The sequence below is a fragment of the Taurulus bubalis genome (genome assembly GCF_910589615.1).
Source record: "Taurulus bubalis genome assembly, chromosome: 8".
Lineage (NCBI taxonomy): Eukaryota > Metazoa > Chordata > Actinopteri > Perciformes > Cottidae > Taurulus > Taurulus bubalis.
This window is the reverse complement of record NC_136596.1, coordinates 16,202,467-16,266,937: the sequence shown is the minus strand read 5'-3', so window position 1 is coordinate 16,266,937 and position 64,471 is coordinate 16,202,467. Positions and strand designations below refer to the sequence as shown.

Genomic DNA, 64,471 nt, shown 5'->3' with positions numbered 1-64,471 from the left:
AATGACAACCATCTTTATAGAATCATGTACTTCAATACAAAAACAAATTATTAGGGATAAACATAAATTAAAAAAAGATGTTTTAGATTTTTGATTTCATGAATTTGCGAAATACTTCACAAATTAAATTTGAAAAGTATTGCCGCCCATGTTTTTTTAAATTTTTTTTATCATTTCCGTTCTCCAAATACAACATCACATATTTTAAGTCTTTCATAATGATTTGCAGTAAATTAAGTTAAATTCAACTTTTTATTCTCTCCCCACCCCCAGTTTTTTGTGGTAAAGTTATGAGAACTAAAATGTAAATTGAATGAGGTCCTTTCCGAATTGTGCCATGCAATAATTCTAAAAAACAAAAATCGAATGGTTGGGTAAAACCCAATAAATATTTTCTTTTTCCTAAGGATTATCTTCAAAACATTTACAAAAAGTTGTTCAAAGATGGATCGCAGATGGTAAAAGATGATGCATTATGATACATTATGAAACCCAGCAATAACAAAATCTGTTTATTCTCTGATGTGGGGATCTCCCGTTCCCTTCTGTTTCACTTCACGGACAAGCGATGGCCAAACAAGTCTGCATGTGAGCTTAAGCTGTTCAGACACATGAGGAACAACTTACTGCATGGGAATTTTAAACAAAATTAAACCATGGTCTCCAAATGTCACACACCCACATGTATTAGGGACTTTCTTTAACTCTAGATGAGAGCTGAAACAATTTGAAATCTTTCCCCAACAAGGATCGTTCAATATTCCTCACAGAGGTGCTGAGTGGAAAAGCGACACGGAAAGAAAACAATGGTTTGCCCTTTGAGAAAAGGCTTTCAAAAACGTGGAAAATGCTGGCTTTTGTTTATATAAGCAACTGATATTTTACCGCCTCGTCACAGCGGGATACGTGGCATTTGTTGTTACATGACTGTTTTTATCATTAACAAAAAAGTGCCTCAGCTCAGGCAAGATTTGCAGCGTCTTCTATCAGATGAGCATGTTATTCAGTGGATTTGTCTCCGCAAAAATAATGTTTTTCTCTGACACAAAAAAAGTGGAGGCTGCAGGAGGCCAGGAGCATGATTTTAGGATGTGTGCCATTAACAACAAGCGTAGGCCTTCGCTACCCGCTCCTCATGTGGAATGCATAAATTCTGTCTGCTGAATAAATTGCATGTGCTGGCAGACTTCGCGGCCGAAGTAGTGAAAGATATTCTAAATACACTCTCATACTGGCTGTGATACAGAGCTGGAATTGCTCTGTTTTCACAGCAAACAAATGTGTGGAGAATAAAACTGTAAAGCAACATCAATCTATGAGTTATATGCGTGGACAAAAAAGGACAAAATAAATTAAAATATGCAGCAATAAAAAAATACTTTTAATCAAACACCTGCATATGTGTGATTCTTTTGTCTTTGTCTCAATAAACACGCTAGACGTGTTTTCTGTGTCGTGAATGCGAGTCCCTGGACACATGTATGATTGTGGGTGTGTCATTAATGGGCTGCACTTCAGAGAAAAAGGTAGAAATCCAGCCAGATGTTTTGCAGCTGGGTGGATCTGGTAGTGAAGATCTAGACAGCATCTGTCACAGGCAAACCTTTTTTAATCTGTCCTGAACATTAGGCAGAGAGCACTAAAAACCCATCACTGGCCGCATGTGCTGCTCAGTTCTCAATGTGCTAACCATCGGCTCTGCAGTTTGGCCCCGAGAAAGTTCAAAATTAAACACCAAAAAATATAATAATTATAATAATCATGAGCGGTAGAGAGGCAATTGCAAATATCCCTCTACATTTTCTCTAAGCTCCTCTCCTTTAAGCAGTGTATAGCTGCTAAACTTTTAGAAATCAAAACAAGGGCTAACAGGCTAACTAAAGTTATGAGGGCAGAGGGCCTGAGGCTAAAGAGCAGCGCTTTGAACTAGCGGTCCAGCTGAGCTTAGTGAGGTCAACGTCTGTCACACAGCGAGCAGAACTAACGCCACAATGCTCTGGATGGACAATTTCTTCAAAGAACTTCGGTTCTGCACTAAAACAAAAGTAACATGGTTGTATTGAAGCTGTGATACCCACTCCCATTTAGATTATAGCTTCTATCAATCATTTAAAAAAAGTAAAATAGGTTCAGAAGATGTTTTTTTGGAGAAAATAAACTAAAACGTGCTCACATATAGATGCAACGCTTGAAAACCACTCTCTAAGTAGCTATAGCCATTGCTGCTTCCACAAGATATTCCTGACAATTATATTTCTAGAGTGGCTCTAAAACTGCATTTGAGAGCTACCTGGGATGTGTTTAGCTCCAGCACTGAGTTTGGGAACTGTGGGAATCGCTCCAAGCTGACCTTGATGGTCTCTAGATATTCCCTTCCTGGGTTCATGTGCCTAGTTAACAGTTGGTCAACCTCGTGCCCTGTGAACTGACCCTGTCCTGCCTCCGAGGTTTGAAAGAAAAAGAAACCCAATTCTCCGGGGAGCGCTCCGACTAACAAGAAAACTGCTGGCCTGAATCTCTCAGAAGTGCTGTGTTTTCCCACTGGACCACTTTCAGCTTAATACACATCTTAACTAGCCAGAGGTCCCACGGGAGCTGCTGGGAAATCCTCTGGGCAGCCAGAGCTCAGGAGCTGGTCCTTTATTGCATCCAGGTGGCTGTTAAAAAAATGCTGGCCGGCCCTAAATGTCCAATAAAATGCAAGTGGCACCTTCAGGGGTGGACAGGGTCAGTGCACCTGTCTGTGGACGAAAGATCCCTTCGCTCCCCTTGTCCATACGGTTTGATGTCAAACTATACACTATGTTGTGCCACAACCATGCCCATAGAGGCCTTACTGAATGGGCCTAACAGGCCCGGTACAAAGGCCCAAGGGGTCAGGGGGCAACTGGGCCGGAGCCAAAACAACCACATCGAAATGCAAACCGCCTACAAAGAGATGCAAACAACCAAGTATATATATATATATATTCTTACACACACACACACACACACACACACACACACACACACACACACACACACACACACACACACACACACACACACACACACACACACACACACATCAAAGAGACACAATATGACCACAAAGTAATGCAAAACAACCTCAAAGAAACACCAGCTGACAACAAATGGATACAAAAAGACCACTGAGAGGTGCAAAATGTCCACAGACAACACAAAAGACACACAAAATGACTGCAAAGAGACAAAAAAGGCCACAAGAGACAAAAAACAACAACAGAAATACAAAGAACAAGCAGCATATCAGCATTGTTTGTAGTTGTTTTGTGTCTTTTTCAGTCAGGGTGTCTTGCTCCTATAGGCGGGCTGGGGGGCTTTTACACGTCTGTTCCCAGGGGCCCATTTGTCTCATAATCCATCCATGGCCGTGCCAGCCACATGTCATCTTATATCCATAAAAAAAAATACAGAAGTCCTTTTTCGTTTTGGCTCGATGTCCCCAGCAAATTAATTTAAATGTATTATCCTGTTGTATTGATGCACAACTAACTGGCAAATCAGGGGTGTGCTAGTTGAAATGATGCTGATCACTTCCCATTTGTTTACAACTGCTTCACACGTATGTGAACAGTGGCAGCAGCCCCCCTTCATCTGTCCAGCCTGGTCTCTGTCCAAAGGGAGAGTTAATTGTCCCCCAGGTTGTGGAGAGACCTGGACGGTGTATTGGGCCTTTGATCTGACTTGAAAGGAGTTAATTGATTTCTGTGTTACGGGGCAGTCTTAGACAGATGAAAAAAAGAGATGCTTGCTGGTCATTTTCACAACATGTGGAGAAATATCTGAGAGAGAAAGAGAGAGCAAGGGAGAGCGGGAGGGAGGGGATAAAGAGAGAGATCACCTCACACCCGACTCCATCCTTGCTCAATTACAATAATTTGACTCACATGGGCTGGCCGCTGTGGCAGAGCGGGAGGGGAGGAGGGCGGCTGTGTGGGGGAGAGGGGATCCCTGCACTGGGAGATCACTCATCTTACCTCTAGCCGAGGTACAGAAAGACAGGTTTGATGTAAGCCTCCCCTCGGAGTGCAGCCAGGGGGCTTGTTAAGGTGGCAGGTATGGAGAAGACCACACGTCCAACCTCCCGCTTTAAATCTCAACGCGGCACTCCAGCATGTGATGACGTCAACGCGGAATGAAGAGACAGGACTATTGGAGTTAACTGGTAAATGGCAGAGAAAGGGTTTCAACTTGCTATAACTTGTGTCTGTTTCTTAGAATAATATTCTTTCTTACAAAGCTTTTCCTGTTTAAGGTCATGGAAGGTTCAGCTTGTCCCAGCATGCACTGGGCTCGCATTAGGAAACACTTTTCCTATGTTTCCTGTTTTTTCTTGTTATGAAAATATGAATAACGTGAACATTAGGCTTTACATCTTCCGTCAGTGTGATTTGCTTCATCACCTGCCTGAGTCTGTTCACCATGGGTCCAGGTCTGGTCTGGACCGGCTTTGACAGGTTTCCTGCCTTCACTCCTTCACCTCTCTCCGTCTCTGGTCTCCCCTGCTCAGGGGGAAACAGGGCTGTCAGAGGGAGAGTGGCAGGCTAAGCCTGTCTTAACACAGCACCTCAAACCACCTCATAAATACAGGCTTCCTTTTCCAATTTCGAAGCGGCCCATCCACCTCTGTCTACATGCTTACACACTGCTCCATGTCATGCGCCGGGGTGTGAGTTTAAAAATGACCACGGGACATCTGGCCGACTCACAGAGGGTGGGGCTTTGATGTGTTACTCTGCAGTGCAACTCGACTTCAACTGAGCAGCGAGGAGCGTAAAGTGGGCCTGGTAGGTCAGAGATAGGGAGTTTAAAAGATGCCTTGAAACAGATTGGCCACATGTGAAATGCGTAGAGACACACAACAGCCTTCAAACTGCTGCACAGCTTAAAGACGGAAAAAGATTGTTTCCATTTTAATTTTAAAATGCGGTCTCTGAAAATCATTATTATTTTCCATATCATAAAGTGAAGTGAAAGGAAAAGTAAAACCATGTGAGGCAGCTTTTTGATGGGCGATGCTGGGCAGGGCTCCTGAGGGAGTTGTGGTTCTAAAAGCTCTGTGCCCATCTGGAGAGTTTGGCTTCACCGCTTCTTATACCAAGAACACAGACCCGGGGTTAGCTCTATCTAAACAACCACATCTGACCTGCAGAGCTAACGTCAGACTCTACTTGCCGATAACAGCAACACCTTGAAACTTTAACTTCAACAGGAATTATAGTAATCTTTTGGGATTTTTTTAGCTGTAGATTTGGTGGGCTACTGTGCATATACAGGAGCGGAACGGAGTTTGTGGAATGGACTCAAAACAAGCTAGATTGAACATTTCACCCAGTGCAACGGGACGGCTCATTTATTTGAATAGTTTCTGGACAACAAGAGCTCTATAGTGCGGAGACTTTGGCTACGCAGATAATGTGTGTTAGTAAGAATCTCCATTGTTGGTTTTGGTCTTTTCACAGATTTTTTTAATAAGAAAAATAAAAAATATGAATTACATTTATTTTTGAGTCAGCTGTGCATCTCTTTTAATTTTCTACATCACCTGACATTGCATTATACACAATCTGCTATGGATTACATCCAGTCTAAACACTGGGAGATGAAATATAATCCTAAAAAAAATGAAATGGATTTAGTTGTTGGTATAATAGTAACATTACTAGTTGTTATCCTCACGTGTATCAATAGAGTTATCGTGGAAAATGGAGAGTTTTGCTTGTACAACCTATGTGTGAATCTGGATACATATGGCATACTGTGCATGTGCATCATTCTAAGCACAGCAGGGAGGCGGGCTGTCGCAGCCTGTCACTGTGCTCTAGGGCTTCACCGACATGAGTGTCACCTTGATGAAGGAGCGTGAAAGCGGTTTCCTCTGCAGAGGATTCTTCAGACCGTCGCTCTGATTTCAGCAGCAGAACAGAGGAGTTAACGCAAACGGTCGTGGATTGTTGTCATCTGCTGTACGCTTCATCAATCACCTGTGAATACCAAAATCCAGGAAAACAATTTCTGCATTGTTAGCGGAATCAATAAATTCACAAAGTAAAATTAACGACAGAGGCATTATTCCATTAATGAGTTTATAATACTAATTACACCTGCAAAAATGTGCAAATGGTTTCTGACGACTTAATTAGTTGCAAGAGTAAGAGGATAGTGATGTTTTGGTATCAAAGTGTAAATTCTTCTTCTGAACCAAAAGAATATTCAGTTTCAGAATTAAATATTTTCTTGTGCTTTGGAAATTTAGAAAATTGAGGTTTGTGGATATAAATTACTACAACAAAGTAAATGTTTCTTTCAAAAACATTCCCCATACAGCCGTAGACAGAACAACACATTTAATAGACAATAATAAGATATTCCCAGAGCTGAAACGTGTGCTCTCCTCTTCTTAAAGACCTGACTCAGGAGAGGAGTCACTGCTGACGTGGGTAGGCGTCTGTGGTAAAAGGCTCCTGCGTCTCAAAGCTCTGCTCGCTGTTGCTGCACGCTGCTCATGATGAACTTTGTGATGGATAGATGCTTCCGCTGGAAAATGAACATCAGTGGAGCCTGTTTGCGTGTGATGAGGCTGCTTCTCTCCCCTTTGTCCTCCCTGACTGCTACTCACTGTCAGCACGGCCCCGTAACTCTGATGAGCAAAACGTGAGTCACAGCAAACAGGCTTTTATTAATTCATCTGTTTTGGGATATTAATTAGCTTGGTTTATTTTGGGCACGACATTTATTGTGATACTATCTGAGTAAGAGAACACAGAACACAAATTTAGAAAAGTCAGGATTAATAAATTGAAAATCTTCTAAAAATTAATGTGCATAGTTGTACATTATCAAAACATACTTCAACTATTGAATCATCGTTAAAAAACATTTTATGTTTTAAATTACATAATTTACAATTGCATCCCAAACTTTTTCTTAATTTCAATACTACGTTATTATTTCACAAGTAATCCATCTGTAGTGTTTCAGTCGACGTGGCTGTCTGCCGGGGTGTGAGCGCGGTGGAAAGTCACACAGCAATGCTTCGCTCTGTGGTGAAGTTGTAGTAAAACTGCAGGAGAAGGGAGTGGGGGGGGGGGGGGGGGGAGTACACATTAATAAATCATATTTTTTTCATAAAAGCAGGACAAAATCATAATTAACCTGTATCATCTTAACCAAAGAAATTAACAAAATACATTGATAAAATGCTTATAAAATGAAACTGAGAACCACCACAATGATTTAAGCAACTCTCTGAATGTTACTATCTGATGTTAAGTTGAACTATAGATAAAAACATGATTGATTGAATGTTATTCCCCTACTTTGAAACTACAGGCCTACAAGCAAGATTGAGAAAATACAAACGAACACTGCCCCCATCTGGCATGGCATGGATATGACACATGGACACCATTCTTGGCATAAAGGCAGGAAAGTGTGTCCGTCATATACATGATGATGTTAACTCTTTCTATTGTATACAAAATTAAAATAATGACAGGAAAAACTTTGGTACCATATTGAGAAGAACTTTTATATTTTGGTGTCAGAAGTATTTTGTCCTATTTAAGCACAAACCCAAATATAAAAAATGGAGGTCACACCATTCTAGGGTCAAAGGAAACGCCAGATTGCTTTTGGCCTTGATGCAGACCTACAGGCCATAATGAAACCCATCCACATCAATAGCTATTTATTTGTTAATGTTATTACACCAATCAGTGTTCCTACTACCAGTTACATTCACATTGGGTCCACAGATAACTCTGGCCTCAAGTTACTTCACATAATGATTTCTGAGTTTCACTCCAAGAGGTATAGAGATGTGAAACAGGATGGAAAAGAGAGTATCAGCTGATGCACTGGAACATACTTCTGGGACATATAACTTAATACAATCCATTTTCCCAAATTGATTACATAAATCCATATCTTTAATAAATGATCAAAATAAAGTAAAGTAAATATGGCAATTGAATATTCTGGCAATTGAATAATCTACAATAATAAAAAGCATAATGTCTGATTAGACAATGGTCAAAATTGTCACACAATAACAACACAATGATTTTGTGTTGGGAGCAGTTCTGTGACAATGTGGTGCTCACTTCACCAAGTTAGACAGTTGTATTACTGCAGAACAGCACTAGGTGATGCTCTATGATCACTGAAATAAGTTTCCAAATCTCCAACAGAAGCCACGGAGCCACGGCAGCTCAGACCGGGTTCTCGATCAAAACACCACCTTCCCTGATTCTCATCTACTTGAGGGGAAACTACAAGTTACCCAGAACCTGTCACATATTACCAGCCTGTTAGTTGTGAGGAAATTCAGCCCCCCACCACACAAAAATTCAGTCTCAACATCTGGCACAGTAAATAAATAATCCTGTGTGCACGTGTGTGTGTGGATGATGGATGGGGAATGGGGTGTTATCAGGGAGAGCATGTATCAATGTCTGCCAGTTTTATACACAGGCTGACAGGACAGTGACACACTAGAACATGGGCGGCAGTCACCCAGACGAGCAGAGCTTCATTTCCTGTCCCTGCTCCACTGCCAAAAATATGTGACATGTTGTCTTCATTAATTCCACCTCTATTTGGAGCTCTCCCTCTCACACCTCTCACATACCCCCTGTACACTACTGTCCCTCCATACATTCACATGGCAACACACACAAGCAATACACAGGCACAGAAATACACATGTACACTGATAACTCCCTACAAACACTGGAAGCCCATCATACATAGGTGCTAATGAAAATCTTGTCATGTGTGCATATCCAGCCTAGCATACTCCCTCTGAAAATCATTAGCCAGCCGCCAACAACATTTTTCAGCAGAGCAAACTACATAAAGATGTCACTTTAAATCGCGTACTAATTAACACTTAAAAAGACACAAATTAGATATGCGTGGCTAAAAGCAATTATAATATCCGCAAGTTTTGTGAGTCATTTGGGAAATGAAAAGAATGCCTAATTGCTGGAACCAACATCATCCGAGACATGGCTTAAGTGATGCCTGTTAGGAAATGGCCTTATCTACAACTGTGGCTGTGATTACAACAGTTTTCCTCAATTACATGTGCATATGTAGAATTCTTGATATTACATCTCTTTCATGAATCTATATTTTTTTTAAATGGGTTTAGAAAGAGGCAATTAGGTTTCTGTGCTGAAAGCGCCTCCAGTTTCTGAAGAGGGTTTAAAGAAAGCTCCACAGTTAAGCACAGACAGTGACCTCTTCTGGACAACAGAAGAAGGAAATGCTCAGCAATATTCAGAAAACCCTTTCTCAAAAGAGCTTTTTTTTCTGAAATCCTACATTGATTTTCTTTTAGTTTTATATTACCAAGAATGAGCTGCTACCTCTGCAGAGGCCTTGACTACAGAAAACATGGTGGTCATTAGATTTATAGTGAAACATTGATAGAGAAAAACAAGCAAAACTAGACAAAGAAAAGAAAGAAAATACAATAATTCAGACAGGCATCACTTTCTAAAGAAACACCTCTGCTGTCCAGCATGTTTGCGAGAATATCACTGACTATATTTCCCTCCTTGTTCTGCAGATATCAGTGTGGGATAATAATAACAGGAGAGAAGTAAAAATAACACAATGGTGAGGGATGTTTCCACTTGGAAACTAATTATCAAGCTAAGCTGTGACTTCATCCTCATCAGCCTGGCCCCACCATTAATCTTGTGCTGTCGTCCACTTCACTAAATCCTGTGTGTTACACTATCTCACATTTACTTCATCAGCTCCAGTGCGGCTGTAATTAATGATTTCTCATGTCCCTTCCCTTCCCTTCCCCAGCTCAGCTCACCATGTGTCCTCCTGCTAATCACACTCTCTAAGAAGGAGAGGAGAGGAGGAAGGGAAAAAAAGACAAGAGCATATAGGATGAGCAGCCAGCCTGTCTCCACCCTGGAAAAGACACACATACACATGCACGCCATTAATACCTTCGCTGACAATGAGCTTCATTCAGATGACCATATGACAAGATGGCGACTCTGTGTGATTTGGATAGTATGTGACAGAAGACAGAGGCAGAGTGCAGAACAGACACCCGGTTTGATGAGGGAGTGTTTGCTCTGTAACACATCTCAAACCCAACAGCACCTGTTCTTTTACAGTGGTCTGTCACTTCCTGGCAGTTCTGATACCAAGATACCGTGCTAATGAGAGAGAAGGGGGGTTGTCACTCTCTTTAAAGCGCACACACACGAACCAACTCTTTCTTTCTCTCGCTCACACAAACACATGGGCTGCACACAGATGATTTTCCTCCTACGAATGCCTGCAGTATGCAGTGTTTCATCAGAAATGAAGAGGACTTTGTCGCGCTTTTATTTGCTCTGCATGAGCTCTAACTTTTTTTGGCTACTGAAGATGAAGTTGATTGAAAAAGTTAAACGTGCAGAATCTGACCAGAAAAGGCTCCAGGAGATCTACAGCACTGTGTAAGGTGCTAGATTGAGCTGTTTGAGAGAAGAATTGGGGAATAAAAGTCAAGTGTTTTGGAGCAGCTTTCAAGAGGGAATGGCTGCCTAGCGTGGCCATGCTTTTATTCAATTGGGGCTTAGTGGAGCCAACAGGGCCTCGCTGTCTCAGACACTTAATTACAACCCCAAGACCGTTTGCTTTGCATTCTGGGCCAGCGGCGTCAGTGGCAGCCGAGCGTTGCAGCCTCTACTCACTTCCTCCTCGATCTCTGCCAGGGATTTGATCGTAATGCCCATTAAATTGACTTGCTGCATCTGAAATCAAAAGCAGGAGAGGAGAAGGGAGAGGAAGAAGAAGAAGAAGAAGAAGAAGAAGAAGAAGAACAAAAAGCACACAAGAAACATGGCGGTTAGGCTCATGGCTAAGTAAGCATGCTTAAAATCTTTAATCCTCTCCCTCTCAGTGTCAATACAAACGGGGCTATAGTGACAACCGCTGCCAGCCCGCCAAATGGACTGCATTGAGCCAGCTTTGCCTGACTGCACGCATTCATCACTCAGTCTGGAAGAAAGGAAAGGAATGAAAAGGAGAGCAAAGGAAAGGAAAGAAGAAGAAAGGAAAGGAGAGGAGGAAGAACGAATGGCTGCATACTGTGTAAAGGGACTAAATATCTTGACAATAATGTGACCCATTCTACACAAGTTGCAGGACAAGTAGCTGCACAGTAACTTTCATGACCACTCTCACATTATTTGTAATCAAGCAATCATTTTGCATTTGGTCACAAGTTTCTCAAAGACGTTTTACCTCTTTGTGGTTTTCATAAAACTTCTCAGGGATCACAAAGGGCACATCGTCTAGAGCTGCAAAAAAGTAAGAAAAACAAAGTTTAAGGTTGACAAATAAATATTACTCCTATCCCCGATCCCGAGCATTTCACAAGACTAAGCGTGGGTTTATAAAACGGCAAAGCTATCAACATCCCCAGCCACCCCGACACCTCCCCTCCTTCCGTCTATGGAGAGAAGATGAAAGGCTTTTTTATTCTGCGCTGTATTTGAGCACCTCCACTCTCTCCTCCAGCCCAGCAATTTCTCAACCCTCTTCCAGTTTAATTACTCTTGATTATTCCCGATTCTGTCTTGTCTGAGAGATGTTCACCTCGGAAACAAAGACACGCTCACACAAGGCACAGACAAGCGGAAAGAAGAGAAACAAAACATTCACCAGATATCAGATTTGCATGAAAATAAGCCACACTGTTCAGCCTGCAAAAAGTGGATTGAAATGAGGACTTGCCAAGAGCGTGGTGGTATAATTAGCATTTGACCAAACAAACGAGCTTCAACAGAGCTATAATTAAGCAGGCCTGTAATTAAGTGTATGCCCTTTATCATAATGATCGTGGTTAAAATGGTGTGATGGCTGCCAGTTGATTATTAATGGTGTAACCCCGTACTGCATGCACCCTGCACTGGAATCAAGGTGTCACGACTGTCAGGCTAGAGAGCAGCTCTTTGTTTATAAAATACATTAGGGCCCAAATTAACACAGGGTGACAAGGGACACAAAGCCTCTCGTTTTCAGACTGAAGGGAAAACTGCAGCTGCTCGGCTTCATTATAAAACTCCCAAATCTGGAGACGCAAAACTTGCTGCCGTTGGCTTCGACAGGAGTCCCCAAATATCAAGAGGCCAAGCTTCCAACTGGTGTCCTTTTACCCACAGTCCATCAGGCCTCTGGCAGAGGAAAAGGAACTCATAAATGTGAGCCGGAGCTGTTCATGAGTCATCGTTTTAGAGCGGACACTCCTTTCGGCCTTTCCTGTTCACAGCAATATGTATGACAAGTATGACATTCTAAAATATACCTCACTTTGACACTTGTGTGACTTGCTTTCCTTTCTTGGTTATTACACCGATCCACGGTTTGGCACTTTCCACACAAGTGAAGTAGAATGTGATCTTTGTAATCAAAGCATGACCTTCACACTCATGACCACAGGGGAGCTTATTTCGTTTCTTGGCTTCCAATCACATCCCTCAGTAAAAATGTAGCGTTAGTCATAACAAGAGTCTACAGCCGCGCTAGCCGCTCCGTGAGGCTGTACTTGGGCACAGCAGTGCTTTCTTTAAGCTAAAGGATACCGACAATAACAACAATAGCAATGCTAACAGGCTAATGATAAGCAGAATAAATGTGCACCATGTTACCTTGACATGTCCTCGTTAAATAACTAGCACCACAAATTACTAATACCAATTTTGTCCATATTTAGTCATGAACCAAAGTATAGAAATAATGTAAATGTTGACCTGATGATGAAGACCTAGATGAACATTTAAGGGACCCCTAAAGTTATTACCATTCCTCCGGAAAGGGACATTAATGTCAGAAGCACATGCAATTAGAATCCATTAGTTGCTGAAATATTTAACTCAAAACTACACATATCAACCTCATGGCGTCACCAAAGTCATTAGGATTGTGTCTGGGAACCATTGATGTCTGTACAAAATGATATGATAATCCAACTGCTGTTGAGGTATTTAAGTCTGGGTCAAAGTGGTGGGCCAACTGACCATCCCCATAGCTTTGCCACTTGCATGGCTCAGAAAGTGCAAGGATCCTTCTTTTCCACTCCCCCAAGAGCTATTCAAAGCCCAGCCTCAACACCCACCTCCCTAGAGCCTCTGGGTAGTGGCTGAAGCAGCAAACAAACCAATGGGACTGGCTAGGTCCAATGACTTGTTTTAGCTCATAAATACAAGTGAACAAACATGCACTACTGCGTCGCTGGGAGCACCATCGCCAGGCAGAGGCAGGCAGGCAGGAAGAAAACATTTGAATCAATAGTCAGCAATGGGAAGCCGAGATTGTAGCTGCTGATGGATCTGCGTGGCGTGGACAGATGAATGCAGAGCTGAAGGCCACAGAGTTTCTTTATTGCTCAAGGATTACATTTAAAACCAGATCTCACTTTGTATTCCACCACCATCTATACTAGAGAGGCTATCTTACATCCAGATAAATGGAGACGCGTGGGAGATGACTTGGTGGTAAGAAATGGATACCATGGAGAAACCCGAAGGTGCAAAGGGCAAAAATAATGTAAATCCAATCTTCTGACCAGGAATCCCAGTATGAAGCATGTTCTAGCTGCTCAAATGGCCAGGCTACAGTCCATTAACTCATGATTGCATTGCAGTGTGGGGAATTGGGTAGTTATTTGGCTTTTGGAGTATGTGAGTGCAGTCAATATGAAAACATCTGGCAAGAATTTTGGTACAATGACTATCATGATGATGATGATGGTGGTGGTGGCGGTGAGCGCAGAGGTGGCGTTAAGTAAGGAGGACCCTGTGGCTTGAGTGATTGTAGTGTAAAGAACGGAGTCAGCACAGGCCCCGTGTGGATCATTGCCTTATTAATGACTCCGTCAGGTGCGATGAGCAATGGCTGCATTGTCATCTGCAGCCCCTGGGCACAGATGAATGGCTGTTTCAGGGCGGGAAGGGCTCCCTCGTATGCTGGGCTGAGCACTAATCCCTCACTCTTCCATTGTTGGATGCACTGTCACCCAGGACTTCAGCAGCGCCATACATTGCATTTCCAGGGTTCTAACAGACATGGCCGTGCACACAGGCGTACATACACACACATAAACCACACCGAGTTGCGCTCCGACACTGACTGATGGAAAAATATGCGTGGGTGATCGAGCATACCCCATATTACCTGAACCACAACTCAAGAGTAACACTTTAGGAATGTTGATGAACTTTTATTTTACACTTCACTAATTCAGCAGAATTGCATTGATCTCTGTCTAGTACAATTACTTGGGTTGAATCTGTCTCACACCTGAATTAAGTGAGAAAGTCACAGTCAGGGCAATAATCTGCAAGTGCAAATGAGAATCTACTACAACTTTTTACTCATGGTTGAGCTGATTTCTATTTTAAATGATAAGACATAATAAGAAAAGCCGCTCAAATACAAGTTAGAGCTTTATCTGAATCCTGCTATATTTCATATTCCAAACAATTGGATGTTGCCTTTTCTCCTTGTGTAGCCAGGCTAGACATTGCAATACCTTTCCTGTCGGTGTGACTCTCAATTTGAGGCGGATTCTTTATGCAGACCATGGAAATGCTATTCTAGTTGCAGACCCGCTCTCTGTCACCTCTGCAGATAATGGTGAGTAGATGAACAGAGAGCTGGAGGAGGACCCCCTCTGCCCACTCACAGCCCTTAGCCCCTCTCTGACATGAGAAATAGTGCCCAGGCCTGACAGCATCTCGGAGACATATTGTAGTTTATTTTGTCGCCCGGGCATGCCATCTGTGCCATTCCAATAGAGGGTGTGTGTTCAGGCTGCTGCAAGAGAGAGGGCGCGAGGCTCCGGTCCCTCAGTAGCTCTGCAGCCACGGCAGGTCATTAGTCAAATTGCCTAATGAGAGAGAATACAAATGGCCCCCTACCCTGACAGGAGGAATTTTGGAGGTGTCAGAGCTCCTGACCCGTGCTATGAGAACAGATGATAGCGAGTTGCTATTTTCAGATTCTTTTAATGACTACGGCTCTATGAAACCCATTCTTTTTCTTTTATCTTTTTCAAGCCCTCTAGTCAGACGAGTGAAACCAAATTTCAATGTATTAAAAATGTCACTTGCAAAAGTGGAAGCGTAACTTTTAAATTATTTCAATGTTTACTGAGGAGTTAATTAACATTCCAAAACGTGTACAACATTGATACTAAAAAAGATCACGTACTGAAATGATGTTGAGGGTTTTTGATTATCTGTTTTTATTTGTTTTTGCCAGCTGTGTGCAGCTTGTTTTCCCACTCTGTGCTGTATGCACACTGCTGTTGCTATTCTCCTGGCACCAAGTCAGTTAGTTTATACTCAAATATTAATTTAATCTCATCCAAATGTAAAACAATCTAAATGTTTCTAATGCTAAGAGTGGTATGCAAGACATCCAGTGGATGAATGTGGTTGGGGCTGCTACACACGAACAACTGTGGAGAGAAAACAGCAGCACCAAGGGAGTGGAAAGAAGTTGGATCATTTTACACAAGCTTTCGGTTTATCCTCTTTTATGAATATTTTTTTTAAAAAGAAACAATGCAAAATATGAATGTAAAGTTCATGAAAATGTCGTAAACATATACTTAAAAACAATAACTGTAGAAAATGGCCTGTTTTAAGTCGCGTTGAACAGTTTAATTTACTTGACAAATACCAAAATAAAAATACTCTAAAAAAAAATTAAAATAAACAGTAGACTCAAATGCCATCTACAGTAAAAGTTTTCCAATATTAAAATTCTGCTTTTTTTATTACCAGAGGGATGCAAAATAGCAAGCTTATGTAGAATGACCCACTTACTTTTCCATCTGTGACAAGCAGTCCTTGAAATCTGGTTGTGGGTAGGGAGCCAGGAGGCAGCCCCAGTCGGGCGCTGGTCCATCAGTCTTCCAGAAAGTGGGCAGAGCCAGCAACACCTATGGTGAGTTGGCCACAAACACCGCTGCATAACACAGAACGCTATAAGGAGGTGTGTGCATTTGTGATAACTCCAATATGGGCAGCGTATATGTCTTGCAAATATATATGTAAGAGCTAATTAAAGTACAACAAGTCTTCAGTGTTCTGGTATAATTACAAAACCTGTATTAACAGTTTCTAAAAGCAGTCCGTGCTGGAGAAGCATGAGGAGAGCCCTTCTCGCTGGCTAGGTATTGAAAGCTCTCATGAAATTAAATGGACAATCAGACTTTAATCAGCAGCACAGTGTCTTTTAAGACATTGCCATGGCACTGGCATTGATCCCCAGCTGTGGCTGCTGGTAAATGTGCAGCAGAATGTGTGTATAAATGGGGTACGCCTCTCTGGACAAGTGTAAAAGCTGGCAGAGGGCTGACAGTAAATTGCAAGTGCCGGATGGGACACAGCAGAAGGCACAATTACACAAATCCCCTCTTAATTAGCGGTTCTGTGGGCAAACTAACCCGTAATGATGCGAGGGATGTGGCGAGCCCCAGAAATCCTAACAAGAAACACTCACCAGCACAGGAGACTGGGTCATATGGCCTCGGTTCCCCTCAAGTAGCGACTGACTTGTGATCTGTTTTGATCAGTGCAGCTGCAGGAGACGATTCCCGCGTCGCCCTGCTCCCCACAACCCCTCGCCCTCGCTGAGCTACTTGCCCTCTGGACTGTGGGTAAAGCAGCAGGCCCTGTGTGGTTGTGGTGGCATTATTAAGTTCTCCATGCTCACAGTACCAGGCAATGTAAAGTGGCATCTCACACGGTGAGTAATGAACTGTGCCAGAGTGGAAGCAGGAGGGATGACAGCCAAAGAGGCCTCCTTGGCAGCCACTAACCTGGGCATCCACCAATTTATCATCCCCTACAACCAATCCACCAATGCTGCGCTGCCATTTGTCATTAATTATGCTAATAAGGACACCATTACTCTCCAGACAAAACAGGCAACTGTTATTAGTATAATGCATTTACAGTTTGATACATATGCATTTGCTTATTAGTTTTACTGTGTGTAGATTAGGGGAATCTGATCAAAGACATATTCCAACACTTAAATAAAACTGTGCACTTAACAAAAAGTACCACTACAGAGGAGCCCAAGAATGTTCTGTACACACTAATTGACTTAGATGAAATGACAAAAGAACAGTTTCATAATCATGCACTATTCCTCGCACCATAACATAAAAATGGCTCCATCTATATGAGAAGATGCTGATGTGTGTGAACCTTTTCACAGCAGACTTCATGGCTTTAAGCAAACCAGTCTGAGCAGAACTATTTAATAGAGCTTCTGGGAGCCCCAGATGCCCTTTTCCAAAACGACTTCATTCCCAGAATCTCATTGTGCTTTCTAAATCACACCACAGTATGTATTAGAAGATCATTAATTACAAACTTAACAAGTCAGCAGAGCCATTAAAAGATCTTTAAGGCATATTTGACCATAAATCTCCTTAAACTATATTTAATGACTGGATTTTTGTGAAATATTTTTTATCAAGTTCTAATTAGATGTGTGATAACAAACCCTGCTGTACATGGGGCAAAGGAGGAAGCCGTGACAGGCCCATCCATTGAGGCTGTCCACGTCTGGACACTGAAACTAATGGAGCACTGCTACTATCTCAGGGATGGATAGAAAGCAATGAGGGATGAGACTCCAGAGTCCAGTCTGGCCTTCAAATGCAATGGCCATTTAAAGTCTCTTATTTGACTGCAATAAAGGTCCAGAAATCCTGAGGGCTTCGAGGATCTAGTCAAACATTCCATTACGATTCCTTCAGGATTGATCCCCAAATACATAATGGGACCATCACACTGAGATCGATCATGTTTCCAAAATAACCTGGATTGTCCAATCGGATTTTTTATTCAGTATGATGAAAGCCAACAGGATTTTCTTTAAAGAGTGTTTAACCTGTTAAAATCCCCAACTGCTTTTTGACCGAGGAGACAAACAGAATCCACATTAAAAAAAAAAAAAAAAAATAATAATATATATATATATATATATATATATATATATATATATATATATATATATATATATATATATATATATATATATATTGTGTTTGGCTGTGGTCGCAGTTTGAATGTAATTTCCTCACAAATTAGACTTTTGTGTTTTTTTAAACCTTTTCAAATCTAGAAGACCACAGACTACTTGAATTTAGACAACTTTTAATTTGTTTTCGTATTCTTAAAAATACATAATAATAATCCAGAATCACAAAAAACTGTTTGTCTGAACATGTGTCCAATTTATTTCATGATTAAAGATTTTCTTCGCAAGGAAACAAAGCTTTTGATAAGATCAGAAAACAATGATGAGCTTTATTTGTTTAGTTTTTAGTTCTTTTTTAGTTCTGACTGACTTGCACTCAATGACACCAACAATAACTCATAAAACCTCTTCCCTTCTTTAAAAAAAAATATTTTTAGCATTCATTTTTTTTATGGGATTTCTGTCCAATTGTTGAATCTATGCTCCTATTTGAATAAGGAAAATGCATGAACAGCTCAAACTAAATTAAAGAATTAAATCTTAATTTTAAACCATGTAATTTACAAGCCATCAAATATTAAGAAGAAATGTAGCAGTCCTTCATAGCATTAGTTGCTGAGAGGCGTAAACAGTTTGAGGACGTGTGCGTGAGTCTACATGAGGTGTAAATACTATTCTCCTGCTGAAACAACCCCCCTCCCTCCCTCTTCGTTTCGCCTTTTGCTGACCAGGGGAATTAAGAAGCAAAACGAGGGTTTTAAGAGCGTTCCTTTCATGTCTTGATGTAAGCTTTGGCATTACTTCAGACATCAAGATCGGTTTCATAGAAATCCCATTCCATCTAAAGTAAAAGCTCGGCAGTAAATCTGCCGATACTCCCCCATAACACTTCCATAAATGATTCATTCAGCTCGGTTTAGCTGATGCAAAACAGAATGTTAGTGAGTTGTGGATGGAGCCTGAGCTGCAAGTGGAGGACCAACCTCGCTGCTTAGTAATTTCATCAATCTGTGGGAGAGAAAGAGAGGAGAAAAGAGAAAGAAGAGAACGACGTACACTATAATAACTTTTGTGTCAGTATCCAGAGGTCGTGTTTTTTAATCCCTCAGCCTAAAGAATTGTGTTATTCTAAAATATAACCCCAGCGGTGCAAAAGCAGTTGAGATCTATCACATTTTGAGATAAGAGTCGGCTGATCGCCTCCCTCTGCACAGCCTCGCCTAGAACTACACACGGAGATAAGATGGAACTTTTGTTTGAAACCTGATGAGAACCCTCTTAATGAAAGTGCGGCACCAAAAATAATCTTTTTTTTCCATGTTAGTCAATCAAGAAATGGTGTAGCTGGGGGAAAAAGAGGAGAAATAAAGTAATTTTGCATAATCAGTGAGCACCATCTGGAACAATTAACCAAATTCCACAGAACTCAGAGGATCAGTCATATTGGCTTATTAAAGATCCAGAATTATACAAGTAATAAATCCTTGGAAAAACGAAGCGTACCCCTGCCTGTCACGACTATTTTAACTTCAAATACAGTGGAATACTTGATAAGGCTGAAAAGAGGAGATTAATATATGCAAATTATGTCGAGCATTTAAAAGCCCCCCAACAACTGTCCCGTTTTTTTTCTGTCTCTTATTACAGCGCTTTATGTTTTATTCATACACCAACTCACCTGTCATTTCATAAGCTATAATATTATGAGGGTATTATTAAACAGCATAAAGTGGAGCTTTAATTGGAAAGCTCCATTGCATTTTCCAATTATTTGCAGCAAATTAAAAGCAGATGCACATAGTTTAATAAGAATTCCAATATTGTTTCCTGAAAATCAAAAATCACTGTCATTCTGCCAAGATATTTTGCAAACCCAAGTTAATTTTGAGCCTCCTATTTTTTCCTCCTCCTCCTCCTCCTCCTCCTCCTCCTCTGAAGGATGAACTGTCTCGTGTCTGTTAATTGAAGTTCCTCTAATGGATAGGGAAATAATTGCTCTCCATATTACGTTAGATCAGGGCCAATGTCAGGATTTATTTTTGATTAATGCACCAGATATGTAAATGTATTACTTTTTATTACGTTTACCTTCTGATCAGGTGGATGTCTGCTGAATACTATATGTTGTTCTGTATAGTAATGGAGAGAGACTGCAATTCAACACATCATATAGGTTTATTTTAGGGCTTCAGACTTTCTTCAACGCTGTGACATTTATTTTTTATCAAACATATGCTTTTTAGACACATTTCATGAATGTACATTTAATTACCTTTAAACTATCCTGCTTTTCTGTCAATGTATGAATAACAGACCTAATTGGCAAAGGGACTTGGCGTGGATCAAAGCAACGTGGTGAGGAAAAGCAAAAGGTTGGAGCTGCTATGAAAACTTGATAACTTTTCAAATGAGCTTGAACTGTCAAGTGAAAAAAAAGGGCTGCAAAATAAATGTGAATTAGTTTTTAATATTCTGGTAATAAATGTCAAAGCTCCTGCACATCAAATATGTACATGATGTGACTGCAAATGACAGATTTCCCAGACATGTTACCTATCCTCCCCTCAACTCACTCTTTTTTTCTGCTCGGGTTTTTGTTTTGTTGGGAAGTGACGGAGGGTTTAATCAAGAAAGCAGGCAATTCATCAATCCTAAAGAAGGCGCCTGTACAACCCTGACAGAGCGCACATGGTTTTAGACCAACTCGAACCTGGCCAGCTGTCAGCCCACACAACGCGTGCACACGCAGACACCCACGCGGCCTGCCACACACACACACACACACACACACACACACACACACACACACACACACACACACACACAGAGCTACCGCCGCTAACAATTAACACAAATAGGCTGTCGGCTACGACCTCACACTTGGTCCGCAGGCTATCACATTGTTAATGAAGGCGAGTTGCCTTCTCTCACATTCACAGTGTGATGCTGTAAAGCCTGACGAGTCTCAAGATATAAAGCCAAGAACCATCTCAGACTAACTCCATTATCCTCTCTTCTTTAAAATCATGCAGGGACACGTGAAGGTAGAGGAAAGAGGGAGACTGCACAGACAGTTTTCTGGAGATAAAGGCTGACTGCTGGCAACGTACTGTACAGTATGTGCATGTTCTTCACTGTCACTCAAACCCAGTCCCGGTGGAGGAATCACACACCCAACGCCATAAACCACTCAGCTGTGTGTTAATGTCTGCTCCTTCAGGGCCACACTTGTCTTGACTAACTTATAAACAGCAACAAAATGATGTATTAATTTATTGTCAATTACATGTTTTTTTACTGTCAGCATAAAATAAATAAAACACTGCTGATAATTTAGACACTTTTAAATTTTAAATAGTTTTTATATTTAAACCTATGCATGTGCACTTCAGCAATTGTTTAATACCTAGATTTGTATAAAAACGGCCGGGCGTACCATGGCCAGAGACTGGGTGTGCCTCTGCATGAGCAGCAGGAGGAGTCCTCACCACATGGTGTCTCTCTCCAGCTGGATAAAAAGCTGCCTGCCTCGTTCACCTCGTGTGGATCACACGCTCTTTAAGGCGAGAGCGCCTCAGCCGACTCTGACTCCATGGCTCTGAGGCTGTCATAGCTAAGCTCTGCTTCCTAACAAATTAGCCTCTCTTCTGTTTTAGTCCTGGAGCATTGTACTGTTGCTGAGTTTCTCTCCTTGACAAAGAGAAGGGAATCCGTCCAGTGCAATGCACGATACACATATGTAAGTATGGCATGTGACGGATCATTTTTGACAGCTGTTAAATGTTCTCTTGAGTGTAATGCCGAGCTCCTCTGGGAAGTCACGTTTGCTCAGATAAGCAAAGCTCTGTACAGTATTCATCACTGAAGGGGAAGTCTAGACATAGAGCGTTTGTAGATCAAGTAGCAGAGGTGATGCCTTTATGTACACGTGGAGACGACTTTCAGTGTACATAGAGAGCACAAGTACAAGTATTGAACCTCTTCTCCAAATACTTGGAGCTTTTCCTCCCAGTGAGATGACAAAATAAACCAGTTTTACAACCTAATGCATCTTGGGCAAACTATTAAATTCCTTTAATTGTCTAAAGTGAAGTCATAAACGATACTGAATTGCATACATTTAAAATGTGAGATAATTTACCTGTCATGGTGTAGTTCCCACTGCTCTGGTCCTCATAATCCGGCCTGCTCGTGGTCCTCCTGCTGGCAGAAATAAAGAATCAACACTATTATTGATCACCATGGTAAAAACATACAACATGCATGTACACTTTGTATTTGATGGGGATAATTATGTTCAAAGACACATTAGATAATTTATTTAGCGTGGAGGCATGGAAACTCCCTCCTTGCACAAAGGCATTTTTATTTAAAAACATAACCGAGCACTGAAATACCAGGATGGATCTAAGTGGTGAAATATGGTAAAAGTTAAACCGTGCCTCAGCTGCCCAGGGGCTTGAACAGACCTTTACTGGGGATTGGTGCAGGGTCTTGTAAATTCTGGAGAAACTGAAAGATTCCATTATTCAAGGGAAGTCTTGTTTTTTTTACCGTTTCATGGCCTTGTATTACAGAAAACAGCACAGAATGCACTTTGTGGGCAGTTGAAGTTAACAAACCATATAAGATTGAAATCCTCATCAATCAAGCTATCATGAATTACACCCTGTGACTCACCCCTACGGATCGATAAATCCACAGCAAGCAGGGGGGAAAAAAATAATTCACAGCTTCAAGAGAGCTGCATAACATGACATGCTCTGAAGGTAAAATGAGCTGCGGGATTGCATTATAAAACAAATGATCTTATAATGATAATGCAGAGCAGTTGGCGATATCATTAAAAAGGGAATCGGTTTGTTTGGAGGACATGCCGGCATGAGAGTTTGTTATTAAAGACAAAGAACAAGGTAGATCCCAAGAATAAGAGTGATAATTTATGAAAAGACAACAGATTTTGGAAGCGAGCAGGTGTGAAGTTGCAAATAATGAAGTGTGTTCTTTGTATTATGTTCTGTATTTGGCCTGTTTATGGAAAACATAATCATTCTTATGTGGGGGTGTAAAATCAAAAACCTTGAAATTTAAGACTAAAGGCAGATCTGCATATTACGTGAGAGCTGCGCATGAGTTGTGGCTTTCAAAGCCTTATCTCTCCGAATGAGATAAATAAATGCAATAATTTCCATCAAGAGCAATAAAACAAGACTTCTGACAGGCTGTGGTATTTATGAGCTGAAGGCTGCAACTCAGATTTATTTGCAATGAAAGGGTCGACTTTTCTCCTCCTCATTTACATCAGCATTTGGTCATGTTAAATCCAGGCCAATGGTGAATTTTTAAAAGGTTGGCATCAATCTTGTGGGAACGATTGCCATATTCAATGCAGACTTCTTTTACCTTTCAAAAGGTTGATTCCACTGCCGAGGAAGAAAGGTACACATCTTTCAAAGCACAGAGACATCCCATGGACGTAGGTCGGTGTGGGAGGTTGGGTGGGGGTTTAAACGTCCTTTTAGGCCGTCTGTGTTTGTGTTGTTGAATTAGTACTCAGAATAAACAAAGAACGGAGAAAGTGTGAAGTCTGGGTATTTATCTGTGTATCTGAAAAAGTAAGTGGTACTTAAACCCCCGAAGACTCGTCGTGAAACCAGGGAAATGTGCTGCTCATGAAAAGCTTTTCTACAGGCAACCTCCAGGGTTGCTTTTCCCATCTGTTTGAAACACAAAACTGTCTCAATCCAAATTGGTGATTTCTAAATACAATTTTAGTTGCATTGGAGAGGGTAACATATGGCAAATCAATTAGACAACTAATTCTTAAAACAAAAACATGGCAAATGCGTTTGTTAATCAACAGCAGTGTTGGGGCTCGTATTATGTCGGCCACTGGAGTTTTGACAACAATTAATCCTCATTTCAGGCAAGGAGAGCCATATTGACACATATTCCTAATTTGAATATTCAATTATAGTGTAGTTCCTCATCAAATTATAGTAAAACTGGGAACACGGCCTGAAAGATTTCCGCAATTAAACGCAGATCAAGAGTCTTGTGTTCCCATGAAATCTGCCGGAGTTAAAATCACATTAGTGCGGCAAAGCAAACCACGACACTAAGGATTACTTGACAACAACTGAATTACAGTTCAACAGATTGTTTTGTATGGTGTACTTTAAGTTGTTCCACATGGAATAAGGAAAAGCGTTGTCTGTGTTAAAAAAGGAGAAGACGAAGAGGAAGTGGGAGAGACAGTGGGGACCGACACATTGTAGTCAGTGGAGAGGTAAGATGAGGATGAGAGTAATATCGCTGAAGAGCCAGAGCTGCGATACAGAGAGCTGGAAGCTCTTGTTTTGACACACATCCAGCCTTCCCCGTGACAACATCTCCACACCTTCCTCTATGCGCCGACAGTGCTGCTTTGTGGGAGCCGCTTTCTCACCCATCATTATCCTCCTTTAAGCTCGGTGTCAGGTGTTGAAAAGAGGATCTCTCTGAATTTGGTGGCAAATCACTGAACAGTCTGAAATCATTCAGATCTCAGCTGATCATTCGATCATTCCTGACACCACTCTGCGTCCCTGTGCTTGATCTCCGCTATCTTGTGCAACTTTTTCTGAAAACAAGAAAGTAATGAGTAAGATCGAGCCGGGAATGATTGTTCTTCAACACTTCAGATGGGAGATCTGTCAGGCGACACACTGACAGTCACGGTGTGTCTTTCTCCTCAAGAGTCGTGTGCAGTGGGACGTCTTGGTTAACCAGCGAGCAATGAAAGCTGATACAATACTCCTGCAGAGCTGCAGAAATGTGTGGTGTGTCACAGGTAGAAGACAGTGCTATCCAAAACATATTGATGTGCATGCCAATTCTGACACTGATGACTCTCTACTTCACGTGTTCAAGAAAATAGCAACTACAGTATGCAATGAAAGAGGGAAAATAGATGCCCGGCCTTGACATTTTTATCGCAGTACAGTTTGATTTAAAAAGTGTCTGTGTGTACAATAGCCCACTATTCTAAGAGAAATGTCAAAAACCTTGATTCTGAGTGAAGTGAAAGAAATTGCAATATTAGGACAAGGCTAATTTATGCTAGCAGTCACTGTAGAGGTCAGATATCAGCCTCAGCAATGACAGTTTTATCAGGAGAACAAATGGCAGCGTTGGCCAGGAGAATGAAGGAGGGGGATACTTTACTGGACACATTAAAAGGCTGACCGGATGGCTCAGGTTTTCCACATTATAAAGTCAGGAAGCGGCTGATACGGTCGGTCTTGACAGAGAACAAGCCAAAGCGGTTGACATCGAGCAGCAGCTATGAATCACAACAGAACACGGCCGCTGGTTGAGGCGCTTTAGACAAACTTGATAAAGAGACGTTAAACACTTAAGGTTCAAATGCATTTGCAATGGCAGACTGCTTCATGGGCCTTTACCCCAGCAGCTTTAGTGGCTCAATATGGTGCCACAGCCTGAGCCAATAACACATAAGTATTGCAGGTTAAGTGTTTATCCTTGAACCGATAAGACATCCTTAAACTGTGGAAATAATCATTCCTTTATTAACTCCTGAGACTTCCTCCCATAGGGTTTCTGAAGGATCCACCAAGTTAAAGACGTCCTGACTTTTTTTCATACCACATATAATTCAGTTTAATATCTTTTTCACAATAATACTGGCCAAAGCATTATAGTATGATGGAAAAACCAGTTGGGATGGTACTACCTCGAATTCATTATTATTTCATCATATTTATTTCCAGTACTTCCCAGGAGTTTATGACAATAATGTATTCATGATAGAACTAATTCAATTAATGTGACCCAATCAAGCTGCAAACAATGGATTAGCCAATTCCAAACAATTTTTAGAGCTGCTAATCAATTAGTCGATTGAAAGAAAATAAAGTATTTTTCAAGCAAATATGCCCCCCAAAAAATCTGGTTGTAGCTTCTCAAATCTGGAAAGATCCTCTACCTTTATTTATCATATATGATTGTAAATTAAATATATTGTGAGTTTTGCACTGTTGAACGGACAAAACAAGTTGATGATGTAACCATGGGAAGTTATCATGGGCGAGTTTCACTATTTTTTTTTACCATTTATTACATTACTTGAATAATTGACCAAAAAATAATTATGAGTTGCAGCCATAATTATTTCAAGTTAATTTGAGTTTTTTAATAAAATCAACATTTCCCCATCATGAGACAATGAGCTTCAGTGGTACTGTAGCTAGCAATAGTGACAGTAACTATTTACTGTTGCAGCAATCCCAATTTTAGTTTATAGGTGAACAATGTCTCCCAAAAGCCCAGATACAGAAAGAGAAAAATATTTCAAACTTTTGTAAATTCATTCTTAGATTCTCTTTTAAAAGGCCTTTTCTAGGGAACACATTCAACAACAAAGAGCTGCAGATACCCTGTTTTCAGCGAACAAAAAGATACAAAAACAATTAAAATACAACACCTTACCCTTGATGCAATCACTCCGTGCATCCCATAATGATGCAACACCCTGCAGTGACTGTGTACTGCAGTTCTGCACTGCTGAAAAAAAGACCCTGATTTGCAGTGTACGATTGTACACAATTCTAACAAGCTCCCGCTGCCTGAGGCAACTTAACATTTGAGAGGGATCACTGCAGCTTTCAAAATTATAAGGGTCATTAAAAATTTACACATTATTGACTGTATTTAAAAACATCTTTCCACTGACTGTAAAGAGCACTTAAATTTAAGAGGTGCTATTCTCCAAAGGCCATAAAGTTGTTATAGATAGCCTGAAGGAGGCATGGAAGAGAGAATTTTCTCTTACTGAATATGAATAAAGTATAGTGGGGTGATACTACACAGACAGTTGCACTGTAGCACTGTACTTACTTAAGCTATCAGTAAGGATTGAAGAGCCGTTTGTAAATCACTGTGTCAAACTATCTAATCTGTGACTTGCAGAAATATTTATAGCTGTAAGTATGGTTGTCTAAAGTGCATGTAACTACACAGAGGGGATGCCAAATAAATAGTCAAAGAACTGCCGCTGTCTAAATTGCCCACAGTCCCGTCCTTATGTGTCAGTGCATTATGGATGGAAATACTCTCAAAAGAAGACTCTGACTGTGAAATGAATTTTAATGTTAATACAAAAACAGCAGGCTGTGATCTCAGCAGGCATCAGGAGGGGGTGTGAGTCGCTTCGAGGTACAATTTATTCCAACATCTGAGCCTCACCAACTTGAATGTGGCCTTCAATAGAATTGAGGATTACCGGTAAGAGTCGCGAAGGCCTACACACGAGCCCGAGAGCCCACCATTGCTTCAACACATCAAGGATTATTGACCATCAATTTCCCAAATATGGACAATTCACAAAACTCTACCCAGTTTGAACATGGCCGTCCCTTTAAAAAATGTTCTCATCCCACTGAGTGGCCATGTGAACAGAAGCTCTGTTTTGAATATGCCTGCTGGCATCCACTGCTCTGGCCTGTTGTGGCCTTTAAGTGGCTTTTACTCAGCCCAGCACAGGATGGCAAAGCAAAGCACTTCAAGCTGGCAAACCGAACAGCGCCGCCACACCGAAGGAGTCTCACTTGTTTATTTACAATTTGCTGTGGAAATCCCCAGTTCTTCATTGCGATAAATAATTGAGCTGTTTGATCTGGACACAGTACAAAGGGTTGCTCCATTCACTCTGAGGCCTGAGGCGGAGGAAGCCTGAGCTGCATGAGCAGAGGAAGGGACACGCACGCTCCAGCATGGCGGAGATCTTGAAACTCTCCTCCCTTCCTCTGCAGCTGTCGCTCGCTCTCCGGGCTACATCTACATCTCCTCCTCTTTGTCTGCACAGTACAACACTCCTGTCACCGCAGTCAGAGGAGCGACCTGCCTCTGCCTCGCGGGACAACCCACAAATAGCAGGAGTTTAGCCCTCATTGAACTCATGTTCTTGTTCGGGGGATCCTGTCTAGTTAGCCTGTCTCTCCGGTTCACCCTCGCTACCTTGTTGTCCGGCCACAACCTTTACTGCAGATTGCCCGAGAGTGATCAATTGCTTGGCTCTTCATTGCCGTACATGTGGTACAGAGCGTAACATCAGCTCAAGAGCATACCGAGCGTGAAATAAAAAAGGAAGCAAGGAGGAAAGTTAAACTTCAAGAGGCGCTGCTGAATGGAGTGGCATGATGTTACCTTGCAGTGTTGGCTGGAGTGTCACCGTTAGCTGTCCTGGGCGATTCCAGGGATGACCGAGGCTGAGAAACATCTCCCATTCGGTACCATATCCCCATACTGTTTATCTCCCTGTGGAAAGATGACGGGGACGCATACAACGAGTGCTTCACTTAGTTTTCAACAGCTACTAATCCTTCATGCAAATTAACAAATGTGGTGATTGATAGAAGATACAAAACACAATTATTAAATGTATTTCCAGTGCCAAGCAGCTCACCCTACGCAGGTGTAGTTAACAAGATGGTACTTGGACTTCGCAATGATCTGGATGTCGTATACAGCCGTCACAGCAGCCGCACACGGGCTGATTTTCACGCAGAGCCTCCTCTTCCTCATGGCAGTTTCCTCTGATGAGTCAGGTGCACATGAGGGTGTCAGACAGGAGTTAGCAGTATCCAATTCTGTCATCTCCGAGTTTCAAGCTTAAAAAACATCTACAGATATGTTGAACCTCTAGGGAAAAAATAATACCTGTGTACAAATATATATATATATATATATATATATATATATATATATATATATATATATATATATATCATAATCAATCTTATGCTTTGCTATTTAGTCATTACCAGTCTGAGAATCAGCGATGAGCTAATATCAGCTTCTGAATAACTTGCTGTGTTCAAAGGGAAATAACTGGACATTGAGAAGCCACAATATCCACATGCGTTATTATAATTTTGACAGAAGCAAGAGAATCCTCCATCAGCTTTAGTGCACAACAGAGATTTAAACTGATATTCAGAAACTCATACATAATGTCCCATGTATACATTAAACATGGATTCACATAAAGTAATAAAACATTAAATTACACCATAGCCAAACAAAGCGTAATCTCTTTTCTTCTTTCTGGCAAAAAAAACAAAACATTGCCATGCTTCTCTATATTGCATCTGTGCCTCGCTCATTTATTTCCCCTGCAACACTGGAAAGTGCAGTGTAAATGCAATGATAATAAAAATAATAAACAAGCTGTCCTCACTCCCCACACCAAAATATTATTACATTTCCAAGGCATGGATAGTGAGGGGGAAATACATAGCACTCAAAAAGCACTAAAGCATTGGGGAATGCATTTCATTAATATTAGATAACCCCCATCCACTCGTCCTCTCCCCAAATAAATACATAAATAAATAAGCCCCTCATAAAGAAAAGCACAGCTCCAGCTGAGATAAACAATGACTCATGATTCTCTTCTCTTGTACCTCCTGGGCAAAATGTTTATTTTATTCCCACAGTCTGCCATAAATTAAGCTAACCTGCACCCATAAAACATTCACTATCTCAAGCAAAGCTGCCCCCGAGGACCTCTGCATAAGCTGGTCGGAGAGGGAAAAAAACAACGAGAGGGTGGGAGGGACGAGTGTTTGCTTCTGACTCTTTACTTACTTGTGTCCAATGTTTCTTCCACAGGTGTGAAGCCCTCTGGCAACGCGTCCTTTAGGTCAATCAGCTTCATGTCCACAACAACGTCAGCCCCCTAACAGATAGAGTGCAGGCAGGACATTTAAAGACATGTATGCAAATTCAACTTTTAAAAGGACAGAGAGCAAGAAAAAGAAAAGGTTAGTCAGTTTTTTTGCAGGGCTCAGTAAAGAAAATGTAGAGATAATAGAGTCAATGATTTACTAAAAGCTCGGGAAGTCTCTAAAGAGAAGGGTTGACAAAATAGCTGAAGTAATTACTCTCTAATAGCTTTTTTTTGCAAAGTGAGAATGCATCTGTGAACTTGTAATCATTCTCAACCTTTTGGCGAGAAGCTGCGGGATGGAGACAGAGCAGGCAGTCTAATCAACAAAATGGGACTGGTTAAAAACAATCAGGGACTGTGTAGTTGACATTTTCAAGCATGACTCTTCCCTGCCTCCCATTACATTTTCATTTTTTGCCATAATAAATTGCAATAATACACAGCGGCAGCAGAGAGTGGGGTGAGCCAGGCGTGACTTGATGCGTCCGAAAAGGCTGGATTTCTCTGTTACTGCTGCCCGACAGTCATTACCATTAGATACATTTTTTATTCATAGTTTTTATTCTGATTTAAGGAGGAATATGGATGAATGTTATTACTATGCATGGAACATTTTTTTGTGTGTTTACCCCTTTTTCTGGAGAGATTTCTTCCATCAGGGCCTGACAAAAGGGGCTTTCTACCTCCAACCCAGAGTATGATAAATCACAAACTATTTACTTCCCCCCACATAATTCAGGGGCTAATTTTACAGAATCTGTTTTTGTCATAGACAATTACAGTGGGAGCTCCTTTGAGTGGCAGACAAAATAGCCTTTGTTGATGGCTCTGTCATGTTCCATTTGTGTCAAAGTCTTTAAAACAGTGTGGACACACATTTTAAGATAAAACACAGGAGCTCGGGGAAGGCTATTTGTATGCTATATACTAAACTGAGGACCAGATTGAGCTCAGGCACGAGGCAGCCGCTGCCAAGTTGCCTGGCTTTTAGAGGACACACTGAAAAAAAATTGATTAAGTCCTTTGATTGAGCTGATACAAAATGATAACACAAATGCAGGTTTTGTTCTCAATGTCTGCATTATCTACCTGCAAGCCATGGAAACAAATTAGAAGGCAGCCAATAGTAAGATGTATACGCTGAAGTTAGAATGGTAGGTGTATTTATGGCCACGGAGCAGCTGACAGCCACGCATCAACACATCAGCTTTAGGCTGCAGGCAGGAGATGATTCCAAAAACAGCATTATGAGGAACATTAAAAGATCATTTCAGCCAATGAAGAGTCAATGCTGCTCGATTAGGGAGATCTATTCATAGCACAACCATACTGAAAAGTATGGTTGACATAAAAAGGACTATTTTTATATTAACAATTATATGTGCATCAGCTTTCAAGAATCACTGATTGCAAACCAGATTCTCTACAGGGACGCTGTTGATTGAATACATTGGAATAGTTCAAATACAGCTCATTGTTCCATGAATAAATAATAAATAATATCCTCAGGAGGACGTACAGCATGAAAAATATCTCACTGAGGTATTATTCATCTGGAATATGCAGGCAAATCCATTATATGTAAAAGTTCAAAACTACACTGCCAACGGTTTTTAAATGGGTCTTTCACTGATCAAAGAGCATTAAGATATTCTGGCAGCAGAGAACTGAGCTAATAACTGCTGGCACCAGCCGAGGTGTTAGTGCAGAATGCATAGGGAGAAGTTTATATTCACACTTACAATTTTTCTGGTGAAACAGAGGTAGCGTGTGACCTTGGATTTGAATAAGCCGTCCTTCCACAGGTCGGCGTCAGAGCCATCTGTTGTTTGTGCAACCTACGTGGAAAAAAGAGAAAGAAAAAAAAACAAGGAGAAAAAAACATGCAGGAGGTGGGATAAAGTTAATGTATGTATGCCATGAGCGTGTTGCTTTTGCCTCTTCCTTTGCATACTAGCCTTAATTAACACTTGCCTACACTAGCGCTCCATCTCATTAGTGCTCTGCGTGGGTAAAGGAGTCTTAGCCTCCAAAAAAGGTGGCTAAAAATATCATCCCGAGGGACCAGGCTGATTAAAGATGCCTTGACAAGGATCTGCTCTAATAAGGAAAGCAAACTTCAATGTGCTTTTGTGAAAGAGCAGGGATTATATTTGAGATAAATGTTTTTGTTTTTTTTAAACCTACCATAGTACAACCTTTGAGCAACACACATGTAGACTTCCCATGCACCTGAAATAGCTCTCCTCCCTGTGTGGATTATCTCTACGATGTAATGCAATACGACTTCTAAGAATAAATTACTAAGGATTTAAAGCTATTTCATCTGTATGTCTAATTAAGTCAAAATCCAAAGACCTACGCAGCTCGTCCTTGGACAATAGGCTCATTCAAAGCTGTAAATGATCAGTAGAGTAAGTAAAAGAAAAAATTGATTGCACCATATTGACAGCATAGACAAGTCAAGCTCAAGGTCCAACATCACATTGCTATGTAAATGTAGGTATGCAGGGCAGAATGATATCACAAAATAGACTGCATCTCAGAGACTCTTCCGTCGTTCCAGTAAATATGCTCGGCTGAAGCGTCATGTTCCATTGGCTGTAATGTGAGAATCACCTAAAGAACTGCCAGAGTTATTTTCTAAAGAGATCCTTTACAAAGAAGAGTCAATCTAATGAGGTTCATTCAAATGAAGAAGTCATAGATCTCTGCACCCACCCACACACATTACCCCCTTGACAATAATGATGAATGACCTCGGTGACTGGCTGGGGGAAACATGGCATGGGGGAGATTCATGAAAAACCACCAGTGACTAGCTGGGATGAGAGCGGAGACTAGAGTGGGGAACAGAGATAGATAGTGGGATGAGAGAAAGAGAAAGAGCAGAAGATGAGGGGAGAGAGGGATTGCAGGGCGTCTCCAACAGCAGTACCATGAAAGGTCCCAGAAGGAGCCTATACATCACCAGCCTCCCTCTTCCTTACAAGACAACCCGTCTTGGCCACTTTTTCCAGGTCAGTAGCCAGCGCATCCTGTCAGCGTAAACAAAGGGCTCGCTTTGTGAAACCCAAAGTCAAGTTGAGGAGTAACGAGGGCACGATCCTCCTCGGAGGCACCTCAGGCATCATCCTGCCACAGCTGCCGGCAGCAAGGATGCGACGCAGCCTGAATGTGAAACGCCACTTGCTGAGCCACGGCAGAAAAGGCATGTGTAAAGTTGCGATGGCTCCTCTCTGATACTTTCAAGTCTGGCACTGCATGGCTCCATCATGACACAGACTTCTATGAGAAGAATAACACACGTCTGATAAGAAACATCATGGCTCTGATATTGAAATACGGTTGTATCATTTGATTTAAAATGCAATGACAGATTCAACTGCCACTTCTTCAAATCTAAAGCTTACAGTGATCTGAAAGCCCACCTACGAAAAAAGTATTTTGGGGGTGCCGAATACTCCTATGAAGGATCTCTGGAGACAGACAAGTTACTGTGAAGCACTGAGAGGCACAGCTGCGAATAAAAAGATACAAAAGGCAGACAATCAAAAACCTCTGGGGAGTGAAACCAGGTGGAAAAAGACATACGAGGTACAGGAAACCAAACCAGTCCTTTCAAAGAAGAACAGAAAAACTGAACAGAGACGAATGTTTTGGATCTTTAACCGTTTAATACATTAAAAGAACCAGAGCTGCAGTTACTTGAAAAGTAATTTGACTTTCAGTAATAGTTTGACATTTTGGGGAATGTGCATTGACTGACGCAACAGACTGACACAACTCTCCAGTCTGTGCATTAAGTACAGAGCTAACGTTAAACCCAGGGGGTGATTAGCTTAGCTTAGCTGAAGACTGGAAGCAGGGGGACACGACTAACGCGGCTCTCTCCAAAGTAAAAAAAAAAATACAGCGAGCAGTGTCTCTAAAGCTCACCTATCGAAACATTGTATCTAGTTGTTTTAATCCTGACAATGACGACAAGACATATTGGCATTCCTGTTTGTGAGCAAATGAGGCCTATCACAATATCAGATTTTCACTACAAGATTGTTGTGGCCAAAATAATTAATGATAACAATTTTATCGTAATGTCGATAGAAATTTTGAAGGAAAAAAAAAGAATGCTATCAGAACAATTCCTCTTCAACTTCGTTTATTGTGGTTTTGTTTCTTTTTTGGCAAATTAACTACACTCAAAACAGGAGTGTGGAAAGAGAGTCTGTAACCATAACTGCATATATTAAAAAAAAGTAAGAGGTCCTGGCTTATTTACACCACATTATCTTCTGTGTATCATTAATATGATATCAAAATGTCATGTTTACATATTGCCTTATCGTCAATACCGGTACATTTTTAAAACCCTAGTACGTATTAAACAAACAAGATACAACATTTTAGTTAGTTAGTGAGTCTCAGAGGCACTGGGAGGAGTGTTTTGAGTCTGAAACAGAGCTCGCCAGCTGTTTCCCTCTGCTTCCACTCTTCAGCTAAGCTCAGGTCCTTCTGGATCCACCTATTCTTCTAACCCTTGGCAAGACAGCAAAGGAGCTTATTTCCTTAACTTTCAAACTACTCATTTGAAGTACAGATGCTCACTCAAAAACGGACAAGCGGGCATTGGGTTAGGATGGGTATCCTCACTAATCATAGTACTAGGTTTCTTAAAACAAACTTTACAGTGATGAGTTTATGAGTGAAACGTGTCAAATGGTCAGGTGAGTCTGCAATACACAATTTCCCACTTTGCAAACCATGCACAGAGTGCAGTGTGCATGAGTCTGCTCGTGGTGTTTGATGTTGGGTGGCTGCTGGTGCTTCAGCAAAGCTCCTGATCCCAGTGGAGCAGTGTTTGATCTGGGCCTGTGCTCGCTAGTGTTGGAACAACCTGCTTAAGTTCAGAGATGTGAGCGCATCGTCTCAGAGAGCAAAAGAGTTAATCAGCCCTTTGATCTGCTGTATAAAAAGTATGGTAAGTACGGTAAGCAGTCAGTATTAAGGAGGATTTCTAAAAGAAGTCTAGTGTGAATGGGTAAAAAAAAAAAATCAATACAGCATAATATCTTGAGACTTCCCCTTCTCAGTGCTGCATTAGCACACTGATGCCAAGCGATGATATTTGTGTTTGTACTTCAAGGTCTGCAGACAAAGGACCACATAGCCAAGTTCAAAATATGTTCTTGAAGATGTGACAAATGCATTTGAAATGGTGCTTCTAAAAGGCCTTTAATTTCATTATGGAGGCTAATTTGTACTTTACTTTTTATTCATAGGTATGAATTTTGTCGATATGATATGATGTTGATATGATATGATGTTGATATGATGTTGAACATACCTTGAAGGATGTTTTTAGTGATTATCAAACATACGCTTTGTAAAGCTTTGCACGTCTTTGTGGCAGCTTGGTTTCATAATCCAAAAGACTTATTTCACCCAAAGTATGTCGTGAAACAGGGTAAGACAAAGATAACGTGTAACATCTTGTCTACAATACATTAAGTCCAAACTATTTACACATGTTTAACCGCTGCTGTACTGCCTGGGGCTAAAAAAAAAGTATTTCCAAGTTACTGAGTTTCTATCACAGAGCTGAACCAGTGTCAGTGACTAGCTTTAAGCCCCACAGAATATGCACAGTATTTGCACATCAGCTGAAATGTATTGGCGCACTGGAGCAGCAGAGGAGGAAGTCTGATGGGGCTTCTCTGTGTTTGTCACTACCGTGTGGTGTGAACGCACGCAGTTTCCCTGCCAGTGGCTTCATTCTGATGCCAACCCACTATCATCTGCCAGAGATTAGAACAAGCTGGGTGTGTAGGGTGGAGCAGGAAGAGATAAAAACAGGGGGAAGAGGGAGGGTTTGGGGGTGTAGGGTGAAAGCAAGAAGAAGAAGTCTGAATAGGAAGCGAGAGAGAGGAAGAAAGATGTGCCCTTGAGCTTGTTTTGTGCTTTGTTTAACTTACTCGCGATCTTCTCTTTTTAAACCTCTCCAACTGTTTCACAACCAAGGTTAATCTAAACCAACCAATCCAACACTGCGTCTTTAAACATTTCTATCGTTGTTAAAGTTGTTGTGGTACTGGGCTTTAGAGAAAACATGGGCTAAATTTAAATGACTCTCTGTAGGCATCAACCAAACATCATTAAATCTTTGCCTCTGGTGTGTCTGTGATACGAGTGGCAACCAGCAACAATGTCAGGAAGGGAATATTCCGAATCATCAAAGCAAACTTGATGAATAAGTAATCTAACAGCTCTAAAAAAACACATTGGAAGGCTGCCAATATCCTGGCTGTAAGTTATGCTATACAGGCAGTTACAACAATTACATGTTCAGCCAACAGCAGTGAGCAAAACAAAACAAAAATTATAATTCAAGACAGACTTTTGATCAGTGACATGTTTTACCTTTGATAAGGCTGGCAAAACATGTAATAATACTAATAATAATACTTTTTTTAATTGTTTTAATTTATTATTATTTTGTTTACATTAAAAGGAGAAGCAAACAACTTTACAGGCTTTCCATGTGTATGAAATCAAACTATGTGTTCTAAAACAGCGGTCCCCAATCCCCGGGCCGCGGCACGGTACCGGTCCGTGGGTCCCTTGGTACCGGGCCACAGAGAAAGAATAAGAGAAAAATGTTTTATTTTGAAAAATGACCGGATAGATCCATCTGTGCGTTGCCTCAAACGTAACCTCTTGTCAAGAGGTTACGTTTGAGTTGTATCTTCATGCACTTTATAATTGTCTTTATGCCGGTCGTATCATCTACGTCATGTTTATTACGCCATATTTATTACGCCATATTTATTACGTCATATTTTTCGCCGGTCCGTGAAAATATTGTCTGACACAAAACTGGTCCGTGGCTCAAAAAAGGTTGGGGACCGCTGTTCTAAAACACTTCAAAATTAATACTCACAACATAGTAGCCATCAGGGGCCTTGTTGAGTGAAGTGATTACTCCAACTGCAGAGACGGGGTCGGCTGGCAGCTGGTTGCTCACTTCAGACATGTCAAAGCTGCGTTAGAAAAACAGAAAAGCCTCATCACATCTTTTGGCATTTCACCAAAGAAAACGTACTACAATGATCCACCGTTTTTTCCTCGAGAAAGAACTTTAGATGCATCACAAAATTCAATGAATATAATTTTTTGGGACAATTGTGTTAAAAGATACAAACCTCTACTTTGACAAATACGGTCCAGTTAAAAATAAATTGAGACAATTTGAAGGAAATTATGCAATATGCAAAATGCAGCTAGTGAAATCCAAACAAGGATTTCTCCCTCCAGGGTCATTAAAGGGAGAATGGACAAGGTTTTTCTTGGCTAAAATTACCACATTATTGACTTCTTGATGAGGCTTATTAGGATCTAGAAGAAAAAGTGCTCCCTTAATCCAGGACCAAATGACAAGTGAGACCAATGACAAAACAGCATTTGGACACCACCCAATGACTTCACCAAATCACAAATTAGGTGAAGTGATCACATATTTTCAAGGAAGTCCCAATCAATTGCTATCTATTTCTGTCCAAGGGAATTTTTCCCTAATGGGTATGCAAGCCTTTTTACGGGGTAAGTGGCTTTGCAATGGTTCCCTTACGCAATTTTATTAGATTAACTTCAAAGCATTCTTGTACTAACTGACAAAGTTGCTGCATTCAATCTTGATGTTTACGGAATCTATTGCAATTAAACTGATCCAATTAGAGGATTTACTCCAGAAACAGCTGTCTCTTTAACAAATGTTAGATAGCCGTACTTATTCAAATGAAACAGGATAGCAAATTAGCTAATAGAATGAAGGATCTCTTTGTAACATTAATTTGTTCAAAATGAGCTTTGTTTTCTAGCACAACATCAAGGCTCAGAGACTCATCCATGCTAAACCAAAGAAAAAAAATCTATCCAAACTTATGTCCTGCTCCAAAGTAAAACTGCATGTTCCTACATGTGTCTGTAATATTCAATACTGGGTTCATGATGACTATAGTAAACATAAACACCTACTAAATAGAACATAATATATGTTTGCCATTTTCTATGATGGTAACTGTGAGGTTTGTTTACTCTTACTAATTATAAAGTTAGTGAACTTTTGCAAACTATGTACCTGAGAATTAGTGTCATCGTCACAATATGTACAAGTTTACTAAGTAGCAAACATGTACTATGGCTGTTTAATACACATATTGACATGAACAACACTGTACGTGTGCTGTGATTACTATATCACAATTTATATCATATATGTATATATATATATATATCATAATAATAATAATACATTAAATTTGGAGGCGCCTTTCAAGGCACCCAAGGTCACCTTACAATTACAATAAAATAATACATCTTGTTATCCTTAGCTCATGCTATTCATTAATACGCAGCACTCCTCGTGTGATTCTGACTCGTTGCTGTAACTGACGCTAACTTATCATGGCCTTAGTGCGTGACTGTGATAACGTCACGTTGCACCGAGGTCCACGTGAAGACTACCGGCAACAACCGTGTATTTTAATTAAAACAAATTAACTACGTTTGAGTACATATATGAATAGTAATCGCTGTAAGCCAACCTGAAATTGTCTGAGCCGTTCGGGAATGAAATCCAAAACAGTGTGTGTGTGTGTGTGTGTTGTGTACATGTTAGTAGAAAGGTGGGCGGTCTCTTCCTGAGGGCTGTCACCTTTTCAACTTCGGACTTTGACCCACGCCAGCCTTCCGGATGCCACTGATAACAATAGATACTTAACCAAAACCCGTTTCTAGTCAGAATCTCCTTGTGGCTTTCTTTTCTGGGGGAAAACAAGTATACATAATTAAACTCATGTAAAGAATCAAAGCCATTTTTACTTCTTTTTACTTATTTCATTGGACACATTTGAACTGTGGTCCCCATCACTTCCCACCTAGTATTCTGCATATAATTGAACGTTTTGGAGAGTATACTTTAAATCTATCCTAACTCCAGCCTGCAGTTAAACTTACTCAAAGTCCTTGCTTCAAATTGTTTTAATTAGTTATACTTATAGCTCAACTAAGTTGTTGTTTAACATCACAACACACTGCTCAGTCAATGAGTGCAGCACAGAACCACTGGATTCTTGAGATTAAATTAAACAGAGAACATCACATGAAAACACCATCAGAGAGCTATACGAATGCTAAATGTGCAATTCACATTGTACGACTGAATTGTCTGTACACAGAGAATCAAGACCTGGGCCAACAATGCCACTCGTGGGTGTATTTCTTTGCAATAACTTTTGAGATCCAATTTGCCTATGGTAACTAAATTAAGGTTGTGCTTCACCAAATGACTATCATTATGTGGATGTATCTGCAGGTCACGCCTTCTGACAGTTGGTTGTCTCTCTGATCATCACATGGCATTACTGTAATTAGATCAAAGTAAGATAAAGAGAAATGTATTAGCTTAGCTGTAACATTAGGATGTACATCTCCCAGAGTACAAAGTTTGAAAGCCTCTTTGTAGACTGTACAAAACATTGAGGGGCGACAGATGCTTTCACATCGCCAAGTTTATTATTTCTACCCCCATCATGCCATTCAAATAAATTATTTAATTGTGCAACTATTATCCTAATTTATTCAAATCAAAGACGTGTTGCTCTGTTTTGTGACATGGTGCCATATGCCAGGATGGTGTCTTCATTGGGGCCACACACTGTGAAATGTATTTATGGGCTTACATGGCGGCACATGGTGGGATCAGTTTTCCATTTTTCCAGTTTTGTAACGCTTCTATTAAATAAAGAGGAGACACTCAGAGGGAAATTGCCAACTCATATGACCAGCAACTTTCACCACCTCCTCACTTACTGTTAGTGTTAATTAAAGAGGCAACATTGAGCCTGTTTGCAGACAAGTGTTAGTTTCTAAATTGAATATACTTCTATAAGACTTCTCAACAGGCAAACATGCCATGGCCTTCTTTTACACTCTTTGGATAAGTTCTATTTTATATTCTGATTATAGATCTCTCACCACTACAGTTGGCTATATTTAGATGCAATTCAAAAACAACATCATGATTATCTTTTACAAAACCTCCTTGCACTTTCTTCCACTCCTTAGTAACTTATATATTGACAAATATGTTCTTGATAAGAGAAGAGCAACACCACTCTTATGTCTGTACCTAAAAGCTATGTAGCTTAGCACAAACACAGGAAACAGGTGGAAACAGCTAGCCTGGCTCCGTCCAAATATAGCAAAATCCTCCAGCAATTCTCACGCTTTCTAATTAACATGATATATAGCTTGTTCGTTGTGGTTTCACAGGGGTTATGTGCCATTCTTGGCTGAGCGCAATAACATCCTGCTCCACAATTGTGAGGCAATCTCACAGTGACAACGTTGTTTGTCAGAATTAAACAACAAAACCTATTTTTGTTATTAAGCTTTAGAGGTGCTTGTAGTTGAATTGTGTTAATGTTGGACAGAGCCAGGCAAGCTGTTTCCCTCTGTTTGCACTCTTTATGCTAAGCTAGGCTAACCAGCTGCTGTACAGACACGAGAGTGGAATCAATCCTCTCATCTAACTAAAAAGGGGGCAAAGCATTTCTTGAGCCTTTAAGTGTATGTGTAGGGGCAAAAGTGTATGCAATTTCACTATATACTGCTGCTATGGTGCTCATCAATACACTTACAACCTGCTTTGTGTGTGTGTGTGTGTGTGTGTGTGTGTGTGTGTGTGTGTGTGTGTGTGTGTGTGTGTGTGTGTGTGTGTGTGTGTGTGTGTGTGTGTGTGTGTGTGTGTGTGTGTGTGCACATGTGCCTTTTGGCTCAACTAAATGTTATCTAACATGTTGCTAATTTCTGGTAAGAGGGCTCGTTGACCCACTCCAGAAGTCTCCATGAAGGGGGAGACTTGAGATCTCGAGATATGTTTGAAGGTTTGAGTAAGACATGAGGCTATAAGATATAGTGGTATACTATATGCATATTGATACCACCATATGCACTCCTGTATGCCAATAAGAAAGTGATGAAGACGGCCATCGAAAGATGAGAGATGAGAAATGTTAGGTTTAGTATTATTTTTGTAGCAGAGAATGTTACATGCATAGTGGAAGAGAATTTCTTTCTATAATAGACCTAATTTGTAAGATGTAACACCCCCCCATGATCACAACCACCCACCTCACGCACACACGCACACACACACACACACACACACACACACACACACACACACACACACACACACACACACACACACACACACACACACACACAATCCCACAAACACATGCTTCCAGATCAAGGTGTTGACAACCTACTGAAACAGGAATACTCGTTGTATGTAGAAATTGAGGCAGTGCTGAAGTTGATAAGATAAAATCTCAGGTGTCAGTGGGAAAAAAAGGAAAAAACACCAACACATGCTCCGGCTGAGAAGAGGTACACCTGCTAAAGTAATGGTCTAATTATGGAATAGGTGATGAAACACTTGACGAGAGTCTGGAGATATCAGCAACACATGCTAACTGTGAAAGCCATCAGCAATTACAGTGTTTTAATGTGCGGCACATCGCATGCTGAGGATTGTGGGGTAAGATGAATGATGGCTGTGGCAGATTTCTGTGGGGGAGCAGCCAGTGTAGGATGCACGGCATTACAGCTGGCATTTTGAAAAGGTTCATTAAAACTGTGATTTCTTTGTTCACGCTTTGTTTCAAATATGCTTTATTGCACATCTCAGTTCAAGTCGACCCCATAAACAGTGGATCATCCTATCATGTACAAAATATCATACACATATTTTGGTGGGTCTTAACAATGTCGAAGTTGTGAGCGGTAATCAGTGGATGACAGAAGAGCCCCTGGACCAAAATGATGCCTCAGTGAACAACTTTGCACCCAAATGATATGAAGAAAAAAAAACAGCAAAGGTTTCCTTTTTTGTGTAAAGGTCATTCACTGTGTTTTGTAATTTGCTGACACTAGTCTGGGGACTGAAGATGGAGATTTCTGTGTTGCCACCCCGAGAGTAATAATATCCCTATCTCAACTTGGGAAATCTACTGTGCCCCAATGTCCCCGTCACCCGTACGAACCCATTATGGGCTGTGTAGAAATCTGCAGGTCTCATTTCATATATGACCCGCACCCCCCTTGTCCCCTGCCCCCTTTCTGTCTACACATATACAAAAAATCCCTGTGTCTCCTGAATAGCTTATAATAACGAGCTTTAAGAAGCCTTCCCTTAGTGCCCCCATAGGATATGGCCCTGCAAGGCGCTATTATATCATGCTTTTTTTCTAATTAAAGGTCAGTTTGGTCCATTCTCATTGTTGCCTTGGCTAAAAAATCTCTTGAAACATGATGGCTTTGCCAAATGTAATTTAATTTTCCATTTATGCCATCTGTTTTCTTGGCCTAAGCACAGCATTGCACACGTTGAAAATGTAGGAACTGTCAGATTCAGTTTGTAATCCTTGACATTTGTAGAGAAAACATAGACTGTATAGGTAGAATAAAACTTTCCGAGATCAAACAGTCTTTATTTGACCTTTATGGTGCATTTTTGAGAGAGTAAGCCAATATTGTGCACCTAGAGACGGTCAGTCTGGCGTAAGTCATTTATTTGGTACATTTTACATACACTCTTCTCTTACCAGCTTCCACTTTATTGCTCAACTTATCATCATACACACACCCATACACTCATACGCATCTGCGCATGCACACCACACACATACGCATGTATACACACATATACTTTCCTCCGTCTGGTGGGGAGTCTGGACTGCTCCGACTGACTGCGCCTCACTGCCCTTGTGCAGTGGTGTGCCAGTTGTGCCTTCCCCCATCGCTGTGAATGCCACCATCTGGTGTGCCACGTGGACATCATAATCTCCCCTTAATTACATTAGCAGTGCAATCAGTTACTGCATTACAAGGCCGGGCGAAGAGCTTTTAAATCTTGGAGGAAATCATAAATAATTGCACTAAGTACCCGGCGCCAGATGTGCGTGCCAACTTGGCCGGCATGAGATAAATAGTAACCTCAACAACGGTATTCAATATCGACTCTGCAAACATTTTTTGGGCGGTATGATTAGTCTGTTGCTCCCACACTCGTCCTCGTCCTTTTCCTTTGGACCCTCTGACTTTGTGTGCTGAAGCACACAGAGAGGTTGGAGTCCATTGACGGTGTAAAGTCGACTACCTGTTGCTGGCCTATTTCCCCGCTGCAGTGTGACTGATGGCATCCAGGAAACAGTTTGTAACAAGGTGTTTCACAGCGTCACCATTCAGTCCATTACTACACCCTTCAGTCATTGCTCAGTCGTGCAATTAGATATTTCTTCTCAGGTACCTTGTGCTGCAAATTTAAATTCTTCATGGATTCTGAATAGTTGGGTTAGGTAAGAAGGCATTACACTTGATGAGCCAACATCATGTCTTTCTCCTTGGAGGGGAAGTTACGTTGTGTTGCATGGCACTTTTCACTCATCTTCCTGTCATGTTCTCCCTTCCCACGGTGGCTCACACTGACACACCTCTCACACAGTTCGTTGCCAGCTCAGAGCCCTTCCTCTCACCCACTGGCTAGATGGATACACCAGTGGTCACCTAGGATATACACAGTAACTCCAATTATAATTCAAGTAGGCATCAATAGACATCTTTCATATAAAACATCTTAGCTCGTTAAAGCAGGAGAAGCACAGGTGTAACTAATGACACTAATGAGTAGGCCGACATGCACAATAGCACAGTACTGGAACTGAACTAAATTGTGTGCAGCCATTGTTAATGTTAATGAATACACCTGTGCTACTCCTGTTATAACATGTCAAACTTATCTGCAGTGAGAAAGTCTATTGTAATTTACACTGCAGAATTATGAGGAAGAGAAAAACACACATTTGCAACTGCAATGCAAACATGTTTTTAGATCCCTGCAAAGAGCCCCCAACTATATGCTGGAAACATCACCTTATAAACTGTCCTTTACCAACTGCCTGGCTACTGCTCCCCTTCCGGATAAACATTCATATACCTGCAATTTAGTGTTCACATAGTTGTCATGAAGGTGCTCATGAATAGCAGATGGTTGCTCTCAATTAAACTATTCTGATAATAAAGGTACAATAGTTTACCTAGAATGTGAAAGTGAATAGATTTAATCTTATGAATGAATTAACAGGCTTGTGCAAAGCATACTCTTTATCTTCAGTCTGCCATCAGTGGAGTATTTTCACCTTGATAATGGGATACTTCCCACTGCAATGATCCTGGCGAGATGTCTCGTAGATGTGGCTAATTGTTTGCTTCTACCTTTGTCTTTTTTTCAAAGAACACAATTTATTTCAATGTAATTCGTAGCAGTTGCTGACATGATTTAACTCAGAAAGTTTTATGCTCATCCAAGTTTGGGAAGTGTTCCAAAGAATACAAATGTGCCTTTTACTTCTGGAGCTCTTGATACCAGAAATAACAAAACCCAACATTCAGTTGGCAAAATGCATGTACAAATAATGTCTTTTTGTTTCTTTAAAATGTGTCTGCACATTGTCATGCGTTACATATCACAGATAGACAAACACAGATGCTGATGTAGAATTGGATCCACGGATTATGACTTCTCATAATCCATTATTAGATTATCAAATGACATTAATCCTAAATCAATACCGAAATGTATCCTTTGTATTTATCAGTATGCTGATATTTGTCTCTGTGTTCAATTGGTCAATGGGTACAATGTAGTTTTTCTTTTAATTGAAGTAAATGGTGGAGATTTTCTCATTCTCAAACTGTGTTCACGATGTGGTTAAATATGGACAACACAAAGCCTTAATCTAAAAAGTGCTCTCTAAACCTGGGGTCCACATTTGTGTTTTCTGGAAAGCCGGGTTAAAAGAACAGCAATAGTATACCACACCCAGATACACGTCTCTCACTGTGTAAATAAGATATACATTCAAAACAAGCCACCTTGACAATCTATCTCCAGGGTGGAGATATTGATATTAACATGTACAATGCCCATTTCAATTTGATCACAATCTGGCCTTCAAAGTGTTATTTAAATGAACGGGTGTCTTTTCAACTAAACAATATGAGGGGGAAAAAAAACACAGCAGAGTGAAGAAAGAGAATTACAGATATTGACTAAATACGTCTTATCATTTATCATAATTTCTCCATCCACTTTGTCACGGCTTCAGGATTTAAGGAAGATAGATGATACAAGATGTTGTCCTCTCTTTCATACTTTCCGTGCTCTGGGAAGTGTGTCCAATATGGACTTACTTTCCCTCTTTGCAATTCAGTTGGCATGCGTTTGTCACTATCTCAACACACCGTGTATTTCCTGCATGTTTTTCAACTAGCTGTGTTATGGGACATCTGGCATTTGCACCTTTAACCTAGATGATAAAGGATGCATTTCACCAGCAGCAATATATCTTACTAATAACAAATATTTAGAGGGCAGCGTGCCAAATTACTACACAGACATTTTAGTTGACTAAGCGCTTGATATATGTTATTCAGGGAGTTTTGAACAATGTCAGTGTAGTGTCATTAAGGAGCAAGGTGTGGCATTTGCTCTTCTTCGTCCCGGTGGGCATTATGCTGAGGTGGTCGACTCGGCAAGGGCGACCATTAATATCTTAGAGAGAATATTCCCATGGGGAGGTGACTGGTTGGAGAAGGTCCTGCTCCGGAGCAGACACCTACACCACCAAAGTTCAAAAAAAGTGCTGAGCGTGAGCTCGACTAGTAGCTGCCATCTGCTCCCCGGCTAACTAATGCAAAAATATCCACCATGGACAAATCTCCAGGAGGGAAGTGATCTACTGTCCAATTTTCTTCCAAGAAGGAACTTCTTCCATCCAAAATTAATCATATCGCACATACATCAGACGTCAAAAAAACAGGGACCACAAAGAGTTATTAGTTTAATAAGATGTAGTGATAGGCTTTAGCGATCACAAAAGTGTATTTCTTGTTCTTGATACAGCGATTTTCACATCTATTATACACGCAGGACTTTGTCACTCAAATCTCTTATGTATTTGAATGTGTTGTTTGCCCTGGTGTGGTGATTTAGAGGGAACATTTGATCAGAGCTAGCCAAGCAAGCCCGGTCCTCCAGGGAGCCAGGCATTTTATAAGGGTATAAATAATCAATGACACTGCATTAGTAATGGCCTGTAATGCAGTTTGTTAACCCCCCCCCACACACACTTCACCCGCCCCCCACCAACCCAGAGCGGTGCGTTTGTTGCTCAAACAATAGGAACGGATTGCCACTGCTAATTGACGAGGCAGGGGAATCTCTCTCTCGCTGTCCGTCTGTCTCTTCGCGTTACTCTTACTGCCCATGACTCCTCTTATATCATGAAGAAAGATACCTTCTTGTTTTGTTAAACATCTTACGCCGTGAGCCTCGTGTATGTGCCATATAGACATGTGTACAGGGAGCGGGCGATTGGAAAATGTAATTAAGTCCATTTTAAATAATAACTTATGCATGCACTACAGTCAGATTGAGTTCATCTGATTTCTATTGTGTCATTTCAGCTGTTGCTTATTATGAGCATTAATCTTAGATGAACTTTTATTGATCAATTATATACACCAAACCCACAAGGGGCTTAAAACATCTGCCAAAAAGTTGAATGTTGTGACCTAAAATGCCATAAAACTAGTACATATGTAAACCTCCTTTAATCATTGTATTTAGTGAAGGCTTCTAAAAAGTCAAAGAGGAGCACTGTAATATTTGCCATTGCTGATATTCAAAGTCATGCACACTCTGCCATCACTGTTACATCCATGTCTCATATTTCACATTAAGAAAAGAAAAAACTAAAATACTAAGTAAACTCCTCCCTCCTCCCACATCACACACACAAACACCCACTGCCGAACGTGATACATATTTTGAGTTTCATCCCTCCCCCCCGATCTCACCCATGAGCCTCTGATTTCCATTATTATTAATATCTGCCTGTTTAATTTTCAGCTCAGTCATAATGTGTCGGCCTAAACTACAAGAGACAATCCCTTATTGATTACTTTCCCAGCAGCCCTGGCGCATGCCCCAGCTGATCACGCCTCTCATGCACAGACATCTCATGCATTTCAGATAATAAGCTGCTGCTCTGGAGTTGAAACAAATTGGATGTGCAGTCAGTCACTGTCCAAGTGAATCATGTTGCAGTCTGTCAGTGGACTAGGCTTGGATTATCATCTTACCCAAGCGAGGCAAAAAAAAAGGGAGAAAGAATGCCATGAGCACCTGCCACGATGACAGGGTGGTATAGTTGAGCATGACTCCTGCATTGTTTCAGAGTTGTACATTGGGACTGTTGATCACTTTGCATACTGTTGTGTCTCATGTACATTCATAATCACAAAGTTATGCCAAACATGAAGGAAGCTTAACACTTTTTCTTAAAATGTCTGACCAAACTATGACAAAGAAAGACAAGATATGACACAGATAGACACACTTATCTTGTGTCTTTGACATCTATGTGTAAAGTAGTAACAAAAAAAAGAGCACATTTTCCTTCATCAAATGTCAGAGACTGATAAATAAAATACAATTACTCTTTTTCTTTATTTTGACAAAGCTTGACTCTTGAACCAACCCAGTGTCCCTCAGTTTTAATGGTAAATATATGCTTTTGGGTATTGGGGGAGAAAAGTACTAGCTTTCAAATGTTGGCATTTAGAAAAGTTCCCGTGAGAAAAATGTGACAAGATATGAATGAAACAAGTCATTAGTCTTCGAAATCGATGAGAGCTAAATGCCTTATTAGAAGCAAACTTTTGTTTACATGACAATTTAATACAATACTAGAAAGTCACAAACAGAAGGATCAGCAATAAAATCTCTTGTTTATACACCATATCCTCAGACCTGTCAACAGCTCTCTCTATATCATGACAGCGCCTGTGCACGTACAATACTATACGGACACCGTGCTCCACGCACGTGTTACATAGACAAGGCGTACACTGTGACAGAAAATATTTGCAACAGCAAACAATGCCGCCATTGTATTTACTTTGCTTTTGGATTCTGCAACAGGAGGAAAATAAAGCATCCTGTCACCTTGGACCTGGCTCCGTTTCAAATTCACTGCACTTTTGCGTTTAAAAAAAATCAAAAAGGGAAGTTTTTTTGAGTTTCACAGGAAGACATGATTAATAATACATCAGGACTATAGAGCACAGACTGTGCTGCACTGACTTTAATAAGTCCATGGAGAGAAAACAAACCCAGACTATGAAAACAACCACACTTGCTGAAAAACATCAGCATTTAAACACCAATAAATCTGCATTTTCCCCCTCAGTTAAGTATTAGTGGCTCATGATTGAAATATGCCTAAATGTACTGTAAATGATAGTGAACATATATGGTAGATGTTTCACCAACTTTAGGAAATAATGGTTTTATTTGTGAAGTACACCTGAGCTGCTGTGGGTTTCTGTGAAAACCCTGAGAAGTAGAATAATTGGCACCCTAGTGTAGGGCTCCCACTGTTTGGTGCCAGCTGTTTAAAATATGGATGATATTGTTTTCATTGCTGGGATTTTATTGAGTTCCACTTGGTCCGTGCAGTGTAATCTTCTGACTCTGACCTTTTCTGCCATGTGGGAAAAGTAAATAAACAAGGCACTGATGTATTTCCTCGGTTACCAGAGGAGCTGAGCAGCAGCTTTTCAGTTGATCGTATTCAGGTGTCTGGATTCAGAAATCTGTCTCTGGCTGCTGTAGCAAGAGTGGCGTGATGCCTTTTTTCTGTGGAACAGGAAGAGAATAATGGATGATGGGGAGGAAGAGAAGAATTTATTGACAACTGTGATTGGTGTATAGCATTTGCTCTCTATCGGCATAATCCTCCTGCTAGCAAAACTAGAGGCTGTTGACCATGAAATGTTTTAGTCCCAGCATTCTTTAAAAATGTAGCACCTCGTGGAGGTCACAATAAAATACAAAAAACAGAACTGAAGACAAGCGTATTTAAAAAAACACATCTTTGATACATTGATGTGAATTATAAACACACACATCTCAAGTCCAAAAACTGAACAAAATAAGAAATTTTCAGCGAGGAGTCGAGTTTTGCCACAAGTTGTCTGAAACACTAGATTTAGCTCCATCCTTAGAAGTGACATGTCCTGCACAGCGGCTGTACGTGGATATCACACTAATCCCAGGCTCATCGTATTATTCCACTCATGACCATCCATTGTTAACTCTTGCATAAATACATAGATAAGAAAATGATTAAATTTAAGTCAAGTCTTTCTCGTTCGACACTGTCTCCTTAAATCATGCATAAATGTGATAATTACCCACACTAGGCCAAAAGGGCCCATCACTGCCACTTTAAATCCAATAAACGCCACAACCTGATCACTATAATTGACCATCTATCAGGGTCATTGAGGAGTCCAATGTTGTTAACCGTAGCTTATAATCCCTCTTGATCATTGCTAATTACAGAAAGTGGGAGAAACCAATATTCCAGATACCCAGAGAGCAGCTGCCAACTATTTCAGGGAGGCACGAGACGTTTTAATATCAGTTAGTTTGAAAAATGACTTGAAGGCCCTGAACACTTATTTTCTCAATCAGTTTCGTAATGCTGGGTCCTAAATAAACTTTAAATCGTCAGCCAAAGTTGGAATAGTTAGTATTCAATATGAGAGATTTCCGTTTTTTTGGTTTTGTTTCAGCTTGGAAGTGGGCGGGGCTCAGTTCGAAAAGGTAATGTCACTTCCGTCCGGATATTAACTGACTTTTTGACTCTTAAAACTATGAATTAATGTTAACGTTAACTTTGATTGCTGTTTAGTCAGAAATATTAAATATCATAAACAAAATAGTCAAGGGGCTTTAAAGAGTATTATATAGTCCGCTGACCTGTGTCAGCACCAGTGTGCTTGCAATATGTTTTATTGAATTTGCTTTAGTTGAATTTTCTGTGGTAAATTAAATAATTAAACCTACAAATGTATTACAATGTAACACATTTAACTTGGTGTTATACTTAAAATTGTGTTAAATAAGAAAGACTTTTGATTCACTCAGGGGAGACTGGCCGTCTGGTCGTGAATTTCATTTAGCTCTGGAACGCTCTGTGAATATGAGGCGCACTTAGCAGTCCATTTTTACACAGATACATGTAGACGACCTCTAATGGCATTTTAAATAAGCCTCAATATGCATATACTATAAAAGCATATTGCTACCTTTTTAACAGTTCACATTTAAAAATGACATCGCCTCTGCCAGCTTTTGCTCTCCATTTCCAGTCTAGTATTCTCACTGTACTGTTCACTGGGGCAACAAGTTATTGAGAAAATGCAGAATTTATTGAATTTTTATGGAAAGACCCCTACCCCCTTTCACCACCGCACAATTACGTAAAAGCCATGTAGCCCTTGAGTAACCCTTTTTATAGTGATTCATTTATGACTCTGGTTACAGAGGGGATGCCTCTCCTGCCACAAACACCCTAAAACATGTGTGGATGGCATGAGGATGAAGTCCACAATGCACTGAAGGGCACAGCTTTCATCAAGACATTCTGTCTTTTCTTCATAAGCACATCATAAAATATTTCATTCCTCTTTTACTGTCGACTTGCTTCATCACAAAGTTGTACATTTTATTTCCTCAAATAGGAATGACACAAGCAAGACTCATTTGGGTATTTCATAACGCTTCCCCTTGATAGAAAACATGCCGTTCAGATGTGTCGTTTCAGTGAGGGAGCGCATTAGAGGATGGACAAACTAATAGAAGCCAGAAAACGATGCGACAGACAGAGAAATAAAAGAAAAATGAGACAAAAAGATTGAGTGAGTGGTGGAGAGCCTGCTCTAGTCTCTCCTGAGATGAGTATGATGATTGCACCCACATTCCACTGCAGAGTTAAAACCCTCGGAGGCTTTGGGAATGTGAAAACCTACTTCTTCTCTCTTTATAGTACAACACTTAGGCAGCGTACCACTTTTTTTCCACCCTGAACATTGCTCACATCGCTGTTCCCTGAAGCTTGAAAGCACAACATTTCTCAGCCAGCAACTCCCACTGGGACTAAAGCCCAGAGATGGAAATGCAAAGGATATGTTTTATTGGACAGTTGCAGACAAATAAATCTAAATATGTATTTTGGTCATGTTTGTGTGCCGACTGCATCCTGAGGGAGTTGAAATGATTATATGACATAAATAACAGCGCTGTAGCGTGATATTAGGTCACATGTTTACATCCATGGACCTAAGGTCAGGGAGGAAAATAATTCAAACACTATTTCTCTTCTTTTGAAGTGAACATTGTTTTGATAGCATACTGTACATTCGTGGTGCTAGGAGCCATGCTGTCTAGTGTGCACAGACTATTAATGAGAGATGGAACCATGCAGTCAGGTAAAATATACATACTTAAGTGGATAAAAGTCATAGCTGTGTTGAAGCCTGCCAGCAAGACACAAATCAACCTGTCCAGTGTGTGTGTGTGTGTGTGTGTGTGTGTGTGTGTGTGTGTGTGTGCGTGCGTGTGTGTGTGTGGGTGTGTGGAGAGAGAGAGGGGGGGGTCACCCTGAATGAAATGGTTTAGGCTCACTGATCTGCACGAAGGAAAGTCAATGGGAGGTGTCAATGAGAGGGCAGGCGGGGACTCCTGCAATCACATGTCCTGTGACTGACACGGCCTAACCTGGGGGGCTGTGTGAGATGTCGACAAAGTGCAGCCCCCTGATTTGGCCTCAAAGGAGCACAGTGAGTTATGGGCGAAGACTGTAGGTTATGTGACCCGCGCTGCATCTCTTTGACGATGTAGTTTTACACGGCAGTCATATGCTTTCATTTAAATGGTGTGTTTTTGTTTTTTTGCATGCTGTTTCTTAATATTGTGAAATTGTAAAAACATATTAAGTATGATAATTCCTGAATTGGGAGTTACAGGGTAAGAATACATGCCAATGTTTTTCCAGTTCCGCTTTTAGATCACTATTGTCTCAGCAGGCTCGTGTCGATGCTTATCGATGCTTATTAGTATCGGCATATCCATTCTGATTGATGATCCACTTCCTCACACTTTTTGGTGAAGTTGATGGAAAATGCCTTCTCAAATGCTTCTCAGAAATGTTCAACAAGGATCTTATTTTGGAATAAAAAATTGCCATAATTATGCTTAACACAATAGTTATATTTTTAAATCATGCTGGTGCAGCATTGTTAAATACCCTATATATATTATAAGGAACAAATTTATTATTATTATTGTACATACATACAGTATCTACACGTATACACTAGCTTTCTGCTAAACAATATTGTCACAGGTTTTAATTTAACACATTTATTTAATATATCTAATTTTCAAATAAAATATAAATATTTGTCTAATATTTCCCTTTCCCTACTTTCCAAGACTCCACTGCAATAACAAAGAATACAAAACCGGAGCACTCCAACTTCCCTGTGTCTTTGAAGGTAGAGCAAACTTGGGGAAATAAAAGTGGCGGCCTATGGCAAACTGCACTTCAGAGAATTCAGCCCCCTTTTTTCTTCCTGCCACATGTGACAAGTGAGCCATGCAGCTTTGCAGAATTATATAGCTGTGTGTCTAATTATTTCTTTTCAAGTCCATACAATAAAAGACTGCATGCTTTTCTCTTGCTTGGGCGAGGACAGCAGAAGGAGTGCCCTCCAAAATATTCTCTCTCATGCCTCTGACATGCACATCTGTCTGAACGTCAGCGTAGCAACTTTCTTAGACGTCTTTGGTTTTGATGAAAGGGATCTGGGAGCTACAAATGCAATCGGTGCTGTGATGACACATTTCAATTCCATTGTGCAAATAGAATCCCTCAGACTTTCTTTTAATCTTTATTATTCACTGCTTCATAGTTCAAACTACAGCGAGGACGTAAGACAATTGCCCTTCAAAACAAGTCGTACCACACCGACTCTATTGTGATAAAGGTGTGTTACGCAGAAACACATGCAAAACAATGGGCAATACTGTAACATTGAAATGTTGAAAATGTTTGTTTTTCATAATTCCTTTTTGATATTTCACACAAGTTAAAATGCTGTATGTTTTTTTTTTTTTTGAAGTGAACCATTTCTCCACTATTTCTTACAATGAAAGATGGCTGTTAGGAAATGCTTCTGCTGCAGTGCGGTCACAAGGGGGTAGCATTGACACAGTTGTTTAAGCCCTTTAGCAGGCAGCCCAGCAGCAGGACAAACTGCCTTTGATGTAATTGAGGTCTTAGACCTCTTAGAAAAGCATATATTGGTTTGTATGTGGAAATGTTCAAGGAACAATGGATTTCCATAAGTGGATGTAAAATCGTATTTGGAGCATCCCTGGCATGCTAACCACTCTCTAAACAATAAGAAAAAGGACTCCTTCAGGATGGGACGGGTAATTCCAAGGCACTTACAGGCTGGAAATGGAATGGAATGCAGCATTAGGATTAAATGTGTGACTAAAAGATACAGACTTGACTAGTTTTGGGCCTTTTCATGGGTGATTCATTCAAATAAATTTATAGATATTTTCAGCTCTGAACAGCAGTACGATGCATCCTAATAGAAGTCAGCCAGCAGCATAAAAGCACATCCTTTTGTCTCTCTTTTAGTGGATTTCAGTGGAAGTAGATTTCTTTTGGCCATTATTTAGAATTACAAATATGATAATTTCTTCTTTTAGCCTTATAAAAAAATTCAGAGTAAAGCAAGAGAATTATGACCTCCAACCTCAATATATTAAGCTGTTAATTATCAATCATTCCATGGCCACACAAGTATTCCCCTAACTAACATTTTTTTGTCCATCCATCTTATCATGTAAAGTAATACTTAAGAGTACGAGTCTGGCAGGGACTCATAAATAAAGGTTACCTATTTACATATTCAGTTTATCATGAATATTGCATACTCTGTACATAAAAATTCAAATGCAGTGTTTATGAAATATGATCATGCAGCAAATGTGAGAAGACACAGAGCACAGCCCATTCATACACAGATGGGATTTAGAGCAGCCCTCTGTGATTAATAAAGAACTAAATTAACTCCTGCTCAAATACTTTTTGTTTTTCTCTCTGCTTATTTAGAAAATGATGTGTTATTATTATTAGTAAAAAAATATATTTTTTTAAAGCCCAGATCAAATTTGATATTTGACAGTCTTTAAATCGACGTTAAAGATTTATTAATACCCAATTAAGTGAGTGACATATTCAAACTCACCTACGCAGTAATTCAGTATAAAAATAATGACAGCTACATGCTTTATTGACTTAACCCTCAGTAGTCATCACGTCTACTAGACAAAGCTAAACAGGTATCAGTTCATCAAGTAAACACATTCACAATATTTGGGTATCATAATTGTTTATCCTGGGGATGTTTGGAAAAGTGAGTGCACATTGGATTGATCAATGCTGATGCACCATGGTATAATATGCGCATATGTAAAGTAACAATAGATAGTAGAATTAAGTAGAAGTAAAATTTCAAACTGCTAAAGCAATACATACACGCATTCACGTCAGCACAGACTCACACCCTGGAGATGCAAGAAAAGCTGCGTGGTTTGTACTTAATACAGCTGAGGGGAATAATGGCATGCAGAAGCAAACACTGTGCAGCAAGTGTCTCATCTCCTCTCATGAACTAGTTAACCCGAAAGAATACGATCTACAAATGTGTTTCAGCAAAAGCAAATTACCTGGGTTTTGTGGAGGGGAACTAATCTCTCCAAGCATGACACTGGACAGGAAAGGCCTCTTACTGTTATTATGATGTGTCGGCTTGTGTTAGATGGAGGGCCCTTGATGGCCGCATCAGGAAGGAGCATTGAAGCCCCTCTACCATGACAGCCCTCTGATGGATGTACAGGTGGTGGTTCGGCAGGGGAAGATGGAGGTTAGAGAGCTGGAGATGAGAAGAAGAAGGAGGGTGATATGAGGTGCTGTGGGGGTTATATACAATAGTAAATACCTACAAATGCAGCGCATTAGCAGTAGGTGGAGAACGCCAGATAACATAAGCACGCACGATAAAGCTTTCAATTCGACAGGCCGTCTCTGAAACAAAATAAAGGCCCTGTGTGGTGAATTTTCAAAGTCTATTACTTGCGACCTGTGATGATTTCTTCTCTATATGAAACAGACTACAGATTACAGCCCATTTCAATATAATTGAGGGAATCACAATATGTGTACATCAAAGTTTGACACATTATGCAATGCCACATATATATTCTTGACATCATAAGAAACAAAAAAATAATTACGTCTGTTAGCTGATATGAATTTTGGGAATGAAGTAAATTGTGGCATTATCTTAGCTTTTTTTCTAACAACCAATAAGCAGAATTGCAGGCGTCTTAGCTGTTAACGTGTGGTTCATAACCCAAAGTCAGCTGATAGTTGTTTTCTTTGAACAGCTACATTAGAGATTACAATAGTAAAGGCTGCTTATCCCACAGCAGCCTCACAAGACATAACCTGGTTACCACTGACTCCAAGTGTGCGTCATTTGTCTGCTTTTGTGTTTGTGAGCACATTAGTGGCTTTGTTAGAACATGCTGGTGTGGTAGAAGCGCTGTCGACTGGCACTTGTTGGTGTATCATTCTCCCCCAGCTGGGGGAGTTTTGCACTCAGTTTCCATACTGAAATATTAATAGCCATTTTTTTCTCCACGTCAGCAGGTTGTAATTTGATTTCTGGTTTTAAGAAATGCAGTTTTGGGCAGCAGATCTACCCGTTAACATCGGTCCCTTGTGTTCCTCCTCATCTTGCTCTTTTGGGTGTCCCGAGAGACAACGGGTTGGGAAAAGTGTTATGGAGAGAGATGGTGCTCCTCCTTGGCCTGGTAAAGATTGGGGGTGCCGACGCACAGCGGGACAGGTGTTCTGAGCTGCACACGGGGGAGTCTCACCAGGAAGCAGTGCCTGGCCTACATCCATCTCTGTACCTGGGGAGATAAATGGAAAAATGTGACCCAAACAGTCCAACACCACAGCCATGGCAGGAGCGTGTTCTAACAATGGGGAGCAGGGAGGGTTCCCCATATCATTACGAAGAAATGAGGCCCACTCTGCAATTAATTCTAACCCTAAATGAATGTCTACTGCTTGCAGCATGCCTCTCTGTGGCAATAGAAATAGATTAATAGTGCAGAATGGGGAAAATAATCTTATTCGGTACCATGCTGCACATATAAAATGGGCTTCAATGCTTGGCTCATTTCTTGATCAACATTTTTTGTCATCTTGCAAACCCTACTTTTTCCAGCCTTTATTGTATAAAATGGTGTGATCTTTCCACTGCCCTTTGTCTTGGAAGAAAAATTAATTCTCATTTGCATTACCACGTCTAAATGTCAGCCACCGATATTTTGTTAGACATTAGTAAAGCTGGCAGCGAGAGGCGCTGGATAATTGCACTCAGCCTAGCAGAGGGATTTACATAATTTCAGATAGCAATTAAAGAATCCTTGGGAATTTTCATCCAGGCCTCTCTCTCCAGCTCACTTCTACAGCAGTACAAAAGAAGCATTCGTTTACATTAAGCTCCATGCTCCTTGCGGTTCATTTGCATGAAATTAAAGGTTTTCATGATCTTGAACAGCGGGGTAACATTTAAAATGCTGTTTTAAAGCCCTCACCTTGGAATAATGAAACGCTTCTATTTTTTCAAGAAGGCGGTGGGAGTTCATTGACTGCCTGTCCACAGTGAAACTTTTTTAATTTGCCATTCACTCACACAATATCGTATGATAATGCTTTCAATTAATTAAAAATACAACTTTTTCCAAGGTCCCCTTTCTCTTTGATCTGACCATGCTTACCCTTATCCCACCTTACCTCTCACTCAGCCCTTTAATGAAAGAAGAATCACTTTAAAATGCATCAGTCAAAAACATTGCTCTAACATGAAATAACAACTGAACATACACCTGATTCTACTTCCTGTCTCTTTGCCGTGATAAACCGGTGAGGGGACTTGTACCAGAGCTCCGAAGATAAACCTCTCATGTACAGTATCTTTAATTAGGTCCCTGTGGGTCCCGGTGTTATCTGCCATGCTGATTAGAATGAACATTAACTTGCTTTAGCCCTGAATCTGATAATATGCATCGGTGTGTGCTGACAAGAATGCAAAATCAAGTTGGACTTTTTTTTTTGCAGACAACATACTCCACTGTTTTTGAGGATATGATGTTTCTTTGAGCTATTAGAAATATGACTTTCATGCTACCGGCAGGCAAAGCCACATTGCTTTAAATCCTTCATGCCTTCTTGGTGTGGCCAGGATGACACATTTGATATGGGTAAGGATCATCGGGATTAGTTCAACCAAAGCCTTCTCTTGGGAGGTCTGTGGCTCAGTAGTTCAACGTGCATATTAACAACATCGTGAGTTTTCCAGCTCTCACTTTTTGTGTTTTATCAGTATACTATCCAGTAAAACATCTATAATAAACTATAATAAAAAAAAAAAGTACTGATGAATTTAGGGCTTTGTTGAGACAATAAGGCTTTGTCACAGAGCTCAGAAATAAATACAAAGCCCCATCTGAACAATACCCTTCACACTTCTTCCTTGATTCCCCTTCCATCCTTAAAGGCATCACAGAACATTTTCACACTAGTCGTCCCACCGCTGTGAAATAAATTGTGACAGTAACTCAATATGAAGTGAAATAGCTGAGAAAGCCTTGAGTTCACTTGCGCTGACAGTGCTGTTTAATTCCATCTTGTGCCAGACTGACATTTCTGCTGCCACTAAATATTAAACATGTGTACTCGTTTCATTTGCATCTGGTAATGAGGTGGGAGACAGCGCCCAACTGGTCAAGTCTCTCTCTCGCGGTAGTGCGCCTTCGCTACCTGCAACACAACACAGTCACATGGACAAGGGTAAACCCACAGAAATATTTAGAGTGGAAAGGGGCTGAGGCAGAATGGAGGAGGAACAAAAGGGGCTTGGGGGGCATGAAGATAGAGCACCTTTGTGTGTGTGTGTGTGTGTGTGTGTGTGTGTGTGTGTGTGTGTGTGTGTGTGTGTGTGTGTGTGTGTGTGTGTGTGTGTGTGCTCTCCAGAATTCAGAAACCAGTCTGAAATGACCCTAGCTTTCAAGCACTGTCTGCTTTGGCTGACATTTCTCCCTGACTCTTTTAAGATGCATCCCTTGCTGCAAAATGCATTAGCGGAGAGAGGAGAAACAGAGGCACAAGAGGAGAGGGTTAAATGTGATTGCTCCAAATGTCATCACATCTTCATAATGCAATATATATTCATGATCTGGCAGTCCAGGAGGGCAGACATCACATTTGTGTTCTGTAATTCAAATGTTTTATCCCAATTTTGATTCGCCAAACATTTCTGGGCAGACATTTCAAACCAGGATGAGCATCATTTTTTTCTTTAGGTATTATACAACTGAATGGAGCGGTGGCATCTGAGGCAAATATTGTATAATGTGGGTGTTATTGAAAAGACACTGGGATGCTCACAGATTGGGCAAGCTGGTTCTGCCATTAGCCATATAGCTATAATCATTATTTTATATTAGCGATGGCTCAAATGAATACTTGAATGTGACCGAAGTCACTTGTTGTTATTAAACGAATGAGGATTATCACTTCCCCACATGGAACATTACAGCTTTTTGCAGCTCATTGTTTGTGTTTCCTGGCCCTCACTGTTTTTGTTCACTCTCACTGCTTTCATAGCAACGTTTTTGGCTGGAGAAAAGCTCTAAAATCAGACTTACATTGGCAGCAAACAGCAGACACAGTGAGCAACTACTAGCTAGTAAACATCGTAGAGCATCAGCAGCTAAGGAGCCAGGTATTTCCTTCAGGAGTTGGTGGAGACCAAAACAGAGCTAAAAGAAAGTGAATATTTGACCTTTGGTCACCATGAAATAAAACTAAGTCTGCCCTGTAAGTGATGAAGTACATTTTCTGTTATTAGCCATAACAACTTAAAATGTGATATGTCAGTGCCGTGTAGTTCTGCTGCAATATCAGTATGTAAATACCAATAATAAAACACTCTATTCTACATTTAAAATGCACTTTCATTGTATCAGACAATGTACTTGAATAATCAAAAGTAAAAATACATATTATACAGCAAAAATGATTGTGTTATAGTTATATTGAACTTCATACCATTTAGAATTTTAGATCATCATCACTGAACTTAAATGTTACACCTCAAAAAGTACCTCAAAATTATACCAAAGTACAGTATTTGAGTAAACGTAGTGGCTCACTTTCAACCACTGAAAAATACTGTCGGCATATTAAATAAAATATATTTACTTCCACTTTGAAGTGTATCAAAGCTTTTTATTGATATAACATTGATGTGGGCAACTTAATAAAGGCTCATCTTTATATCTTGTATGTGATACAGATGCTGCATTGTACTCCTCAGTGTTTAGAATAGAAGAGCCAGGTCTCCTGATGTTCTTGAAATGAAAGTACAATATTCCCTTTTCTCTGTCAGACTATCATGCCAGTGTACAGCCATAAGCACTTTGAAAAGAAATCAACACCAGTGTGAGGAAACTTTACACATTCACTTTACTTGTATGACTTCTTAGGTACGGATTTATCTTTTTTTTGTGTGCACTTTCTTTGCAGCCAATGTGGAAAGGAGATGTACTTCTGTCATTGCCCTGTTCGGCATACCGCTCTGCAACAGTTAAAAGTTTAGAGATGCCATGCCTTTCTATGAGGGCATGTATTACTTTCATAATATGTATCAAAAATGTCACGGGAAATCAAACCAAAGCTGACTGTCGAAGAGAAACAAGGAAACATCAAAGAGCTTACAGTAGAAAGGCAGGGGTGGTTGAAGTTGGGTGTGTGGTGGTAGTGGTGGTGGTGGTGGTGTGTGTGTGTGTGTGTGTGTGTGTGTGTGTGTGTGTGTGTGTGTGTGTGTGTGTGTGTGTGCGTGTGTGTTGGGGGGGGGGGGGGGGCTTCCAGCTTCTTGTTAATTCACTTCATAAGAGCTGTTAAGCACATTCAGCAGTCATCGAGAATTGTGTCCAGTCCTGGGCCTCCGGTGGGACTGCATGTCCTGAGGTTTACTGTTGCTAGCTTGTCATGTCCACGTCAACAGCACTTATCGCCTTTTGTCTGAGTGCTGAGACATTTCCCAGGCATTTAGCTGCCTGTTTGTCTTCTCTTGATTTCCCCTCCAAATCTGTCACATATAGTCTTCACCTGACACCTCACAGAGCGTTCCTCTCTCAAACACTGTCAAAACAGGGAGATCCAACAGGAAGAGATAGCAGCAGGGAGCCACAAATTGCCGAATGTTATACAATGATCAGGCGCTGCAAATAATGACCTGTGTAGGCAAAAACTGTCTGGGATCATTTACTTCATCAACTTGCTGACTGCTATCCAAATAAGAAACAATTAACAGTGTGTGTTCACAGTTTATTTGGACTCTGAGTTACCAAGTGCTGCTTTATGATGCTCGCACAATGTACTGCATGTCAATAAGACAGAGTCCAGAGTTTTCACATCACCAAGACTTTCTCTGTCCTTTTATTTCTTGGAGTAAAAACACTGGCATGAAAACAATGCACTTCACAATGAAGGCTTGGCGTAGAATCAAACGCTTCTCGTTGGTGCATTTTTCTTTTCCTTGCCTTTTTTTCCTAGTCGAAAGAAATCCCTTCTATTATTTCAATAAGCTCTTGGTTTTAATACATTATTGATCTTAAGGTTGAACTACGGGCCACTGCATTACCAGGATTCTAAAGCCCATCATGGCATGACACTCATGTACTTGTGAAAAATTATACCAATTATTAAATCAACCAACAACTACCTCAAACAGCAATCAATTGTCACATTGGAAAGCATTTTGTCCAACAATGCTATTGGCTTTGTGGCTACAAAGAAGGAGTGGGCGTTGGATGTTTAATGACTTCCAAATATTGTTCCCTCTGTCTCTCTCTTTTTCAAACACTTATTACTATTCTCGCTGAGAAGGTTTTGCTCTAAAGCAAGCCTTCGATTATGTTTGATGCTCAATGTTAAGTGACCGTGTGCCAATAAGACAATAGCATTTTCCATTGATTAGCCTTAATGAGCACCGAGGGCTCAACACCACTACGGGCACCTAAAAGCCTGCATTAAGGGTATGAATTATGATAAGCACACTATATGCCAGTGCATTACGAAACTATATATTCACTCTAATTCTGCAAATGCCACAAAGAAAGCTGAGAAGAGAAAGCTATTTCTCGAGCTGCAAAAATAGGCGGGGCCAGGCGCTGAGTGCTTGCGGGGTCAAGTGCAAGCCGTGTCTTTGACAGTGGCTGCCTGCCTGTGTTTCCATATCACAACGTTCAATCATGCAGTGCCCTCATGCAGAAACCTTTAACTCAATGCTCATAAATGCAGGGAAGCAAAGCCTACTGTCTGCTCCAGCACCGGCAACTTCTGTGCTAGTATTTATTTGTGGTCAGTGGGTATTTGTCATTGTTTTGTATCTGTGCTTAATGCCAGAAGATATATATATATATATAAAACAAATATATATATATATATATATATATATATATATATATATATATATATATATATATATATATATATATATATTATTCTTTTTTTTTTCTTTTTTACATTTGCCGATAAAATGTGCACATTGAAGAACATTCTCACCAATGCAATCCACAGAACACTAGATGGGGTATGAAAAACTACAATTAAGGTCACCTTTATTGTTTCCAATCTGAATCGCCGGTGTGACATCTAAATGACATTTTAATGAAAATTTTAGACAGGTTATTTTGAATACTTTCCTAAAAGATGCAGAAGGTTGAGCAGTGGTGAATTGCAAGTGTCTTTGGGGGGAACGGGGTGGCTTGACGGGCGCAGCAAATCTGAACCAAATAAATGAAGTGGAGATGGTAATACAGTGTGTTATAGCGGAGAGTGACAAGCCCGTTCCTCCCATGAAGCAGCTGAGCTGGCATTAAACAGACAAGACATCCCGTTCAGTCAGTTATCAGCCCAGGAATAATGAAGGACCAGGCCGGCAGACCAGGACGAGTCACCCTACTCAGCCAAGTGGAGAATTTAATTTCGTGCAGGTTTCTCTGCAGCCATGCATTTCCCCATCGGAGGTCCACTGGTGCTTGGGTGAGCGTGGACAACTCAGTGCACCCGACTCAGAGTCTCTCCGGCACTGACAGAGATGTGTGGTGATGGATTTTAGAGTGGCTGGGGGAAGAGGGTGGACTTAAGTTTGGCTAGGGCTGTTAAAGAGGGCAGAGAGCGATGACAAGCTAACTTCAGAGAAAAGTAAAAAAGCGATCAGTCGTGCTCCTCATTTTCCAGAGTATGGGTGCATTATTAAATCAAAGACAGTGAAATGAGAAATGGGTCCTGTCTGACCCTAAGATATGTAAGAGGGAAATAATATTGTCTATGCGTAATGTTACCCCTGCTCCACCAACTGCCACTCTACCTAACCGGCCACTTGGCCACTAAATTTAAACATTATGACCCAATGGCGTACGTCAGTAAAAATACATCCTTTTTTTAATTTAAAGACATTTATCTCTACATTTCAAATGTCGTATCTGTATTTAGAAATCCCCAATGCCTTCACATTAAATAAAGTTGGTAATCTTGCACTGGCTTTTGTGGTCACATGATCCTGTGTTGATTCTAAAGCTTCAATGGTGAAAAAGATGGAACAAATCCTAGCTTCTGCCCATCCCCTTCAGATGCCCTGCAGTCATGGCACATACATGTGTATTCTTGCAGAGGTGTAAGGTTCTGAAAAATGTACTTAAATCTTGTACAAGAGTAGTGACGTTTTTTTAAGAAGTGTGCTACACATATACGCCGTGTATACTTTTTGCTATGCAGCATGCATGAAGTCAGTCATGAAAGTATTGGTAGTATTACTCTTTGTAGAGAACACTGGGCAGATCAGTGGAATGTGAAGCCCATTCATTCCCCTTCATAGTCCTGTGTTTCTTCTTTGTTTGAGCCTGGGAACAATTGGTGATTGTCGAGTGTGAACACTTTGATGTATTGTAGAAAAAAGTGCAATATGACCTCTTTGGCTGTGTAAAAATAACAGTTTGCCAATTCAGATTGTACAGGCTGTCTCCTGGCAATACCTGTGAAATGCATTATAATCCATGAGACGGCCATTGTGTGTTCATGAAAAACTATTCAGTGAATTTCTTTTAGCAGAGAAGTGGGCCAAATAAACAGTCGGAGTCTGGTCCAAGTCTGTACAACTAAAGTCAGTGGCACAAATATTTAGCTCAGCCTAGTAAACACATGCATTGGTTATAAAGGAAATCAGCACAGTTTTTTGGGGGGCTTCATTTTACCTTTAGCTCTAACCTCCACACTTAGAAAGGATTACACAGTATTTCATAATAAAAGACAAATGAATAAGACTTCAATAGTGGAAACATATTGTATTTGCAGATTTAAGGGGAGTTAGTTTACAACATATGATAGCCGAGTGTGTTGCAGCACAGGAATAACATAATACAACTTAAGAAACTTCAAAGCACAAGCCATATATATATATATATATATATATATATATATATATATATATATATATATATATATATATACAAAAGTATTACATCATATACATAGGATTAGAAACTGCTATCACGTTACATAACGACTAAGTCTCAGCTATTTAATGTGTCTGATGCTGCTCTAGGTTCATTTGCACCAATAATATTCGGGAAGACTGTTGTAAAACACTAAAGTAAACGGATCATGTTTCCTCTCATATTACTCGAGAAGCTCTAATATTGTTTTAGATAACAGAAACAGTCTCTAACTATTTGTTCAGGCTACTTTTAATGCTAACACTGTAGCATTGCAGATATTGCAGGCTTGATCAGTGTTGCTCGGAGTCTGATACTGATGCACTTTCAACAAATGCCAACGTAAACCTGTCCGCGTCATTATTAGACGCTCAGAGCAACTGACGTGGTATAAAGCGAGGGATCGTCCACACAGGCCGGGTGGGAGACGAAGGATGGGTCAAACAACACAGGACTTTGGTCCAGGAGACGGCTGTTTGTTTATGCAACAATTAAATGCAACATTGCCATTTTGTCACGTGCTCTTAGTCACATGACCCATGTTAGTCATTATTCAGTCAAGTTTATATCAATCAAGCTCTTTTTTAAAAGTGGTTTTATGGACACTATGAAACGAGTGGAAAACAAAATGCAGCTCTTGAAACGTTCATCACTGACACCTGTGTGTGTGTGTGTGTGTGTGTGTGTGTGTGTGTGTGTGTGTGTGTGTGTGTGTGTGTGTGTGTGTGTGTGTGTGTGTGAGAGTGAGACTCAAGTGCCTTCAGCTAGTTAGATAATTTTGCTATTGGCAGCTGCAAATTCCCAAGAATCTAACCATTTCCACAAAAGACGATATCAAATTGTAGTTTACGCTCTAATTAAAGCATTCTATCCCCTAAAATGTGACATCCCTATCACCTTTATGACTTTTAATACTGCATATGATATATGCATTATACATCATTTAAAAAGAAAGTCGTTCCTGAGCATTGCTCCCAACATGCCAAATGAGACAA

General features: G+C 40.5%; 1 protein-coding gene across 1 annotated transcript; it reads right to left on the bottom strand.

Moving 5' to 3' along the window:
* Positions 1-7,045: 7,045 nt before the first annotated feature.
* On the bottom strand, positions 7,046-36,812 carry mvb12bb (multivesicular body subunit 12Bb; the record flags this gene model as incomplete). The annotated part of the gene is made up of 9 exons (XM_079223029.1): positions 7,046-7,087; positions 10,737-10,796; positions 11,290-11,345; positions 22,193-22,254; positions 28,258-28,368; positions 28,517-28,646; positions 29,701-29,791; positions 31,525-31,620; positions 36,720-36,812. The coding sequence occupies 9 exons, from the start codon at positions 36,810-36,812 to the stop codon at positions 7,046-7,048; spliced, it is 741 nt and encodes a 246-aa protein (XP_079079155.1).
* Between the last annotated feature and the right edge of the window lie 27,659 nt (positions 36,813-64,471).